Raw genomic sequence first — 72,089 nt, forward strand, 5'->3', positions numbered from 1 at the left:
CGGGGTCTGAACCACGTAGAAAGGGAACGAAGCCACAGCGCGTAACCCTTACCATAAACATTGATTTTATAAAGTGCATGAAGCATTCAGCGCATGACTTACCATAAACATGGATTTTTAGAAAGGACATTGTTAGGGGGTAACAGTTTAGGACCCAAGGACCAGATGTTTGAAAGAAAACCCGGAGTCAGAATTATAATAAATTGAAGAAAAGTTTTAATGAGGATAGTTTGCAGTTTCATCAACAGGAGTCAGCTTCAAGACTCACACAGGAGTTTGTATGCCACCCCGTTTTACAGTTACAAAGATCACAGCAGTTATACCATTTCCAAGGTCTAAGCTACGTCCTTGCTTACAGGTTGAATCATTCTCATTAGCTAAGAAATAGATAAACATAGTAATTTTCCACAGATATACAGATAGACAGAAGCATATCTCCATCGCTTAGGCAGCTGACACTCAGACCCTGAGTTTAGGCACGTCATGACATTCCAGGTCGGAGATTTGGGTTACTGGGTGCCAACATGTCCAGAACAACAACTCAGTCAATTTCCAATAATGCCAGTGGTTCCTTAACCTAACCAAGAAAACTAACACATACACCGACACACAGCTTTCCCAAGGTTGGATTTGGCCAGGCTCTAACTATAAACAGGAGAGTCTTCTCAAAACATGAAGATAATACGTTCTTTTTCAAGAAGAGCTACACTTGTTTAGTCTAAAAGGAAAGTAAGGCTTTAACAAAGAAATGGTCCCTTAAATTATTGGCTTCATGTATGTTTTAACATGTTGAAGACCTTTCTCAAAAACAAAACAAGTTTCTATTTTATTTCTGGAAGCTGGGCTAAATAAGCAAGCACCGTTACTGCATTCAGATTTCAAATACAGACATTAAAGAATACATGAAATGAACATTTCAGTAATCACACTGGTAACTTCTATAACAAAGTAAAATCTCCAGGAAGTCATTCTCATTTGATATTTAGAAGGAAAAATATTGATTAATACCTTGATTATAATCACTCATTACATATACATTGAAGCAGCAGTGGATTCCAATCCACCCCCTTCAACATGAAGCACTCAGCGAGTACTCTTGCCTTTATTTGCCCTTGGGGATTGTATAGATGAAATCCCCTGCTTTGAGCCACAACTGAAGTAGTCTTATGTGCAAAAGGCCCAGAGGGATCACTGTGGACACAGCTGCCATGAGACCTATATAATGTCCTGACATAGCCAGATGTTGCTTTGGGTGTTTAAAATTGGTCTTGACACGAGCGGGAGACAGTTGTTTCCCCGATGGTGACAGAGTCCCATTTAACCCCCAAGCACGTTACTCTCTGGGCGGGAGAGAGAACGCTCTAATTGGCGTTGCATCTCAGCCCCATAGAGAGAAGATGAGCGGGGATCGATCTCGATGTCGAAGCGCAACCTCTTGAGACTGGGCCAGTATCAGCCAATCGTCTATGTAACATGGCTAGGTCAAATGGAGGGACCCGATATTGGTAAGCTTCGCCCCCAAAAGCAAACCTTGGGAACCTCCTGTGTTGTGGCAATATTTCTATATGAAAGTATGCGTCCTTCAGATCGATCGTGACGAACCAAATGTGATGTTGAATTTGCGACACGGTCGTCTTTACAGTTAACATCTTGAACTTGAGTGCTTTGACTGTACGGTTTAAGCCTTGAAGATCTAAGATTGGACGCAACCCCCATGTTGCGTAGATGTTCCGTGTCCTGGATGACAGCAGGAATCAATGGAACATCTAACATTTCGCTGGGAACCGCTGCCCCCCGAATCACCAGATGTGGCGAGGATGTACAGTGGTTTCGTGAGGGTGTCAGGTAGGAGCCATAGTGTGCAGAGCAGCACCAGTCTGACCACCACCAGCATGGATGTTATTATACACGGCTTGGTGGGGAGTGCTGACTCAAATGACGATGAGCACAGAGAAGAGAAGCAAGCATCTCTTCGGACTGGTCCATCATCGTATAACCACACGCCCATGCACCCACGATATTCTTAATAAGTTGACCTTGAGAGCACAAAGACGCACAAAGAATAAGGTTTTCCACATTAACAAGTTAACGTCATGGAGATCCTCAAGGAGGGCAGTCTAGCTGTAATCTGGCCATTACACGAGACACCACCTCAAGTAACCCCTCACATGCTTTATCATAACGAGAGGAGTACTCGGAGGCGGCTTTAATTCCTCAGAATTAAATGTGGCCAAAGAACAGCCAGACAATATTATATTATATAGGCTACAATATGCATATTATATATAATTATGTAAAATATTACATATATACAATATGAGTCCCCCAGCAAAAAATGTGGATGACAGGCTGTGTTTTAAAATCTTTCATAGGATCAGCCTGGTATGCCTATAATAGCCATGGTGTGCAGCGCAGTACCAGCCTGACCCGCTGAAAATGCGTCTGATAATGTGATCCCAGGGGAGAGATAGCCCACTAGCGTGTCTCTGAGGCAGCATCATATAATCGCGTGCCTTCGCACCCGTGATAGTCGAATGGGTCGATGTCGAGGACACAAGACACATATATCTTTTATATATTTACAATCTTTATTTATAAACTGTGAGTGTTTTATGGGAATCTTTTTGCTGTGATCAGTAGCCTATAATCTGGCCACTGCACGAGCGATCGCCCCAAGCAGTTCTCCTTTTATTATCACAGGAGAAACGCTCGGAGGCGGCAAACACATGAGAATCAATGTCGTCTGCCCGAGCCGAAGAAGCGCAGAGGCACGCTTCGGTAGTCAAGCAAAAGGACATTGTGATCTGGAGAGAGAGCGAGCGACAGGGACGCACCATCTCTCGCTTCTCAGCCAGATCAACACGCGAGCCCCACAATCATTGTGGGAGCTACCCCTTTGAAATAAACAAAGCGAACGCGAAGCACTTTAACCGTGAACATTCCACTGTGCTTGCAATCACCATGCTCAAACGCAAGGGCAGCATGCTCTTTCCCCAAACAAACAAAACAGTAGGCCTATCCAGTTCTGACATAGGACGAGAACATGGAGGGACACAGCTAGCGCTTAAGCCTGGTTCACACGGGACGATTTTAAAATTGTTGGCCGATTTTCCAAACTTGAGAGACCCCACACACGGCGATAAAAAATCACGGGTCTAATAGTTTTGGTCGTACAGTGTGTGGTGCGCAACCACATGGCAAAATCAACACATCTCACACAAACCGATTTGACTCCCGAGCATTCCCAGGTCAGGTTTGTAGTTTGTTTTTAACCCCCAAAAAAAACATTATCAAAAGAAAAGGCGATGATCAGAGAAGTGGAGACAACGCGAGCTACCGCCGCCTGTTTTGATTTTGTTTCCCGGTGCTTCCTCGCCGCCTCGTCACCTCGCTTACTGATTGGCTACACGCCACAGTCCACAGGCTGCGTGCTCGTTTGTCCCCGGGGGACACCACACACAAGGAGAAATCGGGCCAAAAAAATCCAACATGTTGGATATCCCCGATTTGAGATAGGAGTGGTCCCGACGTCCTTCCGAGCAGACGAGAGCAGTCTTAACACACCACACACAGCAGGAATATCTGATCAGATTACGTCATGGTACGGGCGTCACGGTTTAGTGCATACATTTACACGGAGAATACACGGTATAAAAATAAATAAAACTCGCGTGCAATTTAATTAATGTAATGCGGAACTACTGTTAGATACGCGGGTTCTTTAGGGACACCTAATCTGTAGCTCCGCCTTAGCTCTGAAGCAGACTGCGATGTAAAGATTGCTATGCTGGAATATGTTGAGAGAGAGGTGTGGGCGCGATCGAAAAGTCGTAAAGTGTTTACTTATATTTGTGCGTGTGCGTGCGTGTGTGTGTGTGTGTGAGGCGCGGCCGCGATCGAACAGTGGAAACATAAAAACATACTCCGTCATTTAGTTTATGCAGGACATCATTCAAACTGCAAAGTGTTTGTTACTGTTAATTACATTTTTAAGGAAAACAAATTAATCTGAAATGTAGCAGATTAATTTTCAATTCATTCAGGTACAATTACCAAACATATCAGGTATTTTTATGAATTGAATTAATGAACTAATTATATAAAACTATTGTCAGTGCAATACAAATAAACTGGTTCTATATGCCTTTACTTTATTAATAAAACTTATTTAAAATAAAATACAAGGCTTAAGACATTTATTTTTCTTTTGGTGGTCCAGCCTAAGACATGCACAAGTCTTCTGCATTTTTGTTTTGCTTTTGCCTCCATTGTACCGAACTCGTACCGAACCGTGATGTCTGAACCGAGGTATGAACCGAACCGTGACTTCTGTGTACCGTTCCACCCCTAAAAGAGAGTGCAGAGTTTTCAAAGAACAGTGGACCAACGATTATTTGTGAAGAATAACTTTAATTAAAACAAAGTATTAAGACTCGATTACAACTTTTGCAAACCACTAGTAAAGATAACAAATATGTGCCAGGAATCAAGTGTTGATATAGTAGTGTGGATATATTAGTGGGGATGGCTGTGCCAGGCTAGTAATCTCTACTACACAATGAGGCCTGCTGGTGGTCATTTTGGTCTGGGCCATACAATTCTATGTTATATAGCTGACCCGGCCCCCCATCACAGTCAGGAACGATAATGTGGCCCCCAGAGAAAAAAGTTTGGTGACCCCTGGTTTAGGTTACCATTAGCTTTTTCCTTCTGGGGACTGCAGGCTTCAAAATTTTAAAAGTTGTACTCACCTTTGATAACATCTTGATGGATAAAACATGCAAGTATAGGCTATCATAAACTTTTGTTGATCACAGAGCTTCTTTTTTTTTTTTTGCGATAATTTTGTAGAGGGAACCAGTGTAGTTGGCCTATAAAGTGACATACCTATACTACTATTATCATTTGTTTCATTTGATTTTTTCAGAGGCCCCTGTTGTGATTCAGTTGAAGCTGTGCTGCGATTGGTCGTCACTGCGCTGATGGGCGTGGCTGCTGCGGCTGCAGCTGTTCTTCTGGTCAATGACGTCAGAGCTTCAAGAGGTTAACAGGATAAAACAGATATTATAAATATTGTAACATATACTGGATTTTTAATAAATGATTAAGTAAAATATATGTGGTCTGTAAAATATGTGTGGTCTAATTGTTTAGTGATGGCAAAAAGAGGCTTTGCTTACCAGTGCTTTACTTTGAAATGGATCATAAAGTTAAATTAGGTTCATTACCCGAATCTGGTGTACAAGTGGTGGTACAACAAGTGCGCATTAAAGTCTTATCCATAAACTCTCTCCCCCTTGTTTTATCATCAACATACACAGCGAATTCTAACAGTAAACATACAGACCTTTTCAGGGGGACTGGTAAACTTTATATCCGTAAAACAACTCTGTTGTGTGTGCGCTCTAACTTTCATTTCTGGGTCATTCTACAGAAACGTCCAATTTTGGTAGGGCAAGATGTCTTAAAATTTATTTCTTTTTCTAACATTTAAACTTACACCACATTATTAGATTACCCTTTGACTTTATGAATATGCATAAATGACAGCTTAATGATTTTTTATATTTTTTGTGCATTTATTTAAATACCGCATGTACCATTTTTTTGTCACTGGTGTTACCTTACTTCTTTGACAATATTAAAGGTTTTTATGAAATATTATTTCTATTTTTTTTTTTTTTCAGCACATGTAGACAGAGTTACCGAAAGATTATTGTTTAAGATTAAGAAGATTGTTTTATTTATTTTAATCAGGTTTGTTAAAAGTGTGCTTGAATGAGGTTAGTTCATCTGCACTATGTATTTGCTATAAAAATGAAAATATTTGAAAACCAGTTAAAATCAAGTAATGATGCAATCCCTTAAATCTTAACTTTTGAGTGTAGCAGAATTAAATGGATGTAAAATTATCATCATTGTATTTAATGTGACAGAAAAAAAAGACAGTAACACACGACCAATGACACAATGAATCACCAATGGCATGCATAAGACCAAATATAATTATTCTTCAACTATAATTAAGTAGATGAGACTAAATTGTTACATTTGGCATATAATGTAAACGAATAGCTTTGAATAATCTATAAATGGGAGTCACTGGTGTTACACCAGTGACAGTAACCAGTGACAATTTTCATGAAAAATTAATTTTACAAAATGGCTGCTGCAAGTTATCAAACCACATGTTGTCATTCATGGTATACTAACTAAATTAAGTAGTTTAATCCATTTGTATTCTAGATTTTTACAATTCCCTAACAATAAAGTACTTTTCTTCATAGATATTCAGGAAATTGGAAGAAGGAAGTGTGAGGTCATCAGTGTGATTTTTATTTCAAAATAAGAGATATTTGTTTAACGATAACACCAGTGACACAACTCAGGGGACCACTACTTTCATTATAAATTGTATAATATTTATTCTGCATATCATTTACAGAATATATTTGATAGTTATGTATACATTATTGTATTTTAAATTGTGAAAAAATCTGTTATGGACCTCAAAATAAAACATTTTTCCTCTGTACATGACTGTGGGGATGAGCACTTCTGTGGTGCTTGGAATTCTATATAATTAATAAACAATCAAATATTGCCACATTGATGGCTCAAGAAGGTGTAATTGTTCAAATAACATTTTGTTTTATTTTAAAATGTAAAGAAATTGTAACCCTAAAGTGTTTTTTAAGTGTAATATTTCTGTATAGGCTAGGGACAGAAAAATGGACATTTCCATAGAATGACCCTTCTGCCGTGATCAGTTAGGCCTATCGTTCCGAAGACTGTAAGCTGGTTCACGAACAGTTGGTGCAGATAGATCCTCAAGTAACAACTTTTTAGCAAAGGCTGCTTTGTTGTTGGATCCTATAGTTCACAAAAGTAGTCTGGTGTAAAATGATTTGTGCAAACATAAGGCATCAGGGGCCGTATTCACAAAGAATTTTAAGGCTAAAAGTAGCTCCTAACTGGCGAATTTAGGAGCAACTCCTAAAAATAATGGGCGTGTCACTCGTAACTTTAGGACTCCTAATTTTTTTGACTAAGAGTAATTCACAAAGCATTTTAGCCCTAAAAGTAGCACCTAAGCCTGGGACAGCTTAAAAGAAGTCGAGAGGACTCCTAACTCACTAAGACCTAATCACAAACCGCTTTTTGTGGCATTTCACGTTGCGATGTTTTGAAATGCGTGCGCGGCGGCTACAGGAGCTTCCAATCGCGAGGGAACAATTTTGCATTGTAGGCATAACTAGGGATGCAATAACGCCACCAACAACAACCAAAACTAGGCTACTCATTCATTGCATGTAAACTAATTGTAACGTTTGATTGTGAATCAAATTAAAATGTTCTTCTCTTTGCAAACGTAGGCAGAGGCATATAGTGACAGATTAATTCAATAACGTTGCAAAGATATTGCATCAATCCATATGTTTCATTAGGCTACTAGGCTATTTGTTTTTCCTTACTCTTTATTAATTTAGGCTATTTATTCAGTTATTCATCATCTTCGTCCTTCGCACTACTTGTGTAGCGCACGCATTCTCAGACCTGTCACCTGTCAATCATCATCGTAGGGGAGGGGTTTGGAATCATTCCCGCGTTACAGTCATCAGCCAATCAAGGTGGTCACTTCAGTCAAGCTCGTGCATGAGTAATGACGTCATCCATAGCAACAAAGACTCACTCTTAGTTTAGGAGTTGTCATTTTTCTTTACTAAGAGTAGGTCTGAAAGGCGTTGTGAATAACTTTTAAGAGAAAACTCCTAGCTAAAATCTTTTAGTGCGATTTAGGAGTACTCCTAGTGGTAAGATAAAATGCTTTGTGAATACGGCCCCTGAATAAAACAAATCTACTAATTTATAAAAAAAGCCCTGGATGTATTTTTATCATTATAGGGTGGTTGTGTAAACACACTGCCAAGACACATTTATGTTCAAACAACCATGTAAAAGTGGATTTTGCATAATAGGTGCCCTTTAATGCCATCTGTAAGAGCCATTATGCTCTATTTAAATGTCTGTTGTAGTTCCACTGGAGATCTGGGGCCGTATGTATAAAGCCACTCAGAGTAAAATTTTAGTCTTAAGTCTCTCAAAATTCTAAGAATGACGTCACTTTACTTTTATTCCTAGACTTAAAAATAAGTGTGATTCATAAAGGTTCCTAAGTGTCAAGACTAGGTCTCAGCTTCTAAATTACTTAAGAGAGCTGAAGAGGTCTCCTAACCTAGTTAGGAGTAACAAGATGGCCACAGAGAGGAGGAGGCCACGCACTTTTCAATGAAAATATGATGTATTGGAGTTACAGTAAATGATGACGGAGTTGATCAAACAATAAAAGTTTGATCATCAAGGGATCCTTTTTTGAACTGACTTTTAAGAAATTTTATAGCAATGAAATTAAAGGAAAGTAGTAATAATTACATTGTTGCTGACTGGAAAAAAGCAGCAGTGCACCGGTGATGACTTGAGCTCATCAGTCCACTGTAAGCAGGGTCTCAATAGCACTATTGTGGCACTGACCACATCAAATACAGTAGTGGCTAAAAGTGATGTGCGGAGTTTTTATTTTTAATTTTTTAATGACCCTACAAGTTTGCTTAAACCATCAAAATATGAGGAAAATGGTGTTTTGTTCTTCCCTCATATTTTACAATATTTGAAATATATATATATAAAAATAAACTTAGTGAAGATATTTATCTGACTAAATTATTTCAAGTCGCTTTTTAGAATACAGATGTTATCTGATCTAATAAAAAAATATATAAAAAACAAACTTAAAATATTACATACAAATATATACAAAGCAAATAGAATTCTTATATTATCACATCATTTTAGGATGTTTTTTATAATTCATATTATTCTAGCATAATGTAGCATGATCGACAGTGTATTAGCCTATACAGGAAGCTGCCAAACATTTCATTGGTTACTTACATAACCCTTTCGCGCGCTGGATGACGCACAGTGTGTAAGAACCTATTTTTTTACAGTCTATGGTAAGAACCAGGAAGCCGCATTTTGATGTAGACTATCCAGGCGTCAACGATAACCTAACTATAGTAGGCAAATCTCTTTTGATTTGAATTTCAGTTTTTTGCGATTTCTGGGAATATAACACAGGTAGGCTAATTATAACCATTTAAGTAAGATTATATTTGAAAGCCGTAATTTTAACATTTAATTAGACAGACTTAAGGATGTAGGCTATTAGCAATCACAGATCATTGCCTATCTTTTAGCAACTTTTAATTTGAACTTATAACAAACATCACAAAAAACAGTTATATTAAATGTTACATTTCCATTCGTGGCTATTCAATGTAAAACAATTTCAGATAGCCCAAGCCTACTATTTCTATGTGAATAGCGCGCTGTTGTCGACTGCATGTGCAGCAGGTGTGTTCAGACGTGCAGGAGGCATTGTTCAAAGTACTATAATAATGTAACAAATGAATATATCATTTAAGTGATCTTTCGTTATAAGTGAGGACCCAACACCGAAAGTAGCCTATCGATTCTTCGAGATCGGTCCGCCCATCCCCGAGTTTCATTTTCATGAAAACATGCAAAGTTTTAGGCTGCTGGCCTAGGCCTATATTTTTTAATAGGCTATTTATATTATTAGAGACAAAGTTGTAACTAAACAGTGAAGACTGGGAGGGAATGCACAGACAGAGTAGGCTATGTGTATACGTTACAGTTTTAAATATATTGCATTTCTCTAGTGGCTACACAAAGTGCAATATCCTAATCAGACTAAAACATGAAACATTGATAATGTTCTTAAAGCAAGCACATTTAAACACCAGTAAAAGAAAAGAAAAAGTAATTGGAGTGTCTATTTACGTTACGTTGTTGGTAGAAACTATTTACACTGACTCCAACCAACAATGTCTCATTTTGACAAGTATTATGTTATCAGCCGCAGTGGCGTAGGGAGTAAGGTGCGCAGTTGATACCTTTAACACGATCGACCCGAGTTCGAATCCGCCTTTTGCCGAACTCCTTCTTCCTTTTCCCAACGCATATCAGATTGGAAAGGCATTTATTTTCAATAAAAAAGTGGAATTAAAGTGTCTTGTTATTTAACAATAAAGTGTTTAGTGGGTAGGGTTAGGGGGGTATGTGTAGTGAGGGATTTATTGTCCCAACAAGGCATCATTTATTTAATAAATATATAATTTACACTCAATGTGTTATTATTGCATACTGTTTTATTATGTACTAACATACTGTGGTGCAAATATTTAACTACTATTTACACCTATTGCAAAGAAAATACTGCTATATTTACATAGTATATATATATATATATATATATATATATATATATATATATATATATATATATATATAATATTCTCTTAGTGTAAGCATATCACTAAGAAAATACAGCTATTTTCACTTATTGGAAATAGCTGCTGCCGAAACTAATTCTTCAGTGTACTCCTGCTATTATTTAAGGAGCTCAGGTTTTCACAAGCACAGATTCATGTTTATGAATCTTTAGTTGGAATGTGTGTGTTTTTTTGTAAATGTTAATACATTTTCAAAATGTTTAATGATCAAATGATTTAATCACATTTTTTTTTTCATTGACAATCAGAGTAAAATTTACTGAGATTATCTAAACACAAAAACGGACTAAAAAACTATGTAAAGATTAACACTGTGATAATCACTGCAAAGAAATAAGAAAATAAGTAATAATGCTTCTCAGTGCCTGAATTTCAAGTGTTTAACATCTTTTGACAGATTTGAATGAGTATTTGAAGATCCATGGCATTCCAGCCCCAGGTAGTTTCGGTTCCAGTTCCAGCAGTACCTAGAAAAACAGACCCCATAATAAAATGTATCATAGACAACAGGGCAGAGAGACTTCGGAAATTGTTAAAAGGTAGAGATATTAATGGTTTGTACTCTTCTGAGGACTGGGATGATGATGTTACACCATTGACAGCAGCAGTTATATGCAGAAATGAAGAAATCTACTCGTATCTTCTTGAAGAGTCGGCTGATCCTAACAAACCCTCAACATATGGACAAACACCTCTACATTATTCTTCTTTAAATGGAGTGCCATTGAGTATTGTGGAAAGATTACTTGCAGCAAAAGCAAACCCAGATGGACATGGATTACACATTTTTACTCCATTGCAGTACGCTGTTTATCATGACCGTGAAGACATTGTGAAAGCACTTATAAAGGCTGGAGCTTCACCTGGAAGAAACTATGGGGTGGATCCAGAACTTGATAAAAAGGTGGAGAAAATGATCTGTCAACTATATTCACAGGGTGAAGTGTCTGACAAAGTACATATATCTTTCTCTTTTGCTTTAAAAACAAAAACCCAGACAGAAATTTACAGAGACTTTAAGGAACATTTCTTTGAAGAGGATCCTTTTGTTGCTTTGATTTATTTTGAGCTCTACTATCGTTTATTTGGTCTTGATGCAAAGGAAAGTGCCATCCAGTGGTTAAAAGACACAAAGAGTGCAGACAGATACATTAAGGGACTCATCAGGCGCTTCCCAAGAATCCCTCAGGAAAACTTTCCGATTGTACTGAACTGCTTAAATATTGCTGTGTGTGTCAGTGAAAGCATCTCGTCTCAGGTATTCAGTGGGCTTGTGCCAATTCTAACAATCAGTCTTCAGCGCTATGAAAATGCACAAATAAAAAACGTAATTGATATGATACTTAATATACTCATTGTCATGATGGAGAAGGCGTCTAAACAGATACTGAGTACAAACATTTCTGTCTATGAGAAGTTATGCAAAAGTCTATTGCCTCTCACACATTCTGATTATTCATGTCAAATTAGACTTTGGACCTATCTAGTGTTAGCCATTATAAATGACTTTGCTCCAGAACTTGTTGCATTGTGTGGATTGTCTTCCATCCCAGAGATGATGCTTATAAAAGCAGAGACATTGATTGATGAAGTTAGGAAAAAAAAGCTGCAAAAGTTGGATGAATCACTGAGACATCCAGCAGGCTCAAGTGCAGTGGATAGTTTATGTGAGGAGACTGATGCTCTATCAACAAGCAGAAAGAAGAAAAAGAAGAAGAAAAAGAAGAAAAAAATCCAGCAAGAAGTGGGATCACAAGAAGGTGAGCTGCAAGATAAAGAGGAACCGTATCTAGACACTGTCGTGAAATCCATTGAGGAATCAAACTCAAGTGTGGAGTCATTCACACCGCCTGCCAAGAGCTCAAATATCTCAAAAAGGTGGGTACAGACCAGCCATCGTTGGAGGCCTAAGCTTAAGAAACTAGCTAACATGGATATTAGCAATAAAAATAGGCTGAGAAACCTTACTCTTGTTCCTAGTGATGAATTTCTGATTGCTAGGGGAAGTAATGGAACAGAAGTTTTCCTTGGACTGAGGGATGACGGCACAGAAGTGGCTGTGAAACGAATGACTAAGTTTAATTACCAAGTCCTCAAAAATGAGGAGGAATTTCTACGACTTCCACAGCTTGATAGTCCCTCCATTGTGCGATATGTGGACTTTACAGAAGATGAGCATTTTGGATATCTTGCTCTTCAGCTTTGTGAGTACACACTGGAGGAATATATCCAAGATCATTTACCAGATGAAAACACTGAGAGAAGTTTAGTTCAGAAGAAGCTGGTGAAGGAAGTTCTCTGCAGCTTACAGGTTTTACACCAACCGAAAACCAAAGTGCTTCATCGAGACATCAAACCCCAGAATGTTCTGATTGGTAGGAGTTAAACCTGATTAATTAAAATGATCAGATTTTTTTCTTCTTCCATTAATTTGAATTTTTTTTTTTTGTAATAGACATAAATGGAAAAGCTAGATTGGCTGATTTTGGCATTAGTCGTCGATTGAACCTAAGCCAAACAACTTTACGAACAGGCATTGCTGGAACTAGATGCTGGAAGGCAAAGGAGACCCTAGATGAGGAGGTCAACATTGGGTACAAGAGGAGCTCTGACATTCAGGTAGTCTCTCCTTTCTTTTAAGTCAACAATATTGTTTTTAATAGAACTAAATTAAATAATTAAAAATATATTATTAGAAATTCAATTATTGACTTAAATACACAATTATAAATACAATTAATTTAAATTGTACTTGATAAATTCTAAACTTAACACTGTAACTTGTTTGAAGGTTGCTGGGATGTTAGTGTACTACATTCTCTCTAGAGGACACCATCCGTTTGGTAAAGGTCCATTTTGTGAAGTCAACATTCTACAAGGAAGATACTCACTGGAACATCTGGATGATGATGTAGCGAAAGATCTCGTCGAGTGGATGATCAATGAAACTCCAGAGGAGAGACCAACAGTGGAGCAAACCCTTGCACACCCCTTCTTCTGGACTGATGAAAGGTAGAAAATTACATGGATTTGGCAATGACATTTATCAGTCTAAAAAAGCCAGAAAGGTTCAGTACTACTTATAGTACTTGCTTAATATGATTTTATATTAAATGAAGAGGAAATTTCATCCACTGTAGATACTTTTTTTATCATCTGAAGAGATTGTGCTGTTTTTGAAATCCTGTCAGGAGAGTGGAGTATTTGAAAAAAGTGGGGAACCAGAATGAGACCGAAAACTGTCGTAATGTTGATGAGGAGCTCCTTCATGCCATTGAAGAATACACTGAGGGGAAAAACTTTTCTGAATGGAAAACTAAAGTGAGTCTAACTCTGTGCAGACATATTCAAACATACTTATATACATATGTAAATATAAACATTTTAAATATAATTAAATAAATGAAAATAGTAACAACTTAAAGAATCTGATTTCATGTCTTCAAGATTTTCCTTGTTACAAATCATTTGTATGTAGTTCATGGCCTGCTTTACTTAAAATAAAGTAAAGCAAAAGTAATAAAGTAAATATTTCTTTTGTCAGTTGCCGCCTGAGATTGTCCAGAAACTGGATGGTAAGAAGAAAGGCTATCCTGAGAACACACTGGGCCTGCTGCGTTTTATACGCAACCTTCACGAGCATTAGTGAGTTACATGTGACACACATTTGTTAAATAATTTAGTGTTTTTGTGTGTCAGACCATGTTTTTTGGTGTCTCTTTTCTCTACATAGTCCAGAAGACGCAGAGAGCATCAACCTGATGGATTCATTCCCTGATCTCTTTGGGAGTGTGTTCAGGTTTGCAAAGGAGAGAGGATGGAACTCCAGGGCGAGTCTGAAAAAGTTCTTCAGCTCAGTTCCACAGATTTGATTGTTGTTATTTTTAAATGTACATTGATTTTGAATTGAAATGAGGCCCTGACATCTGAAAAACACTGACTGATAAAAAATGTCAGTAGTACATTTTTAAACAGGGTAATTTCAGTTCTTCCTTTATTCTTGCGGAAAATATGTAAATATCTGTTACACACAGTAACCCAGTGCACATCTACACAGAATGGTTGAGTGAACCTCAATGGCAATTCCTCGGCTGGCACAGCAAACCCTAAAACTTTCAAAAGTTTTAAATTGAATTTGACAAAAAAAAATAATAATAATAATAACAATAATATATATATATATATATATATATATATATATATATATATATATATATATATATATATATATATATCAATACACACACACACACACACATATATATATATATAAGTAACTTTATATATATAAGTCTTCATATATACAGTATATATATATATATATATATATATATATATACTGTATATATGAAGACTTCAGATGCAAAAGCCTCTAAGTGCCATCTGAAATTTTCTTCCAAAATTATCATTTTTATCAAGCTTGTATGTTTATGTTCAGTTATTTTAATGGCAATGAAAATTACCTATTAAAAAACTTTAATCAAACAACCCACCATGAATTGCAGCAGTCAGTTATCAGTTTATCAATGTGAAACTTCCCACTAACCAACTCAAACTTTGTCCTTTTCTAATCATACTGTAAATATATAACATAGGAATATTAATGTCGTTCTGTCCATTTTTTCATTTTCTTCATTTTATCTTTCGGTAAGCCTTTCGATAGTTTACTTTAGACACTACTAACTATAAGAAACTTTGCAACTACATCAGCTATCAGTCATTAGAGTATTAGAAGTTTGTCTGCTTAATTTCTGCTAACTTTTTATTTTGATGCTCCCCAACAAACACTACTTACTATAAGTAACATTTCAAATACATGTCAACTTATTCTCCTAACCCTAACCCTAATCTAACAGTCTACTAATACTCTAATAAGAGTTAGCTGACATGTAGTTGGAAATTAATGAGAGTTAGTTGACATGCAAAGTTACTTATATTTAGTAGAATGTGTAAAGTGGACTGAAATGAAGTGTAGGTCTAACCCATCTTTGAAAAATCCTACAATTGTCTCTTCAGTGTTGCAGATAAAACTGGTTTGACTCTTACTTATTTTAAACTTTGCTTAAGGAGAACTTTGGACAAGTGTGGTTTGAGCAACCGTAAAAGGCAAAGCTTCGATGATAACAGCTAACTCAACACACAGGACTGCAGCACGGAGCAGGGGAGCAGTTATCTATCCCATTGTTATATTATTTTAACATATATTTTCTAATCCTTTTGTTATTGTTAAACTAATGCAGAACATGTGGTCTACGCAATTCTGTGAACCCCTAAATAAGATATAGTTTTTACTCTTTACTTTTTATATTTTAAATGTACAGTATGGTGAATTCAACAAATTGTCGAACACATTGTTTTGTTCAGGTGATCCTGTAATAAATTACATGTTCTTTCAGGTGTGAGAACGAGGAAGTGCGTATAGTTTCATTTCCACGCAAATCTGAAGAGTGTTTGTAACGCCATTACACTCAAAAAGTACGAAACTATTGTGCGTAAGTATTCTTTTTATTTGTCGTTGTTACAGGCTACTCGAGTATTGTTTCTTGTTTTTAATCAAGTTTTGTTTGTTTTAAACTTTAAAGAATGAATGTGTGTTAAGACACAAAGTGACTTTACTATTTCCTTAACGCATCACAAACAGAGCACATTTGCCTCTTTAAAATCGGATGCAGTGATGACCAGCAAAATATTTAAAGGCTATATTAATTGATGATATCAACAATGAATAGTTAATAAAAGTGGACGTGCCAGTCATAAAGCAGACTTTAAAGTCCTAACCTGTATTTAGAGCCCGATACAGATGTGTGAGGACCCTATTAGAATTGCTCCTTTTATTTTAAATGTTATTTACTGGCACAAATAAAAAATGCATATTTATGTAAGTGCAACATCCGTTTAATTCAATTTATTCGCTATGCCTGGGGAAACAAAAATGTTGTTCCCATGATACTGAAAGATGTGGCTGGCTCTATTTTAAATAAAACTGAATCTATTACACACTAATCTAAATTGCTATGTTCTATGTTTCTATGAAATTGACAATTTCATATAGGCCTAATGAATTACAATCTTTTTTTTGTAAAACTAAAATTTTAATCGTATTGCTATAGCTGTTGGTTGAACAGGTAATCAAAATAAAACTCACAATGTCATAGGAAAAGGTCAATTATATGAAGGTAGATTTCAACAGAAAGGATGACAAAAATGTATAAAATGTATTGATTGCAATATTGACAGCCTATGGTGCTGTCACAGGATGAACGAACGACTCAAACCCAAAACTAATTATTGCTGTTTCTGGTACAGAACCTAGGATGTTGTGCATGTGCGGTCAACAAAAATTGAATGAATCACTCTCTGAGACAACTCGTTGTTCTTGTGTCAAAATGAATGAATTGTTCATGATCGACCTATTTGAAGAAAGACCGTGGAAAGAAAGATGCATTTCTTTGAAAGATGCATACATTACAAAAGAGGAAAGGTCAGAGGAATATCACTGGAAAAAGAAGGGTTATGATCAGGCAAGAGCTTTAGGATCCGCAATAATATTAGAGAACACTTTCCAGCACTAGAGAGACAGAAGCGGGAAGGCCTGAAAACAGTTGTAGGTTGTGTTGTTTCTGCTCCATATGTGAGTAACTTTGGTTTTAGTAATCTATTGCTTGTATACTCTTGTATGTTCATTTTTTGTTCTTGTCATTAGTTTGTCAGCTTCAGCTATGATAAAGAGACATCCAATCTTGCATTGCATTTTTGTGCATTTTAAGGGTGGAGCAGATGGATGGATCTTTCAGATGGATCCCCTTTGAAGTCCACATGAAATCAAAATTGACCATATTTACTTTGTTTGACTTTTACTTTATTTACCTTGAATCTTTAATCAAAATCTGAAAATGCCCCTCCCCTCTGCTTTGGAGGACCTTCCCTGATGACGTATGTTTGACGGCTTGGTTTGGGAAACGCTTAACCACTCCCCTCAAACCGTTAGTCTGTTATGAGCAGAGATGGAGAGGAGGAGCGCTAGAGTAAAACCCTGCCCTCTGTTCAATATTCCGTTTCACTAGGAAATACGTCACAACACTGGAGAAAAGTCGTTTGCAACTTCCGGTTCACGCAGACTTTAAGGGAGGGGTGTGTTTGTTTAGATTGATTTCAAATATCAACAGTGTTTCTCAGATATCAATTACTGCACCTTTAAGTACTAGTGATATAAATGTTGAATGTCTGACTTATTTTGACAACAAGTGTGTGAAAATAAGAACCTCTTTTCCATATTTTGCAAGCTGGGATACAGAGAGAAGAACACAACCCTAAATAATTATTGCAGCCTGCTAAAGCATGATAGCTATTAATGTTCCTTTAAGTCTTATAAAAACTCAATAAAGAACAACTATTACTTGATAATGTCCTTATTCATTCCAGTTTTAGCTTAATCTCATATGCAAAAATATAATTTTAATTTTGTAAATCATGACTTGTTTTTTGAATGTTAGGCATATGTTTTTGAAAACTATTGTAAATAAATGCGTATATGAACACTGATTAGCATTTGATTAATAATTAATAAAGTACATTTTTAAATATATGCTGTTTATAAAATTACATCACTCTTGGTTTCTGACAAAAAGAATGAAAATGGTTAGTTTTCAGAAAGGGGGTGGGGGGATGTTTCATCAATGATGCAGGTGATATTAAAGATTACATTGAATTATGCCATAATAAACATTACTGGTTCAAGACAAATGGATTAAACTGGCTGAAGGCCTGCATTCATTTTCGTTATAAGCATTATAGGCTGATCAAAAGCTTGTTTTTTCTGCTTCATTTGGTGCATTTAACAAATACTGAAAAAGAATTACAAAGCACATAGAATTATTTCAGTGTGTTAATTTTGATGTTTCATTTTTATCCATATTATACTAGCATAATGTAGCATGATCGACAGTGTATTATACAGGAAGCTGCCAAACATTTCATTGGTTACTTTTTTTTTTTCTTTTTTTTTTTCATTGGTTACTTCCCCCAACCCCCCCCCCCCCACCACTCCCCCCCCCACCACCCCCCACCACCCCCCACCACCCCCCACCACCCCCCACCACCACCACCAGGAAGACCTTACCTCTTTTTTCTTTTTCTTTTTTTTTTGTCGGACACCATCCAGGGGCACGTTCAAGTTCAAAACGGTGCGCAACGTTTTGCTACGGTTTCCGGGTTGAACGTCATGTTTCCTGGACGGCGTGCACCGGTGTGCAACGGGGTTTGAGATACGTTTTCTCTTGTTTGGTGGGTGTGTCAGAACTGCAGTCTAATCAGCAGCAACATGTATATAAAGCACGCGGTATTAAAGTGAACTCGCACAATGGGTTCAAGGAAAGTCATTTACAAATGTGTTCGATGCAACAACTGAGGATATTAGAAGACATGTTTGTCGTAAGTTTTATTGTAAAAATATAGGATATCAACATAATGATGTAGTTGTTTATATTTTTAGCTTCATTGTAAGTGTATGACATTTGGTATAGAAATAAACAATGGTAATTAAGTGCTTTTCCTAAAAATGAAAGAAAATACAGGGTATTAAAACAGTATGAACTACAAATAAAGTCAGTATGTGAGGCTAAATAGATGTGTTTTAGTCTGAATTAGGTAAGATGTGTGCTTCCATTTCAGTTTCAGCAATCCCTTCACTCGATTGGGATGTTCTCTTTTGTTCTGGGCGGCAAGTGCAGTAACTGTAACATCGGGCATATTTTGTAGTATTAAACACATATTTATACCGACTTCATCAGGCTCAGAAAATTCTTCACAAAGAACACAAAGAATGGCCTTCTCAGCTGCCATAGTTGCAACTCTTGAGTCATCAGAACAGTGTGTTCAACGCATCACCGTTTCTGTTTAAAAAACGTTGTGCAACGTTTTGTCGGGGCTGAACGCAGCCCTGGTATCAACGAGAAATATACCAATACCAATAATCTCTCTTTTAGTCAAATCTCTTTTGATTTGATTTTTGATTAATTTTTTTGCGATTTCTGGGAATAAAACAGGTAGGCTAATTATAACCATTTAAGCAAGATTATATTTGAAAGCCATAATTTTTAAATCATTTATCAGCAATCACAGATAATTGCCTATCTTTGAGCAACTTTTAATTTGAACATAACAAATATCATAGGCTACAAACCAGTTTATTAAATGTCACATTTCCATTTGTTGTAAAACAATATCGACTGCATGTACAGCAGGTGTGTTCAGACGTGCAGGAGGCATTGCAGGCCTACAAACTACTGTAGGCCTATAATATTGTAACAAATGAATTTATAATTTAAGTGAGGAACTTTCGTTAAGTAAGAACCCATCACCGAAAGTAGCCTATCGATTCTGATCCAGATCGGTCCGCCCATCCCCGAGTTTAATTTTCATGAAAACATGCAAACTAGTAATGCTGCGTTCACAGCAAACGCGAATAGAGCGTAAAATTCACGTCTATGCCATGACAACATATTGACAGACTTTGAAGATTTTCATCTAATCACAAAAACGGACTAAAAAACTATGTAAAGATGATCACTGTGTCTCTTATCAATGTAAATAAATAAGAAAATAAGTAATAATCTACTCAGTGCCTGAATTTCAAGTGTTTAACATTTTTTGACAGATTTTAATCAGTATTTGAAGATCCATGGAAGTCCAGTTCCAAGTATTTCCAGTAGGACCTAGAAAAACAGACCCCATAATAAAATGTATCATAGACAACAAGGCAGAGAGACTTTGGAAATTGTTAAAAGGTAGAGATATTAATGGTTTGTACTCTTCTGAAGTCTGGAATGATGATGTTACACCATTGACAGCAGCAGTTATATGCAGAAATGAAGGAATCTGCTCTTATCTACTTGAAGAGTCGGCTGATCCAAACAAACCCTCAACAAATGGGCGAACACCTCTACATTATGCTGCTTTAACAACTGGAGTTCCATTGAGTATTGTGGAAAGATTACTTGCAGCAAAAGCTAACCCAGATGGACATGGATTAAATTTTTTTACTCCATTTCAGTGTGCTGTTGATCATGGCCGTGAAGACATTGTGAAAGCACTTATAAAGGCTGGAGCTTCACCCGGAAGGAACTATGGGGTAAATCCAGAACTTGCTAAAAAGGTGGAGAGAATGATTAATCGACTGTATTCACAGGGTGAAGTGTCTGAGAAAGTACATTTATCTTTCTTTTTTCCTTGTGCTGTACCAACGAAAAACCAGACTGAAGTTTACAGAGACTTTAAAGAACATTTCTTTCAAGAGGATCCTTTTGTTCCTTTGATTTATTTTGAGCAATACTTTAGTGTAGTTGGTCCAAGTGCAGAGCAGTATCGTCAGAGCGCCATCAAGTGGTTAAAAGACACAAACAGTGCAGACAGATACATTGAGGGACTCACCAAGCGCTTCCCAAGAATCCCTCAGGAAAACTGGCAGAGTGCACTGAACTGCTTAAATGTTGCTTTGTGTGTCAGTGAAAGCATCTCTCCTCGGGTATTCAGTGGGCTTGCGCCAGTTCTAACAAACAGCCTTCAGCGCTTTGGAAATGCACAAGGAGAAATAGTGAATCATCTGATACTAAAGATACTCAATGTCATGATGCAGAAGACGTCTGAGCAGAAACTGAGTACAAACAATTCTGTCTATGAGAAGTTATGCAAAAGTCTATTGCCTCTCACACGTCCTGATTATTCAAGTCTAATTGGAGTGTGGACGTATGGACTGTTCGCCAATATAAATGACTTTGCTCCTGAACTTGTTGCATTGTGTGGATTGTCTCCCATCCCAGAGAGGATACTTATAAAAGCAGAGACAGAGATGGATGAAGTCATGAAAAAAAAGCTGCACAAGTTTGATGAATCACTAAGACATCCAACAGACTCAAGTGCAGTGGATAGTTTATGTGAGGAGACTGCTGCTCTATCAACAAGCAGAAAGAAGAAGAAAAAGAAAAAGAAGGAAAAAATCCAGCAAGAAGTGGGATCACAAGAAGGTGAGCTGCAAGATAAAGAGGAACTGTATCCAGACACTGAAGTGAAATCCATTGAGGAATCAAACTCAAGTGTGCAGCCGTTCACACAGCCTGCTGAGAACTCAAGAAGGTGGCATCAAACCAGTGTTCGTTGGAGGCCAAAGCTTGAGAAGCTAGCTAACATGGATGCTAACAAGACATATAAGCTGCCAAATCTTACTCTTGTCCTGGACCCTGAATTTCTGATTGCTAATGGAAGTGATGGAACACAAGTTTTTCTTGGTTTGAGGGATGACGGCACAGAAGTGGCTGTTAAACGAATGATTCGGTTTAATTACCAAGTTCTCAAAAATGAGGAGGAATTTCTACAACTTCCAGAACTTGACAGTCCCTCCATTGTGCGATATGTGGACTTTGCAGAAGATGATAATTTTGGATATCTTGCTCTTCAGCTTTGTGAGTACACACTGGAGGAATATATCCAAGATCATTTACCAGGTGATAACACTGAGAGAAGTTTGGTTCTGAAGAAGCTGGTGAAGGAAGTTCTCTGCAGCTTACAGGTTTTACACCAACCACAGACAAAAGTGCTTCATCGGGACATCAAACCCCAGAATGTTCTGATTGGTAGGAGTTAAATCTCAGTAATTAAAATGATAAAAACTAATTTGAACTTTGTTTATTATAGACATAAAAGGAAAGGCTAAATTGGCTGATTTTGGCATAAGTCGCCGACTAAAACAGGGTGAAACCACCATACGAACAAGCATTGCTGGAACCAGATGCTGGAAGGCAAAAGAGACCATAAGGGAGAAGGTCAACACTGGGTACAAGAGGAGCTCCGACATTCAGGTATATTTTCAATATTAATCAATTAACTCAAAGTAGCCTATATTCAGTCCATCCTTTGCAATCCTTTTTCTTTTTCTTTTTTTACATTCTGTTGAGAACAGAAAAATTTGAAAATGACTCCTTTTCCATTTTTTTTAAATACAAACAACAACAACAACCAAGAATTCAGCTTATTTCTCGTCGTCGGTTCTTCTTCAGTTCTGTGCCAGTCTAGTCATTAATTTCCATTGGACAGTAGTACGGGAGCGCATAGATCGGATATGGAGTTCCGTCACATATGTGTATGCGGAAATTTCGGATATGATTTGAGCTTCGGATGCGTTGAAATATCTGAACTTCTGCGGCTAGAACGTAAGCGACCGGTCGACCGTATATGATGTATTCTAATCAAAACTATGAGTGCGAAGCTAGAATTTACCAATATTTTTTAAAATATTTTAATGTGTGACGTATTCTGTAAACGCTATTTATGTAAAATGTCGGTGTTGAGGCAAAAACAAATAACTAACAAAACAGCATCAGGCATAAGAGACATCAGGATTCAAATTGTCCTTAAAATATATTTATTCTTGCAAGAATGTTCCCAGTCCATCCACAGTCCAGCTGCAGGCGGAGTGAGACCCAGAGCAGAGGTTGACCAGCTACTTTATAGTGTTCTATTCAAAGGCTATCTCTTACAGCCCCCACTAAACAAAATAACAAAAGGGACCCCCCCCTTGAACCCTCCCCAGCCCGGGGGTCTTCTCACCTCTGAAGTCTCACACACACCTTCCAGCTGTATCAGCATCATAAAAGAAACTCAAAATACATCCAAAGAACGCATGGCATTCATTTGCTAAATCATTGAAAATAAAATACAAAGAAAAGATAATTTTTTTCCACAACATCGGATATAATTATGGCAGAAAAAATGATTTTATAATTATTAAATCAATATTTATATTGATTAGCTCAATAAAATCTACTGTTTTTATTTTAGATGTATTGAAGGTCATTTGTTTTCTGTGGATATATTCATGCATACATTACATTCATTAAAATCATTAATTTTACCATTGTGAATAGCCAAGGGTAATGGTTGCTTCACGACCAATTTCAAAGTTCCGTGCGACTGACACTAGGGAGCGAAATGCGACAATCGTATGCGAATGTCGTGTGCAGTGGAAAGGCGGCTTGAGAAGGAACTGACGACGCTGCGGTTTAATCAAGGGGGTAATCTTTCAGTCGGAAACTGAAGCTTCCCCGGGGGCCGCCACTGATTAGCAGACCATCACCTGCTGTTAGCATTCCATTGACTCCCATTCATTTTGGCGTCACTTTGACAGCGAATAACTTTACATTAGGCGTTTAAAGAATCCATTTGTCCATTATTTCTAAAGAAACACGAAAATGTATAAAAGGCTCCATTACCTTGTATCTTACGTTATGGCCCGTAAAAGCCTGAACTGTATGCGAGAGTAGGCGGCTGCAGTGAGGGGAGGAGTGAAAAAAGCGCAGGCAAGACAGTTCTCTCTTCTCGCAGTGGATCAGACACCTGTGAGATCAAAGATGGATGTCGCGGGATTCACGCTCGTGCACAGTGTTGCTAATAAACTGGATTTAATTTAAGTTCTGTTGCTTTTATATGAAAATAATTATAATGAACAAGACACCCATTTAATTACATACCAAAGACGTGTTTATCAATCATTTTTACTTTAATTACTTTAATGTTTTATATATAGTCAAGTCAAGTCAAGTCATCTTCATTTATATAGCGCTTTAGCGCTTTTAACAATGTAGATTGTCTCAAAGCAGCTTTACAGAGATAAGCGTATAATTTAAGGTAACAGAGATTGTTTCGGCTTTACAGCAGAGTTAAGTTATTTCCATCTAAAGTTAGTTTTAATTGATTTGCTTCCGTCGCAATGATCATTTGTTATTAAATTAGGGGCCGCTAAGACGACACCATTCTCTCTACACAGACTTTAAACGCGAACCTGTGAGAAACGCTGATGGCGTTCACATGCGCATTTAGAATGGGTTCTATAGTTATGTGCGTTTGAATATACGCAGGTTTGGAATTCCCTACAAGCCAAGCCTAAACAAAATACTTGTCTTTCCTTATAAATTTTGATAAGGAATTTTATTTTATTTGTTGCTTTGGGGTAGGACCGCGAGACGAATTTTCCCGACAAAGCCTTATCTGTAGAGTGGTAGTGGGATCCTCCATAGGGAGAGACTAGTTGGCACTTCAGCACTGCGTTGTCATCGGTCCAGGCGAAGGTCCTTCGTCAGATCTGGATACGGCCTGGATCCGGCAGGCTGCAGGAAAACCTCGGGATAAACACAGACACTAAAATTAGCGTAGATGCCATTCTTCTCATGATGTAACGAGTACATCAGGATTTATGGGAAGTGTTCCCGGTTCCGGCTGACCTACTATATGCAGCCTAACATTAAATTATAGAAGTCTATAATGTATTATGTGAAAGCTAGGTCAAAGAGATGTGTCTTTAATCTGGCTTTGAACTGACAGAGTGTGTCTGCTTCCCGGACAATGGTAGGAAGACTGTTCCAGAGTTTTGGTGCTAAATAGGAAAAGGATCTACCGCCAGCAGTCGATTTTGATATTCTAGGTATTATCAACTGGCCGGAATTTTGAGATCGTAATAGACGTGACGGACGATAATGCGTTAAGAGCTCGCTCAAGTACTGCGGAGCTAAACCATTCAGTGCTTTGTAAGTAATCAGCAATATTTTAAAATTGATGCGATGTTTAATAGGGAGCCAATGCAGTTTTGACAGAACTGGGCTAATATGGTCATACTTCCTGGTTCTGGTAAGAACTCGAGCTGCTGCGTTTTGAACTAGCTGTAGTTTGTTTATTAAGCGTGCAGGGCAACCACCCAGTAGAGCATTACAATAATCTAGCCTTGAGGTCATAAACGCATGAACTAATTGTTCCGCATTTGTCAATGAGAGCATATGGCGTAATTTAGATATATTTTTAAGATGGAAAAATGCAGTTTTACAGATACTAGACACGTGACTTTCAAATGAAAGATTGGTATCAAAGAGCACACCCAGGTTCATAACCGACGACGAAGACTTAACAGAGCAGCCATCAAGTGTTAGACAGTATTCTAGATTATTACGTGAGGAAGTTATTTGTCCAATAATTAGAAACTCTGTTTTTTCAGAATTTAGAAGTAGGAAATTACAAGTCATCCAATTTTTTATATCCGCTATGCATTCCGATAATTTTGTGAATTGATAAGTTTCGTTAGGTTTTGAAGAAATATAGAGCTGAGTATCATCGGCATAACAGTGAAAGCTAATGCCATGTTTCCTAATGATATCTCCTAATGGTAGCATGTACAGAGTGAACAGCAGCGGTCCTAGTACTGAGCCTTGTGGTACGCCATACTGAACTTGTGATCGATGAGACATCTCATCATTTACTGCTACAAACTGATAACGGTCAGATAAGTATGATTGAAACCATGCTAGTGCATTTCCCGTAATGCCAACATAATGTTCTAATCTATTTAAAAGAACGTTGTGGTCAATGGTGTCAAATGCAGCACTAAGATCGAGTAACACTAATAGAGACATACAACCACGATCGGATGATAAGAGCAAATCATTTGTGACTCTAACGAGAGCTGTTTCGGTACTATGGTACGGTCTAAATCCTGACTGGAAATCCTCGCAGATATCATTTCTTTCAAGAAAGGAACACAGTTGTGAGGATACTGCCTTTTCTAATATCTTTGACAGAAAAGGTAGATTCGAGATCGGCCTGTAATTGACTAATTCTGAAGGATCAAGTTGCGTTTTTTTAACAAGCGGTTTAATCATAGCCAGCTTAAAGTTTTTTGGTACGTATCCTAGAGACAAAGACGAATTAATGATATTAAGAAGAGGATCTATGACCTCTGGAAGTATTTCTTTCAGCAGCTTAGTCGGTATAGGGTCTAACATACATGTTGTAGATTTAGATGATTTAATGAGTTTAGTAAATTCTTCCTCTCCTATAGCAACGAATGAATCAAATTTTTCCTCAGGGAGACTACAATGCACTGCCTGATGTGATACTGTAGTAGACGGTTGCATAGTTATAATTTTGTCCCTGATATTATCAATCTTATAAGTGAAGAAGTTCATAAAGTCATTACTGCTGTGTTGCTTGGAAACTTCGGTGCTTGAAGCTTTATTTTTTTCGTTAGTTTAGCCACCGTTTCAAATAAATACCTAGGATTATGTTTATTTTCTTCTAATAGGGTTGAAAAATAAGCAGATCTAGCAGCTTTTAAAGCCTCTCTGTAAGTAATTGAGCTCTCTTTCCATGAAATGCGAAATACCTCTAGTTTTGTTTTCTTCCAGTTGCGCTCCATTTTTCTGGCTGCTCTCTTAAGGGCCCTAGTGTGCTCGTTGTACCACGGCGTTGGACTATTTTCTTTAATCTTCTTTAAGTGCAACGGAGCAACTGTGTCTAAAGTGCTGGAAAAGAGAGAGTTAAACGTTTCTGTTGTAATATCTAGTTCTTCTAAGCTATCTGAGATGCTGAGATGATGAAACTGATTAGGAAGATTATTAATAAAGCAATCTTTAGTAGCAGAAGTGATAGGTCTCACATATTTGTAACACGGAGTCGGCTTTGCAGCCTTGGCTAAATGCAAATTACACGAGACTAGGTAATGATCTGAGATGTCATCGCTCTGCTGCAGAATTTCAACGGCATCCACATCTATTCCGTGTGATAATATTAGATCTAGAGTATGATTACGACGATGAGTAGGTCCTGACACGTGTTGTCTAACTCCAATTGAATTTACAATGTCTTTAAATGCCAATCCCAATGCATCTTTTTCATTTTCGATGTGTATATTAAAATCACCAACAATTAGTACTTTATCTGCAGTCAATATTAATTCTGATAGAAAGTCCGCAAATTCTTTGATAAAGTCTGTATGGTGCCCTGGTGGCCTGTATACAGTAGCCAGCACAAATCTCAAACGTGATTTATCGTTTACACTATATATTTTTACATTAAGCACCAATGCTTCAAAAGAAGTATGAATATAGAAATATGACAACAATCAAATAACCCATAGATCACACTGTCAGAGAGTTTGGGAATACTAACACATAACTTATACACTAAAACATGAGATCAGAGTTTTAAAATCAAATAGTTTAAAAGAGAACAATACATCACGGTTGTTTAAACCAATGAGCATTAAGCTGAGTTATCAGCAAGTCATTTGCCATCATGCTTTTCAGCTTTTGATCAGCGCAGTCGGTGGAGAGCAGCTGCGCTCGACTGCAGAATTTGACACGTCTGCCTTGCGCTCGCGAGAGTTTTTTGACATACGTCAGCATGACATCAGAGCAAGGCGGACCGCACTATGGCTGCGTTCCAGTCCTGGCTCCTATGGCAAGCCATTTTAACATTTAAAAGCTAATTTTGACTATCCGGAATTAACATTGTAGATATCAACAATGTCCTTCTGACTAGTCGTAATTACATTTTGGATAGTTGGAATTGTCATTCAAGATATCTGTAACGTAATTGTGACTAGTCGAAACGACAGATAGAGATATCTGTAATTCAGTTTTGACTAGGCAAAACTGAATTACAGATATCTGCAATGACCTCATTGAAAATGACATTCAACTCGTCACACATCTTAAATGACAATTGCACAGTGGTGTAGTCTACGTGATACGCAGGTATACGCCGTATACCCACTAGAAAAGGCCAAGGATTTGCGTATACCCACTTAAAAAAGCGTGAGGATACGTATCAACTTCGTTTTGTGTCAGAACTTTCACACTTTCATTTATAAATTTACCCCGTCTGTGTTTGCGAAGCGACGGATCGAATCGCGGAATCCAGTCACAAATGGAACTTGCTATATAAAGCAGAACGTCACGGATTTTGGCTATTTTTGAATGAATAAATCAAAAGTAGGGCTGTACAATGAATCACACCTCGATATGGACTAGTGTCTATAAATATTAAAGCTAAAAGAGATACGCGTCTCTGGGAATGAGCGCTCAATGTGTGCTCCACTACACACACACACACACAGAGAGAGAAGCACGGGTGACTCACGCTCGTGGTGTTTTCAACATTTCACTGTATTGAGACATGATGTGTAGGCTACAGCTACACATGTGCATTTCATCGCAGAGCTGCTATGAGAGTCACTTGACGAGAATTTGATAAAACTATCGTCATTCATTCGTTTCACACAGAAACTGTTTGTCTTTACGACAACCTGTCAAAATAAAAGTTAGGTATAACTTGAAGAAATTATAACAGAAATATATTACTATTGCACAGTAGAGTATACTTCAGGCCTAATAATAATAATAATAATAGTTTATTAAAACACACAGAAACTCAAATGTCTACAACCCACCAAAATAAAAGTCCGGTCTAACTCAAATTAATTAGAAAGAAATTGCACAGTAAAATGTATTTTAAAATAACACTTTTTTTTTTTTTTTCAAAAACACCATTTCTAAAAGTAAATTGTCAGCTGATAAGGACCATATTCATATAACATCTAAGGCTAAATGTAGCTCAACTGACTGAGTTAGATAGTGATTAACACTTCATCTTCATATTTCATAATGCTCTCAATTACATGTCGATGCATAGGCCTACTGTATGCATTAGTGAGTGTGGTGGTGCTTATGGGGTGACGCTCTGGGATTGGTGAGTATGAGGCGGCGGCGGCGGTTGGGGGGGGGGGGGGGGGGGATGTGTTCAGGGGTATTAGAGTATACTCACTACAAAAAACTAGACTACACCACTGAAATTGCAGATATCTGTAATTCAGTTTTGACTAGGCCGAATGAAAGTTAAAGATATCTCAAACGTCATTATGACTAGTGCAAATTATTGTGCATGACGTTGCTCTATTTTACATATCCATTTCCCCTCCTCGCCATAATCAATGAAAAAGTGGGTTAATTTCCTTATTTCTATGTATGGAAGAAGAAAGAAGCAGTCATGGCGTTGGCTGTAATCGAAAAAAACACCAGAAAATGTTTTTTATATACAAAAAAAAAAAAAGATATACAATATTTTATATACAAAAAAAAAAAAATGTTGCAATGCTATGTTTATGATCATGCTTAAAATTACGTAGGTTATTGTTGCCATAAGATTTATGCGTGAAAGAGATTAACACTAATTCACTTTAATAAAGATGCTGATATGCATGCTATTCTTGCCATGGAATAACATTAACTTCCTTAGATCAGAAAAAAAGTTCTTAGTTCAGATTAGTTCTTATTTTTTATTTTATTTTTTCAATTTGAAACAGTATCTAACAGCATTAAAAAGACGATTACAAACTCTGGTTGCTCCGACATGGTGTTAATCAGTGCTAATTACAAGTTAACCGTTAACAGGTGCTATGTGATTTGATGATTTGAACAACATGCTCTGTGATGCGGGCCTAATTTGCATACAGATATCTGCAACGTCATTTGGCCTAGTCAAAACTCTAATTCAAGATATCTGTAATTACATTTTGACTAGGCAGAATGAAAGTTACAGATATCTCAAATTTCAGATATCTCTAATCAAAATTAATTTCAAGATATCTATAACTTGATAATAGATATCTCCAATTAAATTATGACTATCCCTAACTCCAGTTTGAGATATCTACAACGCCATTTTGACTAGTCATAACTCCAGTTACAGATATCTACAACGCCATTTCGCCTAGTCAAAACTTAATTTAAGATATCTGAAAAGGAACATGTAGATATCTTGAATTGAGGTGAATTAAAGATATCTTGAACTGGAGTTATGACTAGTCAGAATCAAATTAAAGATATCTCAAACTAGAATTACAGATATCTACAATTCAGTTGCAGATATCTGTAATTCACATAGTGGATATCTCCAACTGAATTGTAGATATCTGTAATGATAAACCCCATACAAATGAATGGCAAAAGTGACGTCATTTGTCCTAGGAAGATTGTCTTTGTGGATATCTGAAATTACAATTATGGATAGGAAGAATAGTTGCGGATATCTGAAATGTTCTTTTTGACTAGGCAAAACTGAATTACAGATATCTGCAACACATATCCAGTCTAGCTTTTAAATGTTAAAATGGCTTGCCATAGGCTCCTTTCCACTGAGCGGTACGGAACGGTGCGCATTTGTTTGCGTTTCCACTATCAAAAGTTGTGAATGGTACCAAAATGCCGAACCGTACCGTTTAGACACGCACTTGCAAACTTCCCTAAGCACTTCCCCTTGGGGGAATCCCGGCCGCCATTTTGAGGTGCGTTCCACTTCGTGAATGAATGAGGGAAGTTTATATGGACAGACCCTCGTTCCCTCGATTTTGACCGAGGGAGCGATTCTACTTCAAATGTACACTTTAGGCACCTATATGTCCCACAATGCAGTACAAAAGTGACGTCACCACATATCTCGTCTAATCACCACCACAACAGACAACTCTATGATATATTAATTATATATTTTTTTATTTAAAACAGCCCAAACACACCTATAAACATTTGGATGCTGCATTAAACAAATTCTTAAAGGAAAAAATAAATAAATAATAAATCAACTCCATAGCTCATTCCAAGTGATCAAGGGCTTAGGACGTTTCAATTCAGCCCATTGCAGTTTCCGCCAGTAGTGGGCACTCGTGCAACATAAGCAATGACATACATCTGATTGAACGAGATGGAGGGAAGTTAGCGAGTTAAGGGTATGACAATTTTGGACTGGAACGCATAGGACACATTTCTAACCCGGCATGCATCTCGCGGTGATCACCGGTGATCGGTTCTGCGCAGATTTTGCTCATCTCAAACAGGCCTAAAGTTTGGTTGACTAATCAGCGAAAAAGGGTGTTTCATTCATACCTATGATTTGAAATGGAATATTCAAGCTGTTTATCCATTTTCTACCCCTGAATATAAAAACAAATTCTTGTTTTTCGTTATTTTGAAAAACAATTTCAAAATAACATTTTCTAATTTTTCTGACATTAATATTAAATAAAACTTATGAATGCGATGTACACAGTGTCACATTCAAGTTTGGACTCATTATGTTTTGTCATCACCTTTTTGAAGGTTGCTGGGATGTTAGTGTACTACATTCTCTCTGGAGGACACCATCCATTTGGTGAAGATGTGGAATGTGAGTACAATATTTTAAGAGGAAGATACTCACTGGAACATCTGAATGATGAAGTAGCGAAGGATCTCGTCGAGTGGATGATCAATGAAACTCCAGAGGAGAGACCAACAGTGGAGCAAACCCTTGCACACCCCTTCTTCTGGACTGATGAAAGGTAGAATATGATCTTGATGACATTTTACAGGTGAAATACAGTACGAAACTTTAATGAAAATGTCCAGTGTTCATGAAACATTAATCCAAATATATTCCTCTTAAGCCTAAATATGTTTTTAATCACAATTTATTAGAGATACTATAGAGATGACAAAGCTGTCATAATCTAGCTGTAGATGATAAAGCTTATTGTATAATGTTTCTGAAATCATCTCAGGAGAGTGCGGTATCTGAAAATCTTGGGAAATGAGAAAGAGGCTGAAAACTGTCGTAATGCTGATACGGAGCTCCTTACTGCCATTGCAAAATACACAGAGGGGAAAAGCTTTTCTGAATGGAAAACTAAAGTAAGTATAACCTCAGTGCAGTCCATATAACATATGAATACATTAAATTAATATGTTTTGTCATGCAGTTTATATTCTTCTTTGACTGGTGCTTCAACATGGGAGCAACCTGAAGTGAAGGATCAATCAGGAAAACCTGCTTATGGCTTAAGACATATAATTGAAATTGCTTTTCTTGTTAAAGTTTAACTACAGATACATTGCAGCTTTATTTATTTTTTTATTCTTTTTAATGTGTCAAAATATTGTGTACTCAGAGTCAGTTGCCATCTGAGCTTGTCCAGAAACTGGATGGCAAGAAGAAAGTCTATCCTGAAAACACACTGGGCCTGCTGCGTTTTATACGCAACCTACACACGCATTAGTAAGTTACAGAAATAACTAACGACATATTGTTAAAAAAAAAAAAAATATATATATATATATATATATATATATATATATATACACACACAGTACTGTGCAAAAGTCTTAGGCAAACCTGTTAAGCTGCAACGCCACTTTTGAAAAATCCCCAGAAATGACATACCCAAACTTAAACAGATACAGTTCATGAACCCTTTGTACTAAAAGCACAAGTATGATCTCATTTGAAAGCTGACACCTGGCAGTTTATTGTAAATGTAGAATTAATTATTGTCATAATGAAAAAAATTGTTATAAATAGCTTCAAAGTTTTGTAAAGTTATTAGAAATTAATTTTTATGAAACATCCTCATGAAAATAAAATTGAAGTTGGCACTGGAGCAATCTAGAAATGCACTACAGCTAAGGCCACATGTCTCAACATTTTATATTTAAAATCTGAAGATAATAAGCCCAAAACTCTGTATTTAGTTAAATGTTTTTCAAGACCATGTCAATGACTTTATTTTGATTTGCTACTTTAAAATGCTACTGATGTTTATTGCCATCTTCTAAACATCAATTCAGTATATTGTCTCTATTGTTTTGTGGTGCAAACGAGCCCCATTCAGTCTCAGTCTCCCCCTGCACACATTCACACCTCTCCAGCCTGGTTATGACTCGAAATATGCATTTCTTTTGTCTGCATTATAGTTACTAACGACTGGCTATTCACAAGCTATTCATAGGGTTTCAATCCCTAATTTCTTTTATCAAAGTTCTCACTTAACATTTAAAAACTGGATCAAATGCCCTGCTTGAATTTCAGTAAGCATATTTAGAAAAAAAAACATAAAAGGATAACTGCTATATGTGGCAGGTGCACCTAGGGCTAGCTAGCATGTTAGCTTAGCACACCATCAATACACGACAATTTATGAGATTAAAACCATGTTTGTGCTCCAAACTTAATTTATAACGCAAGTCGAGTGTTTTAAATAATCTTCTGTGATATAATTTCGCTTCAGATAAAAAAATCAGACAGAAAATATATATATATATATATATATATTTTATTCTGCACAATGATAAAGTCTATATCGATTAGCATTACATTATAAATATAATCTATTATTATGGAAATACCTGACATTACTCGAAGAACACAGGTAAACCAAATATCATTTCAATCATGTTTATTGTCTTCAAAACATGTTACAGCGATCTCTGATAGCTTTGAATGTGTTCGAGACTTCCTGGAATGTCACATGATCATGCCTCTTCTTCATGTTCTATGGACTATTATTGTGCATGTAGCGCCCTCAGGCTGTTGGTATGGATTGAAAACACAATACATCACAGTATCCAGCACTCATAATGATTACATCGACGCATTTGGGCATAAATTCAATAAATATTATTCCTGTCTATAGAAATCTGATGAAAACCTATGAAAATATATCAATATTTACATATTAACATGCCTAAGACTTTTGCACAGTACTGTATATATAAAAATGAACAGCCCGAGCTGGTAATGTGTTTACAATGCAAAATGGAGTACAAATAAAGTAACACCTGATCAGTAATGATCAACAGCAAGAAGGGAAGAAGCATCATAGATTTGAAATGATAAGACTTGCACAATGATTGTGGTGTTTGTGTGACGTTCTCTCCACAGTAAAGCAGATGCTGTGAAAATCAACCTGATGACTGAATTCCCTGATCTTTTTGGGAGTGTGTACCTGTTTGCCAAGGAGAGAGGATGGAATGCCAGAGAAAGTGTCATGATGGACATCAACTCGGCATCATGATTGTAAATCTGAGATAAAATGTTATTCAGCAGTCACCAATAATTTCAACATAGTGAATGAGCACAAATTGTACACTTGACACTGAGTAAAGCTTTTATACTATTTTAGGTTTTCTCTTAGTTGATAAAAACTGTTCATTTAGTCTTTCAACAAATCTTAAAGGGGTCATATAATGTCATTTTTGTACAAGCTAATATGATTCTTTAGGGTCTAAATTAAAAGTTTGTAATATACTTTAATTAAAAATTCTCATTAGTATTGTAAGAAAACACTCATTTTACCTGGTCAAAAACAGCTCTGTTTTCAGCACGCAGTTTAAGTGCATGTGTCTTTAAATGATAATGAGCTTTGCTCACCCCGCCCCTCTGTTCTGTGCGTACACCGTCGTTTGTAACACAATAACCATAACGCGTCGTTCATTATAAACGTGGGATTATGAATTATATTGAGAATGTCGTACATAGAAAACATGCCGTAATGTACCTGAGTGTAAAAATAGCCGCATTCATCGTGAAGCGTGCAAGCGATTTGCAAAGATTAATATAACGATTAATATTAATAAGATTAATAAAAGGTCTTATACTTTACTGAAAGTTGCTTTTAGCTGCTTTATAAAAGTCTCCTACTCTTAGAAAAGTCCTACTCTTTACTAAGTATTTTCTGACACTTAAGTCAAAGCTTAAGACTATTCTTAAGAGCATTTCTTAGAAGTTTTATACATACGGGCCCTGGGGCCGTATTCACAAAGAATTTTAAGGCTAAAAGTAGCTCCTAACTGGCGAATTTAGGAGCAACTCCTAAAAATAATGGGCGTGTCACTCGTAACTTTAGGACTCCTAATTTTTTTGACTAAGAGTAATTCACGAAGCATTTTAGCCCTAAAAGTAGCACCTAAGCCTGGGACAGCTTAAAAGAAGTCGAGAGGACTCCTAACTCACTAAGACCTGTTCACAAACCGCTTTTTGTGACATTTCACGTTGCGATGTTTTGAAATGTGTACGCGACGGCTACAGGAGCTTCCAATCGCGAGGGAACAATTTTGCATTGTAGGGATGATGCAATAACGCCACCAACAACAAGCAAAACTAGGCTACTCATTGCATGTAAACTAATTGTAACGTTTCATTGTGAATCAAATTAAAATGTTCTTCTCTTTGCAAATGTAGGCAGAGGCATATAGTGACAGATTAATTCAATAATGTTGCAAAGATATTGCATCAATCCATATGTTTCATTAGGCTACTAGGCTATTTGTTTTGCCTTACTGTTTATTCATTTAGGCTATTTATTCAGTTATTCATCATCTTCCGTCCTTCGCACTACTTGTGAAGCGCACGCTTTCTGAGACCTGTCACCTGTCACTCATCATCGTAGGGGAGGGGTTTGGAATAATTTCCGCGTTACAATCATCAGCCAATCAAGGTGGTCACTTCAGTCAAGCTCGTGCATGAGTAATGACGTCATCCATAGCAACGAAGACTCACTCTTAGTTTAGGAGTTGTCATTTTTCTTTACTAGGTCTGAAAGGCGTTGTGAATAACTTTTAAGAGAAAACTCCTAGCTAAAATCTTTTAGTGCGATTTAGGAGTACTCCTAGTGGTAAGATAAAATGCTTTGTGAATGCGGCCCCAGGACTGGAAGTATATTTGTTTGGAGCCACGCGTCAGATAGCCTTACAAACACCTCTAAGTGACAAGATGGTCATTTGTCGCTACACCATCCATTTTATATTCCTTTGGTTTCGGTTTTCATTTTTCTTAATCATTGTTATTTAGCTTTTTTTCCGTTTGTTTCATAAGCAGCAACCCCGCATACAAATGTAAAACTATTTGTCACGCCAATAAATCACTGTAGAATTTAACTAAATTCTGAATATAAACTGCTTTACATCTCATAATCAAATTGTCATAATAAAAATAAACTATGACTTTTATGAATAATGACAGTTGATTAGAAACCCATTTTCAGTGTTTATTTAAAACCACATGTAACCGGTGGCTCGCGACACCAGTTATAAAAACACTTGTCTGCGTTGTGGAGACAGACAAGGGACAACAGGAGGCGGTTTCACTGGATTTAATCTGATATACTAAAATAAAAGCAGTCTCTGAGTGAATCACCCATATGTTGCTTCTATAAAACAAATGTGATGTACATTTAATCACCATGTGCTTTCATCTCCACATATATAGGCCAAAGACAAAAAATATAACCACACAGGTAAGCAAAATAACACAATACACATAAATTGCAGTGAAGATACAGACACAAAAGCAACAATTAAAATAAAGATTAATTAAGATTAACAGGAGCCAAAAAATAACGCACCTCTTCAGTGCATTAACAATGCCAAGAGGAAGAGGAGGAGACAAAACAGGAAATTGTGTAGGCTCATGATGACATCACAGCAATTAAAGGAGAAAAAAACTCATTCTTCAGGCAAGTATACCAGATATATGAAAATAAACCATTTTGTGTGAATTAAAATAAACAATACATATATACGTTTTAACAGTAAACTTTCCGTACCTGTTACACACACACACAGATATAGAGTATACATCATAACAAAAGTTTATCAGGAGGAAATACAGTGTAAGTGACAGACCCATTTTCCAGCAGTCTGGAAGTATTTTTCCAGTGTATTGTCTCCATAAGAACTTAATTAAAAGAGTTATAAGCCATTAACCAAACTATGAACCTCCAATTTAAATCGTAAAAAAATCCTGACAGTTTTTTATATCCCAAAAAAATTATAATTTTTTCCAAAGTATTGACAACTTAGTGTTAACTAATAACTCTAGCAAACTGGTACTACCAACAAAATATTAGTGCATTCCTGGAACTGGGCGTCGTTACACTACATCCTTATGCATCGCTTTCTGCCAGGACTTTTACGGGCTTTTCCCAAATCACTGAAGTGACCTCGACGTCCAGGTTAGCGGTAGCATAAGCCATCAGGCAAATGTGTTATTTAAATAAACTCCTGATGTATTTACAAACTTTCCAATGCCTCGTTTTATGAGTACAGAATCTATTTGTACTACTGGAGAAGTTTGGTACCATTCTGGGCATTATTAGTGGGGCAATTTATGAGATACATCCTTGGATCCATTAGCGCCTGCACTAAGCCATCCGGCTGATATCTCTAAATAAGCTCTAACTTTAATAATGTTCGACCAAGGAAAAAAAAAAGCTTCTGAGGGGGGTGTTTGGCTCGAGGTCACGGTGCAAAGGACCCTAGGTTGAAATTACTCCGAACCATCCCTTTAACGTTAGACTTCCAAAACATGATGAGGAAAAAAAGAATGTGTTCGATGGCTTTACTTCACAGGTTATGTCATTTGGGGAGGGGCCGCTCACTAATCGCCCTATATTTTTGAAAATCCTAGACATGGTTGGACCTGAACTTCGTTAGTGCTTTCTGATTAGCCTGTGTCTCTAAGAGGCTGCTGCGGACCGCCGTACGGGTTGAGCAGAGAGGCTGCACAGTTTGACCAGCGGCCGCACACCAGGTCGCCGGATGGTGTTGCTAAGAACTTTCAATGTATAACTATTATCAGACCGGCCCTCGCGGCCTCAAAACACTACCGGTTAACCGGGAAAAGTCCCGACTCTCCCGATTGCCACTCCGCTACTGGTAAGTGCTTTATCATTAATATAACTATTATCATTAATAAGAAGCCTGCATTTCAACATGTTTAGGCTCATTTTTACATGATTTAAGTTAATGGGAAAAATGTTGCAGAAGCTGCTGCGATCCTCTCATATCACATGACCTCTGTCTGTCTCCATCTGTATGAAAACAACAAATCACAGAAGGTGAAATAGAGAAAAAAAAAACAGCGTAATTTACTATGAGGAGCTGTATAGGCCACAAATATTGAAAGCCTCTCACAAACACTAGTGAAATGAAAACATTGATCAACCTAAGTGAAATTCATTCATCGCTTCACTGAAATGAGAAAAGATTTCAGTAGTTGATGAGAGCTAATGTCACTTGAAAAAGGAAGTCACAAACTCTTTTACGCAATGGTGATTAGTCGTAACGAGTTGTACGGGAAGCCAAACACACCTGAAGTGGGACGAAACAGTGCGGTGTTACAGAGCTTGTGCCACGCTGACATACTCGTCATCACAGGGAGGACATGTTTGCTAGCGACAACGAATGAACAGCGCAGCATATTACTTAATTCATTACTGCTCTGCAGAATTTTGTGTTTTTCCCTGTACATATGAACAGCATAAAGTTGTTACATTTCTTTTGCTTTTTATCTTTCATAGTAGAACATTAGCAGTGTTTGACAGGCTACTTCGGTGCAAACACGTCCTCCCTGTGATGCCATATCGAATATTTTTGACTGACAAAATGCCAGCGGCCGGAAACAACAACAGCTGCAGTGAGTTGTTCAAAACCTTTCTTTTTAGTAAACTCTGTGTACACAAACAATGTTCTCAATGCTGGAGTTCATGTGTAGAGCCCCTGGTGATACTTTGAGCAAAGTTTCATGTTATGTCGAGCCTTCTTTAGTGTTTTGTCGTGCCCCAAGCACTCCCATTCAAAAGACAATTTAAACTAATTTAATTTTCCTAAAACGAAAATACGGTCAAACTTAAAGGAGAACTCCGGTCAATTTTAACATTGAGCTAATTTTTTTGTAAATTTGGAGTGCTGTCAATACAAAGAACAACGACAAAAATCGGTGTTGCCTACACCGTGTTATCCTCTTTTTAAAATTTGCACCCTGTTGACTTCAATGGGGCAAGTTTTAAACCTGCTTTTAGTCTCTTAACATCCTTGATGTGTCATTACAAGTGCACAGCTAATGTGAGTGATTCCCTCAGAGTGAACACGGGTGAGTCTGACTGCAGTAGATGTAAAAGAAATGAATAAAAATGATGTTTATTCAGCCAGCGCACATACCTGTATTTACATCCTGTTTTCGGTCGAAGTCCTTAGTAATCGATTGTCGAGTTCACGCGCGTGATCATAGGTACTAAACCTATGCGCGTGAACTCGACAATCAATGTTCAAATTGACCGGAGTTCTCCTTTAAAAGTGGCGTTTACATCCTAATTATGCTTTAAACGAAAGTTTGACTCGGGTAGATTCACAAAAAGACCCTAGGTTGCATTTCGGCGAGAGTTTCGCTTTAAACGGAAGAGCGGACACAACTTCCTTTTCAAGTGACATTAGCTCTCATCAACTACTGAAATCTTTCCTAATTTCAGTAAAGCGATGAATGAATTTGACTAAGGTTGATCAATGTTTTCATTTCACTAGTGTTCGGGCTTTTCAACAATTATGGCCTATACGGCCCCTCATCGTTTCAAGCTCCAGAAATCAGCACATCTGTCATTAATCAGTGAATGAGATTCTGTTTGAAATGTTTATTTCCTATCGGGATGATTATATCAGTGAAGGTGACATCAAACACAGTAATTTCATAGTAACTACAAACACAAACTACAGTAGTTCAGTATCTTACCTGATCGATTGGACTGGGTTGTACAGAAGCTTCGGGTGTTTTTTCCTCCACAACTGCTTCAAAACGTATGCCTGCTTTGAAAAACAATCACACACACAATAAAACACAAATTTTGTACAATAAAGATGATGTTTTCCTCTCACTATAGTAACTGTAGGTGATACTTGCCATTACTAGAGCTCCTGTAGCGATAGTAAATCACACCAACACAAACACCAGCTGCAGCTACAGCAGACACCAGCAGAACACCAACAACTATTCCTGCAACAGCAGCTGAAGACAGACCTGAACCTGGATCAGATAAAGACAAACAGACATTAGTGTGAATGAATCTGTCAGATTGATCTATAACAAACACAATGAGATATCAGACGGTCTGAGAGAGTAAATCTAAATCTGATTCTGTTTAAAGGTGATCACTTGTTTCATAAAGTGATGTCAGAAGTATCGTTTCATCAGTGACAAGGGACTAAAATAAAGAGATGTAACTATACCATCTTTCTTTATATTTCTATGTAATGGTGTTTTCTCTGTCAAATGCCTGAATGATTAAATTACACTCACCAACGACAGTAACTTCAAATCTCTTTACACTGCTGACGCTGCGACGGCGACGACGACTGCTGATGTTGCTGATCAGTAGAGTATATTCTCCAGAGTCTGTGTTTCTGGTGTTTGTGATGATCAGAGATCCAGTCTGATGATCCAGCTTCAGTCTGTCTCTGAATCTCTCTTTACACTGAACATCTGTACAGATCTTCCTCTGATCTCCAGTGATTTCAGCGAGGAGAGTATCATCAGAATACCACGTCATCACATCATGAGGGTTTTTTTTGACATCTGAATCTAAAGAAACAGATTCTCCCTCCTTCACTGTCTTTCTCTTCACTTCATCTCGTTCAGCAGCAGAAACACCTGAAACACAAACCAACCTGAGCTTGATTCTTTGAAACTCCACAACAAGAAAAATCGTGCATGAAATTAATTGTGCATAATACAGTTTATGTGAGTCTGGAGAGGGTCAGTGCCGTGAATCATTTCAGCATTAAAGACTTTTAAAATCATTTCAGCTCAAAACTGAGCAGCGGGTGTTTGATAACTTCAGTTTGTGATCTGATGTGGATTCTGATCACAGCTTAAGGCTGAAATATATTATTTATATGTGATGCAAAAGACTACATATTACCATAGTAAACATACTAAATAACAGACACCGCTTGATGAAATCAGACAAATCATACATCACAATAGTGTATTTATTTGGTTACATATTTTATCCATCAATACGTCTCATCTCTTCATACAGGACTTCCTGATATCTATCTTTATCTCCGCTTATAAATGGTTAGTTACAGTCCTTGATTCTGATTCTGCTGTCTATTTGATTAAAAATAAACAGTTACAAACGAGACTGAATAAGTATGTGTGTGCTTTGTTTCTGTGAAATAACAGTAAACACCACTTTATTACCGTATGATTAATGTGTAATCCTTGCACAAATTATATACTATCAATGTATCCCTTTTTGTGTTAATTAGCTCTTCAACTGCTGTTACTGCAGGTAATGAATCTAAACTCACTGTAGAAGATTGGCCAATCTCCCCAGATATGCAGGTGTGGAATTTGAGTCAAATTTTTGATGCACAGTTGATATTACTCAAGTAGATTTTTCCCATCTTGGGTATATTGACCATATTAGATCATTTCTCTCTATGTATGATGCAGAAATGCTTATTCATGCCTTTATTACATCTAGGTTGATTACTGTTATTCACTTTTTGCAGGTCTAAAGGCAAATTCAAATTATTTTGAATAATTAATTGAATTGAAGTATTCAGCTGCTCCAAGTTTGTAAACTATTCATATATGACCTTTTTTTTTTTTTTTTTTTTGGATTCCTGGTTAACTGGGAACCCAATGAGTATAAAATATTAGACCCATTTAAACAGATGATAAGAGAATGTGTGGTAGAAGAGGGAGATGGGAACAGTGATGCCCACAAGGATATTGATCTGCTAAAACTATCAGCTTGCCAGTGGATAGAGTTTAGATTTAATTTATACTGTTCTGGTGTGATATTATGTGATTAAACACATAAAACCTTTATTTAAACATTCATTAATTGCCTCACCTTCGACAGAAACACTGTAGATCTTTTCACTGTCGCTGTTGTTGCAGGTGATCAGTAGATTATATTCTCCAGAGTCTGTGTTTCTGGTGTTTGTGATGGTCAGAGATCCAGTCTGATGATCCAGCTTCAGTCTGTCTCTGAATCTCTCAGTGCCTTCATTACACTTAACATCTGTACAGGTTTTACTCTGATCTGTATTGATCTGAGCAATGAGAGTGTCATTATAATACCATTTAATTCTGTCTTCTTGGTTTTTTTTAGCATTAGTGTGTAGAGTGACTGTATCTCCCTCCTTCACAGACACTTCCACTGAATCAGCAAAAGATGCACCTGAAAACAGAAAAGAAAAAGTTAATCGTTTCACTTACGATCATAAAGATTCAGCCTTAGGAATAAAAAATGCCTGGATTCAGAATATAATTCATGACACACGCAAAAATACAGCATTCAAGCATTTAAGCATTCACTCTTCAATCAAACATGAGCTTTAAGGATAATCTATAAAAGTTGATTAACATCGTACAACACACCCAGATTCATATTTTACCCGCTTTCTCTATGCATAATGCTATTGCATTCATATAACCAAGTATTTTCATGTTATCATGAATACCAATTTTGTATATTTGGGTACAACTAGGGATGCACTTGGACCGAAAAACGAAATCGAAAATAACTTTTTTTCTATTTCTTACTTTTAATTAGTTTCATGTCAGGCACGTTATTTTATCAGACTCCGGTGAGCATAACCTACATGAGTGGAGTGTTCGTTTGTGCCGTGAGCCAATAAGCAGAAAGCGCACTCACGGAGCAGGCAAAGTGTTTCGATTGGTCCTGCCTAGCTAACGTTACCTCCAGATCCGACAATGCTAGCAGGCTACTTATCAGCTTGCGCTTCCATTATGGAACGCCGTTGGGGACAATACCTATTATATGCAACGCGTGAAATTTGGACGCATTAACACGCACAGTTTGTACGCGTCTTTTTGGTCCGTGTAAACGCGAACGTTTTGTACGTCTAAACGCGAAGTTTTTTGTCATGTTATTTAAAGACACGATCGTTTGTATCGCCTTAACGCAACATTTATGGCCGTGTATTTTTTGTTACGTGTTTCTAGACGAACGTTTTCGTCGTGTAAACATGACATTTTTGAACGTGTAAGATTTCTGAGTCTTATTTGATGTGCGACATGGGTGGGAGACGCCTGAATTTTTTTTTTATTTTTTACTTCAAATATTAGGCATAAAAAATATTGAGTTGTGTTGTACTGACTCTTGCATTTCCCACAATATATGTGGTCTTTTAGATTTTGTATTTGAAATGGGATTTATTCACCAATTAGTTGCATTCGTGCCTAAAATTGTCATATGGTGTGACATAAACGTTATTCTATATAAAATGAAAATGGGATAGGCCTATACTCTCCCTAAGTAACTAACTTCAACATACATTTTTTTCATTACTATCTTAAGATTTAACATTTCTTTTGTGCATATTAATTAGATTTTGTATTGTTTTTCTAAATCATCATGCAAAGTAAGTCATCTCTCCTCAGCCTTTCCAGATATTTTAGATTAATTATGTTAAACCCGGTTATAAATCTATGAAAATGATTGTGACTCTTGCTGATACTATTTCTCTTGTGTTCCGTTGTCTTTTTTATGATTTATGATTAAGAAAGTATTTTTACTGGCACAATTCTGAATGTCACACCAAATTATATAGTGTCACGCTATATGATGAACTGCAACACTCCACGATTTGTCAATGTAAAAAACCTGTTTTTTATTTGCATTAATCATTCAATTAATTCAATTCAGTTAACATTAATAAAAAAAAACATACTAACATTGTTTTAAAACTTTTAAAATTATAATAAACTCATAAAAATGAGTAAATCAAACACCATCTCACTTCAAGAACATTAAATTAAGTATAAAATTGAAAAGAAATACATTAATTGTATAGGTAATTTAATGTTCACTATTAAACATTCACTATTATTATTGAATATATTTTGAATAGTTATTTATTTATCATTAAAAAAGGTGTATGTAATATTGTGTGACAAATATATCATATGGTGTGCCTATAGAAAAACACTCACACCGTATGATACAGTGTCACACCATCTGACATTTTGTTCAGTTAAGCTAATCTCTTGGTTAACTAAAAACAGCTAGCTTATACTTAGCATGTAAATTGCCACATGGCAGGAATGATTTTTAAGAATTAATAAGTTAAATTTGTATAAAAGTGTTTAATTTTTATGTAAATAATGTCACACCATAAGACACAAAACATTGCATATCAGATACAGAGCTTTTTAATTAAAAATGAAAATGCCAGAACTCAACTCTTGACCTTGCAAACCACTCCAGAGATGGCACTGCAACTTCCTGGTTGAGTGTGGACCTCTTCATCATAATGATGTCCAAATTATTGCCCGTTAAAAATATAGATTGCAGTGTCACACCATTTGACGCCTATTTTACGGACAAAATGTATTTGTCCAGAACTTGCTTTAAAATCATACACAGACATCAACACTTTCTGTGTCTGTTGAAATGGCCTAATTCTGTTACTTAAACTGTAAATATCAATTATTTATACTTTGCTGATATATATTGTCATATTAGTAAGGTCACACATATCTCGGACAGTCACACCACATGACAATTTTGATGTTTAGATAAAAATTTGAAGTAGAGGTCTTTATACACCTACTACAGCTATGGTATGCTGTAATAATATCTTGTCAGAGGAACAACATGAAGATATATATTTTTAACAAATACCCATTTTTAATAGGTTATGACAATTGCATGTCATGTCTCCCACCCACATACAATTTTTTCTGTTTTAGTTAAACTGGTGATAATTTAGAGTCAATGATTAAATACATTCAATGACTGCATGAATTAACATTATATTCTTTTGTAACGTTAAAGGAATTTGTCCTGTAGGTAAAGTAAACGACCATATTTCCCTTCTGGTTAGTACATTCGAGGTGTCTATTTGGACCACTGCAAATAGCCTACTTGTTGGCAGAACTAATTACACTAGGCCAGTCTACCCTATATGTGGAAAAAGTCACCTCTTTAGTCAGCGGTTTCTGTGGCGTAACGTGTAAAGGGAGACCGGGGTTCTATTCCCACTGACAGCGTTTTTTTTTTATATAACTTTACAGTTATTAAACGCATTTGTTTTCAATAAAAATGATTTGAATTAAAATTCATTTTAATTCATAAAAGTTACATTTAGGGTAAGGTTCGGGGTAGCTCTAGGTCTTTAATATCTCAATAAGTTGCCATGATTTTAATATTGTTTTATAAATCTAATGATCTACTGTCAGTTATATTGTAGGATGTTTAATGCACAACAATACTGATGAGCAAATAGTAACGTTATCTGTTACTATTTATAAGTAAATAGCATCTAAATGTCTACTGAATCCACAACTGTTGCTATTTACACTTGGACTTGGACTGGCTGCCCCACAGTTTACGTGGTCCGCCTGCTGTAGTGATTCTGTAATGTTTATGTGTCGTATGATTGTGTCTGTGTTTAAATGTTGAATAAAGATTTGTAAATTGTCATAGGCTACTGGTGCTTTGTTTTCTGCTTTTGTATTTGCCTTTTTGTTATAATATAATTGTTAAATTTGTGATTGTTACAATATATTGTTGTTATTAGATTTTTTATCTGACATATACAGTATACATACAGTATATGTGTATTAATTATTTCCAGTCAAACTGACATCCCGACTTCAAGGAGCATTCCAGAGTCTCTCATACCAGATTGATGCTGGCCCACTCGGAGATTACTCCAGTCATTTTGAAAAAACAATAGCCACAGTATTTAGTGTTTAGCCTTTGCTAACTTTATTATTCATTGTATTTATTAAAGTTGAATGATTTATGGCATTTATTGGCACTATTATGTATAATTATTGACACCCCACCGTGGACCTCACTAATTATTAAACCCTGGCTATGGCCGTATCCAGTGTTGTATGTTGTATATGTTAACATATGTTATACATATAGCCTGTTATAAGAGGATGCCAACTGAACGCAGTCTGTAAAAGTTCTTTGACAGTTTAATAAAAAAAATTCTAAGAGCCATCAAGTCAAGTCAAGTATTTTTATATAGCGCTTTTCACAATACAGATTGCATCAAAGCAGCTTCACAGCATAAACCAAAATAACACAACAAGGTTTGTTTCTAGTGTAAATTTATTGATTGATAAAATTAAATTAAATATTCCCAAAATATCCCCAACTGAGCAAGCCAAAGACAACAGTGGCAAGGAACCGAAAACTCCATCAGCAATCCACTTTTCCACGTTACCGGAGACAAAAAACCTGCATGAGTACAAACGGGATGAGATGACACAGCATGACACAGCACTGACATCACAACCAACGTATAAATGCATCATTGACTCTAAAGTTTTACGCTTGCCTATGTACATGCCAACGTAAAATTACGATCTCATTCACGAACAAATGTTACGTGTGACGTTTGCATAGGTATTTGCTTACCTAACAGCACATCATCCCTCACGGAAAGAAATGTCGTCTGATGTTTATATATGTATACAGCAACGTGCCATCGCATCACAAATGCAAATTAAATCCTAAATAGAGCAACGCTATTGGCTGTTGTGCGGTCTGACGCGACACCCGAACATATACTTCGTATTTACGCGTACAAACTGTGCGTGTTAATGCGTCCAAATTTCACGCGTTGCATATAATAAGTATTGTCCCCAACGGCGTTCCATATTCCATCATCATATTCATGTGGTTTGAGGCTTTATTGACATCCATACCTACCCCTACCCTACATTGAACCTACAATGCAAATGTTTTTTTAAAATAAACATTAAATATTGATGCCCTAATCTGACGGGTAGGGAGTGACGTAGGGTGAACTGTGAACTGTCAGGACACAGGTAGCCTATGCTATGCTACACTTACCTGCTCGACCACAGTCGCTTCGAAGTTGTGCATTTTAGGAAGCGGAGCCGCTGGCAAAGTTACAAAAAATACTTCGCGAGAGTCAAACCTAAGCGCTAAACACGGAGGCATATAGTTTTTTTTTTTTTTTTTTGCCATTGCAGATTTTCCAGAGCCATTGAGATTTGCGTCAACGGAAGACCAATCGTCACGTGATTCACGTATAGACTTCAGATAGTTCAAGGAAGTCCTTTGGTGGCCTATTCAAATAGATAGTTTTAGAGAGAAGTGTGATTTTTTTTTTTTTTTTTTGGTTATATGTAATCAATAAATGCATCGAAGATTATTATAATACACCGACATGTGAATGTAGTTACAGCAATGTTGTTTTTAAAATCTATCTGCCAGCTATTTGAAGATTAGTGTCGTCAGTCATGCTAACATATTTCTGGTTAACGTAGCCTTACCTTAGTTAAAGACCGTGTTGCAGATGTTTAAAAGTTTTTTTTTTTTTTTTGTTATTAAACGTGTATGTTAGTTTAGGGCAATCACGTCATGTTCACGGTTTCACTAAGGACAGGAGATCGACCTGCAGGTGATAGGTGATTGTCTTAGAAAATCCATTCCAAACAAGTGAGATGTAAAATGTAATTAATCTTAATGTTTGCAATTCGTATGCACGTGTGTACTAATGAATGCATAATATATTCAAATATAAAACAAAATATTTGTTTAAGTAAGCCGGCACAAATAATCATTCAGGCTATGTAATATGTATTTTGACATAATGTTAGTGCAGGGTCATTCTATGGAAATGTCCATTTTTCTGTCTCTAGCCTTTACAGAAATATTGCACTTAAAAAACAATTTAGAATTACAAAACAATTTTATATTTAAAATAAAACAATATGTTATTACACCTTCTTGAGCTATCAATTGGCAATATTTGATTGCTTATTAATTATATAATTCCAAGCACCACAGAAGTGCTCGCCCCCACTGTCATGTAGAGGGAAAATGCTTTATTTTGAGGTCAATAACAGGTTTTTACACCATTTAAAATACAATAATGTATACATAACCATCAAATATATTATTTAAATGACATACAAAAACAAAATGCAGAATAAATATTATAAAATTTATAATGAAAGTAGTGGTCCCCTGAGTTGTGTTACTGGTGTTACCGTTTTGAAATAAAAATCACACTGATGACATCACTTGATTTCCTTCTTCCAATTTCCAGAATATCTATGAAGAAAATCCCATGGTAGATCCACTGTCTCTTTTCAGTTATCAGAAATCTTCTCATTTATCTCATGATTTCATATGAAGATTTTAGTTGAACTCACTGGTATGACCTAATTTATTGTTAGGGAATTGTAAAAATCTAGAATACAAATGGATTGAACTACTTAATTTAGTTAGTATACCATGATTGACAACATGGGGTTTGTTACCTTGCAGCAGCCATTTTGTAAAATGAATTTTTCATGAAAATTAAGTGTAACACCAGTGACTCCCATTTATAGATTATTCAAAGCTATTCGTTTAGATTGTATGCCAAATGTAACAATTTAGTCTCATCTACTTAATTATAGTTGAAGAATAATTATATTTGGTCTTTTGCATGTCATTGGTGATTCATTGTGTCATTGGTCGTGTGTTACTGTCTTTTTTTCTGTCACATTAAATACAATGTCACATGTGACATGATGCTAATTTTACATCCATTTAATTCTGCTACACTCAAAAGTTAAGATTTAAAGGATTGCATCATTACTTGATTTTAACTGGTTTTCAAATATTTGTATTGTTATAGCAAATAGATGGTAGTGCAGATGAACTAACCTCATTCAAGCACACTTTTAGGAAACATGATTAAAATAAATAAAACAATCTCCTTATTTGTTGCATTATTATTATTTTTCAATAACTGTCTACATGTGCTGAAAAAAATTAAAAATAATATTTAATAAAAAAAAACTTTAATATTGCCAAAGAAGTAAGGTAACACCAGTGACAAAAAAGGTACATGCGGCCTTTAAATAAATGCACAAAAATATATATAAAATCATTAAGCTGTAATTTATGTGTATTCATAACGTCAAAGGGTAATCTAATAATGTGGTCTAAGTTTAAATGTTAGAAAAATAAATCAATTTTAAACCAAAAGTGGTCGTTTCTGTAGAATGACCCTGCAATAGATGTTTAAATTAATAATAAACATGTCAAGCATTTTGTCTGTCATTTCCTCCATGTTCTTGTAGTCTCCACTATGGTTTGCAGTGGATGATCAGTTGCTCAGAGAAAGGAGTGTGAATGTGGTTTCCCCAGGAGAAAATAATGGCTTCTCAAGTCTGCAGGAGCAAGTTGAATATAACTAAAGATTGTGTGCTAAATTGTGCGCTAATCAAACTTGGGTGTATCCTTAATTCACAAAAAAACAACATTGGGAAGTTGTACATTAAAGGTTTAATAAAAAATAAGGAACAAGGAAAGGCTAGCAAAATCCAGGGATCTTGACCATTGGCGCTGAAATTTTGGTGCATCCCTATGGTACAACTGGACTACACACTGGAGTAAAGTTCGGTAAAGTTAGCTATTCAACTATTCACAGATTCTAACTTCCCGGATCAACCAATCGTGAGCTAAACGTTGTTAAAACACCAATGACACCTCTTTCCTATCGTAGTAGTAGCCTAGCGTATAGACAACGTACTAGGCATAATTTCCCTTAAAACGAGCTTCCTCCGCACTCGACAAAATACATTTATCTCTGAGCAGGTGGCTGAGAGACCAGTCTGAAGGGACGGTCTATAAAATGCAAAACCCGAAAAGTGTTACTTAAGCTTTGACAGACGTCAATAACCATTTTATACCATAATGCATTTTGGCATGTCATGTGACATAATCTTGTATCAAAAAGAAGACCCAGAAGGAGCACCAGAATATGTGCAAAGGTCACGAATTGCACTGGCGCACTTTGTAGCAATATCATGTGTCCTTTTGGATAACACTAATAAAACATTTATAATGTTTTTATATTAAAAAACGATCTATTTGATCTTAAAGATTACCTTAAGTGATGATTAAGTTAGTGCATGATTATAAAGAATAAATATTTGTTTTGTCATTCCTGGATAACAAAAAACCTCTGTTAGCCACGACATGTCATCCGTTATCCAGAATGACATATGCATAACAATATATATTTTTAATTAACATTTGTAATCTTATTATAGTTATATTATTAACATTACCATTATTTCAATAATTGTATGTTTGTTGCCATATTTTTGCTGCCATTCATCTTGATTTCATATGATTTCATGAGTCACATGGGTCCTTATCATTGAATTGAATTTTGTAATGTTAATGGTCAAATCATGAATAATCTAATCATATTTATTAATATATCAACATTTTATTAAAGCTTTAGTATAGCTTATGGTGTTTTAAGGTCAATTCTGTCCTTCCAGATGCCTGTGTCTAATAAAGAGAGGCAGAGACGGTTCAGAGCCAGGATAAACACAGATGAAGAAGCTATCTTGGACTTTTCCCTCTAGTCAGTAAACTAGGGAATGAACTTGCGCTCCCGGGGGCGGTTCAGCGAAAAGAGGCGTGTTTCGGCGCAAACATTCCCTGGTGCCATTTTGCAGGTTCAGAAAACAATTCCGCCACTGACCAGGAGAAACCTAGTCTAAAGTCAGATGCTATTTTAAGGGTGCATGCTTGGCCATAATGTAGCGTGCGCACATCGCGCATACACTTTGCTTCTCTACTCTACTCTACACAGATGCAGCAATTCACATTTTTGCAAACCATACATAATTACAAGGAAAATATTACCACACGAGGGACATCATTGTGGTGTCCATGAAGATGTGAAAAAAATAGGCATAGATCCAGCTTACACGTTTACCCAAATTATTATACACCTGTTTAACCGAAGCTAATTTGGGTGGATTTCTCAATCCCCAGTGTCACTTCTCTGCGTTTTACGGCCCTGGCGAGAACGTCGGTCTCCTCGGCTGTGAACGGCTCCTGGTGTGCGCCTGGCAAATCCGCCGTTATAATCGCCATCCGCTATAGAACAAGCGCGCCTGCTCTTAAAGGGAATGTGAGATGTCACTCTGATTGGTTTATTTCACGTTACGCCCAAACCACACCTATGAGTAAGGTAGCTACTTCAGACCAACCCATTTTAGATTTGCGTCAGGCGCAAGAGTCATTTATCCAGACGGTATAATAGCAACAGCACCCAAGACCAGCCCACAAAGTTACTTGCATTTCAGAACGTTAAAATAGGGCCCTTTATGTTTTAGCTGTGTTGGGACTATAACCATGACCATTGTTTATTAAGCATTATAATTTTACAGATTTACTGTAAATTTTACAGATTTTTAAATCATTAAAAACTTGTCAATGTCTCTTACTTTGTTTCAAGTTAGAGTGTTGGAAAGAAAAATGATACTGAGGATGGTTTTTATGGTAATCCTGAAAAATATTGCAGAATGTCCTAATTAATTTAACCCATATTTGTGTGTTAGATTACACAATTCTGTTTTTTGTTGAGTTAATGATAAAACAAGTCTTATTTACTTTAAAAAAAAGATCTGATTCACCAAAAAAATGGTTAATTACATTCTTGAAATGTGTACATATCATTGCATTATACACAACACTCTAATAAGTATAGAAAGTCCTCAAATTTAAAATTTTTTTTTTCACATTTTAAATCCTTATCCGTCATTCACCCATTTACATAGCATGAAGTATATTTATTTGTTTCACTCGTGTCCCGCAAAATCACATCTACTGCCCTGCAACTGATGCAATAGGCAGGTGGTCACCCTATATCTCTCAGCCACCTGCCCATAGGAATCAATTTATATTATAAAGCTCGTTTTGAGGAAACTTTAGTCTGTACTTGTTGCTACTATGATTGGAAATAGATGTCATTTGTGTTTTAACAATGTTTAGTTCATGAGTTGTTGATCCGGGAAGTTAGAATATGTGAATATGTTGCAAACTTCATCTTACTCAGGAAGTTAAAGGTGCATTTATTTTTATTCTCCTCTGAACCAATAGACACATCTTAAACTAATTGCAGCACTTTCCTTATGTAAAATAGTACAAACTTGGCTGAAGTGATTGTTTTGAACTAGTATAAATGTATTTATATTATATTACTTTAGTTAAAGTAGTCATTTTAGGCTACCCCAGAATGTTGGGTAAAGGCCCCCCATCACCACCTCAATATATTTATTGAGCCTATATGGTATATTTTACCCAGCCTATATGATTTTCAAACAAACAAAAAAACTTATAATAACAAACTATATGTTTAATAAATAAACATTTCATTTCAATTCCTTTAAAACAGCAATAATTCAGAGAAACAGGTTACTTTGGGTGACTATACTGGTACAAAATTAAACTGCGTCACGTTCGTCATGTCGATCAAAACAATTTGATTGTGTCTAATCATACACTAATGATTGTTTTATCATACACGAACACAACAAGCGTGATAAACAATGTTGATAAACATCGATTATAAAGCAAAGTTGGACTAAAAAAAATAAACTGCGTCACGTTCTGTTTGTATACGTAAGACCAGAAAGGGAGACTTCGTAAGAGAGACTGACAGACTGTTAACGTTACCTTCGTAGAGAAATGAGAGCAAAACAAAGAGAAGCTTCATTTTCACCACTTTTCGAGAAGCTTCATTTGTATTTTCGAGGAGCTTCATTTTCACCACTTTCCGTCCGAAAAATTGATGCGGATTAAATCGCACTTCCGCAATAATGGGGACTATAGACGGTGACGTGTCATAGCTGTGGGCGGGGTGTGGCTTATGTTGGGACGAAGTCGTCGTGGGGTAAAACCATTGGGTAAAACCATAGACCGTAAAAGAAATGGACACAGCGACCCCATAGACTTCAACGGAGAAAAGTGAAGAGCATATGGCAAGCCATTTTAACATTTAAAAGCTAATTTTGACTATCCGGAATTAAAGCTGCCGTCGGCAAGTCTGGCAGATTGGGTCGATTAGCCAAAATTTTGAATGTTTACAACTCTCATGCCCCTCCCCACTACCAGCGAGCACCCTCCCATCGAGGTCGTGCTCGTCAGTGCGTCACTGTGCGTGTGTACCTGATTTTCTGTGAACGCGTCCGTCTCTTCAGCATCTATCAACACCATGGACTCGGAGGTAGGCCGCACTGGCTAATCTATCCATAGATAGCAATAACCGAGGAATTGGAAGCTTGTTAGTAGATTTTCTCTCCGCCATCACGCTTCATGCAATCTCCAGGCGTGGCGTGTGCATGTGATATTAACGTGCGCGAGTGAGGGGGATCTGTGGCGTGTGCACGACCTGTGATTGACAGTCAGATCTCACACCCCCCTGCCCTGATTGGACCTGATGAAGCGGGAGCACTGGATTTTTGCAAAACAAATAACACGCTCCAGGTGGAGTTAGAAGCTCGGGTTTTTTTCTAAAACCACCTTATTTATGTTGTTCTGTCGGATTATAGTGTCGATTACACTGAATATGATCAAAAAAATGTTGCCGACGGCAGCTTTAACATTGTAGATATCAACAATGTCTTTCTGACTAGTCGTAATTACATTTTGGATAGTTGGAATTGTCATTCAAGATATCTGTAACGTAATTGTGACTAGTCGAAACGACAGACTAGGCAAAACTGAATTACAGATATCTGCAATGACCTCATTGAAAAACGACATTCAACTCGTCACACATCTTAAATGACAATTGCAGATAATTCAGTTTTGACTAGGCAGAATTAAAGTTAAAGGGTTAGTTCACCCAAAAGTGAAAATTCTGTCAGTAATTACTCACCCTCATGTTGTTCCAACCCCGTAAGACCTTCGTTCATCTTCGGAACACAAATTAAGATATTTTTGATGAAATCTTAGAGTTGTCTAACTCCTCCGTAGGCTTCTAAGTGATTGAAACTTGCTGGCCCAGAAAATGTATTAAAGACATCGTTAATATAGTCCAAGTGACTCCAGTGGCTCAATCTTAAGTTTATAAAGCGACGAGAATACTTTTTGTGCGCAAAAACAAACAAAAATAACGACTTTATTCCACTTTTCATTTCCTTCTCTCTGGACAGACGCGCTACGCTTAAACACTACGCGAAAAGATCCGAGGCCCAGAGAGAAGGAAATGAAAAGTGGAATAAAGTTGTTATTTTTGTTTGTTTTTGCGCACAAAAAGTATTCTCGTCGCTTTATAAACTTAAGATTGAGCCACTGGAGTCACTTGGACTATATTAACGATCTCTTTAATAACTTTTTTGGGCCAGCAAGTTTCAATCACTTAGAAGCCTATGGAGGAGTTAGACAACTCTAAGATTTAATCAAAAATATCTTAATTTGTGTTCCGAAGATGAACGAAGGTCTTACGGGGTTGGAACAACATGAGGGTGAGTAATTACTGACAGAATTTTCATTTTTGGGTGAACTATCCCTTTAAAGATATCTCAAACGTCATTATGACTAGTGCAAATTATTGTGCATGACGTTTCTCTATTTTAGATATCGATTTCCCCTCCCTGCCATAATCAAAGAAAAAGTGGGTTCATTTCCTTATTTCTATGAATGGAAGAAGAAAGAAGCAGTCATGGCGTTGGCTGTAATCGAAAAAAACACCAGAAAATGTTTTTATATACAAATAAAAAAAAAAGATATACAATATTTTATATACAAAAAAAAAATGTTGCAATGCTATGTTTATGATCATGCTTAAAATTACGTAGGTTATTGTTGCCGTAAGATTTATGCATGAAAGAGATTCACACTAATTCACTTTAATAAAGATGCTGACATGCATGCTATTCTTGCCATGGAAGTACAATAACATTAACTTCCTTAGATGAGAAAAAAAGTTCTTAGTTCAGATTAGTTCTTTTTTTTATTTTATTTTTTTTATTTGAAACAGTATCTAACAGCATTAAAAAGACGATTAAAAACTCTGGTTGCTCCGACATGGTGCTAATCAGTGCTAATTACAAGTTAACAGGTGCTATGTGATTTGATGATTTGAACAACATGCTCTGGTGATGCGGGCCTAATTTGCATAGAGATATCTGCAACGTCATTTCACCTACTCAAAACTCTAATTTAAGATATCTGTAATTACATTTTGACTAGGCAGAATGAAAGTTACAGATATCTCAAATTTCAGATATCTCTAATCAAAATTAATTTCAAGATATCTATAACTTGATAATAGATATCTCCAATTAAATTATGACTATCCCTAACTCCAGTTTGAGATATCTACAACGCCATTTTGACTAGACATAACTCCAGTTACAGATATCTACAACGTAATTTCGCCTAGTCAAAACTCAATTTAAGATATCTGAAAAGGAACATGTAGATATCTTGAATTGAGGTGAATTAAAGATATCTTGAACTGGAGTTATGACTAGTCAGAATCAAATTGAAGATATCTCAAACTAGAATAACAGATATCAACAATTCAATTGCAGATATCCGTAATTCACATAGTGGATATCTGCAACTGAATTTTAGATATCTGTAATTATAAACCCCATACAAATGAATGGCAAAAGTGACGTCATTTGTCCTAGGAAGAATGTTTTTGTGGATATCTGAAATTACAATTATGGATAGGAAGAATGTAGTTGCGGATATCTGAAATGTTCTTTTTGACTAGGCAAAACTGAATTACAGATATCTGCAACACATATCCAGTCTAGCTGTTAAATGTTAAAATGGCTTGCCATAAGAGCAAATTAGAAGCACTCACTTCCTGATGGCTGAGAGTAGTGCAGACTCAAACGGAGCTTGATGACGTAGATGTGACGTGAGCAACCTGTCTGACAGTTGTAAGTCTTCTAGTATGATAAACTGGATGTAATTTAAGTTCTGTTGCTTTTATATGAAGATACCCAAAGCCTACTGTTATTTATCTCCATATGAAAGACGTGTTTATTTATCATTTTACTTGAAATGCATGTATAGACCTACATTTTGTTTTGACAACATCTATAATAGGGACACCTTAAGTGACTGCCTATGTGTACTCAGCTTTCCTTTCTACTCTCCGGACTCTCAGCAATACACATAAATATGATCAGGTTTTCAGATTTTTTTTAAGCCTGCATTAACTTTTTTTTTTTGTTTGTTTTTTTCAGGCCCTGTGTTAAAGGACACATTTAAAGACTTAAAGATTTCCAATCATATTTTCACTGAGAGTGAGCGTTCATGCTTCTCTTACCATGCAATCTTTTCACTAATGACAGCTGATCAGACACGATGTTCAGAACTGAACTAGCACAGCTAGTTAGATTTAATAAAGGTCAAAGGTTGAATCCCAAAATTTAAAAGGTGAAAGTTGAGTTTCAGAGAGTGTTGAAATCACATTCTAGAATGTTAAATCGAAGGTAAAATAAATAAAAAATCCTTTGAGGGTTTTTGGTGTCACAGTATTAGCGCTGTCTGTAAAATATTGGGAATGTTTGGTTCAGGAAATGTGCTAGCAGGATGGTGTGTCCATTAAAACACAGGGGTCCAGTACTCAGTCCATACACATTTATTGTAACAGATCGTGAATCAGGCCATATAGTAGAATGGGAATCAGATATAGAGTTGTATGGTGGTTTCTATAAACAAATAAACAACAAACAGAATCTTAAATATAATAAACACCATAGAACTTCAACTAATAAATCATTAATCACATAATCCAATCCTAAACAATTCAACATCAAAATAATAAGAACACTCAAACATAACAAACAATCACATAGAACATTTCAGAATTAGACCCAAACAGAATCTCAAGAATTAACATTATGAAACAAATCAAAAGAGCACAAACTTACATTGTGAGGAACATATCAACTCCACAAAGGCTCTCATTAGGAGAGAAAGAAAGAACAGTCTGCTTCCATTGCATATGGCACACACCAACACACCAAACAAGAGTGATTTATCAATCATTAAGTGCACCTGAGGAGACTTAGCTCCTCCCATGACTGGCTACGTCATGTGATCCATAGGAATTCTCAACACTGACACTGATATTACTTTCTTGAAAACATTTACAAAAATAGCTACAATGCTTTTTTCACATCAATTGATGCCCCATTGTCAGTCTCCATCAAAGTACTGTATTGGATTAGCTATAGGGTAGAAGTCTTCTACTACACCATTCTCAAGACAACACATATTCACAGAAGGTAAAAATGAATGAAATTAGCAGGATTGATGATTGAACAGTTACACAAAAGAAAAACAGACTTGAAATTATTACTTGGGAGATTGACTTCTACCATGAAAGGAATAGCACCTCAAACAGCATTATAGCACTGTGAGCTCAACATTTGACGTGTATGTATATTTTTGTGTGCATTATATATTTATGCATTTCCACAGTATCTTGGATAGCTTAGATTTTTCAGTGTCATTTGTTTTATAATTAGTTCATTAGCTTTATTCTCATCATAGAGTTGTTCATAGTTTATTTTAGTTGTATTATCTGAGTAGCAGGTTAAATCATTTAGTGAAATCTGTAATGATATAATTGCTGATTAAACAACTCCACAAACAGCATTACACTTCACTTTACTAACCATTTCTCTCATACATCTACTGCAGTTCTTATTGAGAATCAACAGAGGTTTATATGTTAATGTTTGGTTGACAATGTTTTGTTTTATGTTACCATTATTATTAGGGGTTCAAGCACGAAGTGCTGAAACCCTATTGTAATTGTACTGATTTTTATTATTATTATTATTATTATTATTATTTTCCCCTAAAACGCATCGTGCAGACCAAACCGTAAGAGCTGGAACCTTGAAACTTGGCCAAATGGTAGTCCTCAATTTGGGGAGAACCTATCAAAGTATGACCCCGATTGGCCCATAGGTGGCGCTATAGCAACCAAAAGCGCGAAACTGCTCATAACTACTAGACCGTATGACGTAGACTCAAGTGTGTTATATCATTGGAAAGCTGGATGCCTGACGAACAAAACGTATATCTCCGATTTCATTTCCGCCATGATAGATTTTCCGCCATTTTGAATTTTGTCAAAAACATACTTTTGCGAACTAGTCCTAGGTTTTTCGCCCGATCGGAACCAAACCAGTGCAGAAATGTTCTCTAGAGTCTGATTATCAAAAACTATTGAAAAAAAGTTGAAATTTCGACTCACGGACGGTAAGGGGCGCCAAAACGTACGTTGTGGGAGGGGCCTATTTTACTAAAATGGCTATAACTCCAGAAATAAATGAGGTATCTTCACCAAACTTGGTACACATGTGTAAGAGGTCAATCTGAGGTCACAGTAAAAAAACCGCGGCAATTGGCCACATGGTGGCGCTATAACATGAAAAAAACATAAAACAGGCTATAACCACCTGACCATTAGTCCGATTGACTTGAAAATTGGCATGCAGTGTCTTGGTCCAAGGTGCCATGTATGTGTATGAGGACATTGGCGTATCTCGAAAAACATGGCCGCCATCGGCCAATGAAGTTTGAGCACCTATTAGACAAGGTTAACGGAGGCCGATCGGAACGAAACTCGATGGGCATGTTCGACTCAAGGCCATAGAGGTCTGTAACAATTTTGAAAGAAATCGGCCACTAGTTGGCGCTAACGAGTTTTACAGCTCTGTAATCACGTGGTGTTACAAATATCCACACAATATGCATATCATTTGATAGATCTCCTCATCCTGAACAACTTTGCCTCAAGGACCATTGCTGTCAATCAAACCGTTCATTAAATATTCGCAAACATGTTAAAAACCTACTTTTGCGAACTAGTCCTAGGTTTTTTGCACGATTGGAACCAGACCAGTCTAGGACAATTCTCTGGACTCTCTAGATCAAAAACTATCAAAAAAAAGTTGAACTTTTGCATTTGGATGGCTGTAATAGGGTCATTTATAAAATGGGCGTAGCAAAATACACTAAAAAGCCTATAAATCCTAAATGAAAACTCAGAACCTCACAAAAATTGGTGAGCATATGTGACATAACATCATTAACAAGCATACCAAATTTTATGGAGATCGGACTATAGGTGGCGCTATAACTGTTAAAAAGCTTTAAAACCATATATTTCCTATGGTACATTGCCTGTATTGGCTGTAAATGGTCTTTTCCATCTATTATGTCAGTGGTTACATGCTTGCTAAATAAAACCTGATAACTTTTGATGCTTTTGTGCTTAAAAACCCTTAAAGGCCTTAATAGCTTGAACCCCGATAAATGCTGCTTGCAGCTTTAATTAGGGGTTCAAGCACGAAGTGCTGAAACCCTATTGTAATTGTACTGATTTTTATTAGGGGTTCAAGCACGAAGTGCTGAAACCCTATTGTAATTGTACTGATTTTTATTATTATTATTATTATTATTATTAGGGGTTCAAGCATGAAATGCTGAAACCCTATTGTAATTGTGCTGATTTTTATTATTATTATTATTATTCCGCCGTAAAACGCATCGTGCAGCCTAAACCGTAAGTGCTAGAGACTTGAAACTTGGCCAGAAGGTAGTACAAAAATCGAGGAGAGGTTCAGAGAATATGAGCTAGATTGGCCAATAGGTGGCGCTACAGTGCAAAAAACAAAAAAATTGCATATTTTTGCTTAAATCTCATCAACCCTTTGTCACAGACTCAAGTGTCTTATATCTTTGGAATCCTTGGGTCAAGCCGAACAAAAAAGGCCTCAAGGATTTCATTTCCGGTATGCAAATTTTTCCGCCATTTTGGATTTTGTCCAAAACCTACTTTTGCGAACTAGTCCCTGGTTTTTCGCCCGATCGGAACCAAACCAGTGCAGAAATATTCACAGGAGTCTGAATATCAATAATTATCGAAAAAAAGTTAAAATTTCGATCCACGGTTGCTAAGGGGCATCAAAACGTTCGCAGGAGGCGGAGCTAATTATACAAAAATGGCTATAACTCGTGAACGAAATGAGATATTTTCACCAAACTCGGTACACATATGTATGAGCTCAAGTTGAGGTCACAGTAAAAAAATCGCGGTGATTGGCCTCATGGTGGCGCTATAATATGAAAAAAACATAAAACAGGCTATAACCACCTGACCGTTAGTCCGATTGACTTGAAAATTGGTATGCAGTGTCTTGGTCCAAGGTGCCATGTATGTCTATGAGGACATTGGTGTATCTCAAAAAACATGGCCGCTATCGGCCAATGAAGTTTGAGCACCTATTAGACAAGGTTAACGGAGGCCGATCGGAACAAAACTCAGTGGGCATGTTCGGCTCAAGCCCCTAGAGGTCTGTAAGAATTTTGAAAGAAATCGGCCACTAGTTGGCGCTAACGAGTTTTATGGCTCTGTAATCACGTGGTGTTACACTTATCGTCACAAAATGCATATCATATGATAGATCTGCTCATGCTGAACAACTTTGCCTCTAGAACCATTGCTGTCAATCAAACAGATCATTAAATATTCATGAATATGTTAAAAACCTACTTTTGCGAACTAGTCCTAGGTTTTTTGCCCGATCGGAACCAGACCAGTCTAGGACAATTCTCTGGACTCTCTAGATCAATAATTATCAAAAAAAAGTTGAACTTTTGCATTTGGATGGCTGTAATAGGGTAATTTATAAAATGGGCGTGTCAAAATACATTAAAAAGCCTATAAATCCTAAATAAAAACTCAGAACTTCACAAAAATTGGTCAGCATATGTGACATAACATCATTAACAAGCATGAAAAATTCTATGGAGATCGGACGATAGGTGGCGCTATAACTGTTAAAAAGCTTTAAAATCATATATTTCCTATGGTAAATTGCCTGTATTGGCTGTAAATGGACTTTTCAATCTATTATTTCAGTGGTTAAAAGCTTTCTAAATAAATCTTAATGTCTTAAATGCTTATGTGCTTAAAGGCCTTAAATGCTTGAACCCCGATAAATGCTGCTTGCAGCTTTAATTAGGGGTTCAAGCATGAAATGCTGAAACCCTATTGTAATTGTGCTGATTTTTATTAGGGGTTCAAGCATGAAATGCTGAAACCCTATTGTAATTGTGCTGATTTTTATTAGGGGTTCAAGCACGAAGTGCTGAAACCCTATTGTAATTGTACTGATTTTTATTATTATTATTATTATTATTATTATTATTATTATTATTATTTTTCTTCTGCCGTAAAACTCATCGTGCAGCCCAAACCGTAAGAGCTGGAGCTTTGAAACTTTGCCAGATGGTAGTACAAAAATCGAGGAGAGGTTCAGAGAATATGACCCCAATTGGCCCATAGGTGGCGCTATAGCAACCAAAAGCGCGAAACTGCTCATAACTCCTAGACCGTATGACGTAGACTCAAGTGTCTTATATCACTGGAAAGCTGGAAACCTGAAGGTCAAAACGTATATCTCCGATTTCATTTCCTGTATGCAAATTGTCCGCCATTTTGAATTTAGTTAAAAACCTACTTTTGCGAACTAGTCCTAGGTTTTTTGTCCAATTGGATCCAAAACAGTGCAGAAATGTTCTCTGGAGTCTGAATATCAATAATTATCGAAAAAAAGTCGAAATTTCGATTCCTGATCGCCAGGGGGTGATAAATTAATGTTGTGGGAGGAGCCTATTTTACTAAAATGGCTATAACTCGAGAATGAAATTAGATATCTTCACCAAACTTGGTGCACATGTGTATGAGTTCAATCTGGGGTCACAGTAAAAAAATCGCGACGATTGATCACTAGGTGGCGCTATAACATGAAAAAAACATGAAAACGGCTATGACCACGTGACCGTTAGTCCGATTGACTTGAAAATTGGTATGCAGTGTCTTGGTCCAAGGTGCCATGTATGTCTATGAGGACATTGGCGTATCTCGAAAAACATGGCCGCCATCGACCAATGAAATTTGAGCACCTATTAGACAAGGTTAACGGAGGCCGATCGGAACGAAACTCGATGGGCATGTTCGACTCATGGCCCTAGAGGTCTGTAAGAGTTTTGAAAGAAATCGGCCACTAGTTGGCGCTAACGAGTTTTATGGCTCTGTAATCACGTGGTGTTCAACTTATCGTCACAAAATGCATATCAACTGATAGATCTGCTCATGCTGAACAACTTTGCCTCAAGAACTAATGCTGTCAATTAAACCGTTTATTAAATATTCGTAATTATGTTAAAAACCTACTTTTGCAAACTAGTCCTAGGTTTTTCGCCCGATCGAAACCAGACCAGTCTAGGACAATTCTCTGGACACTCTAGATCAATAATTATCAAAAAAAAGTTGAACTTTTGCATGTAGATGGCTGTAATAGGGTCATTTAGAAAAGGGGCGTGGCAAAAAAACACTAAAAAGCCTATAAATCCTAAATGAAAACTCAGAACTTCACAAAAATTGGTGAGCATATGTGACATAACATCATTAACAAGCATGCCAATTTTTATGGAGATCGGACCATAGGTGGCGCTATAACTGCTAAAAAGCTTTAAAACCATATATTTCCTATGGTATTTCCTGTAAATGGTCTTTTCCATCTATTATGTCAGTAGTTACATGCTTGCTAAATAAAACTTAATCACTTTTGATGCTTTTGTGCTTAAAGGCCTTAACTGCTTGAACCCCGATAAATGCTGCTTGCAGCTTTAATTATTATTATTATTATTATTATTATTTTTCTTCTGCCGTAAAACTCATCGTGCAGCCCAAACCGTAAGAGCTGGAGCTTTGAAACTTTGCCAGATGGTAGTACAAAAATCGAGGAGAGGTTCAGAGAATATGACCCCAATTGACCCATAGGTGGCGCTATAGCAACCAAAAGCGCGAAACTGCTCATAACTCCTAGACCGTATGACGTAGACTCAAGTGTCTTATATCACTGGAAAGCTGGAAACGTGAAGGTCAAAACGTATATCTCCGATTTCATTTCCTGTATGCAAATTGTCCGCCATTTTGAATTTAGTTAAAAACCTACTTTTGCGAACTAGTCCTAGGTTTTTTGTCCAATTGGATCCAAAACAGTGCAGAAATGTTCTCTGGAGTCTGAATATCAATAATTATCGAAAAAAAGTCGAAATTTCGATTCCTGATCGCCAGGGGGTGATAAATTAATGTTGTGGGAGGAGCCTATTTTACTAAAATGGCTATAACTCGAGAATGAAATTAGATATCTTCACCAAACTTGGTGCACATGTGTATGAGTTCAATCTGGGGTCACAGTAAAAAAATCGCGACGATTGATCACTAGGTGGCGCTATAACATGAAAAAAACATGAAAACGGCTATGACCACATGACCGTTAGTCCGATTGACTTGAAAATTGGTATGCAGTGTCTTGGTCCAAGGTACCATGTATGTCTATGAGGACATTGGCGTATCTCGAAAAACATGGCCGCCATCGACCAATGAAATTTGAGCACCTATTAGACAAGGTTAACGGAGGCCGATCGGAACGAAACTCGATGGGCATGTTCGACTCATGGCCCTAGAGGTCTCTAAGAGTTTTGAAAGAAATCGGCCACTAGTTGGCGCTAACGAGTTTTATGGCTCTGTAATCACGTGGTGTTACACTTATCGTCACAAAATGCATATCATCTGATAGATCTGCTCATGCTGAACAACTTTGCCTCAAGAACTAATGCTGTCAATTAAACCGTTTATTAAATATTCGTAATTATGTTAAAAACCTACTTTTGCAAACTAGTCCTAGGTTTTTCGCCCGATCGAAACCAGACCAGTCTAGGACAATTCTCTGGACACTCTAGATCAATAATTATCAAAAAAAAGTTGAACTTTTGCATGTAGATGGCTGTAATAGGGTCATTTAGAAAAGGGGCGTGGCAAAAAAACACTAAAAAGCCTATAAATCCTAAATGAAAACTCAGAACTTCACAAAAATTGGTGAGCATATGTGACATAACATCATTAACAAGCATGCCAATTTTTATGGAGATCGGACCATAGGTGGCGCTATAACTGCTAAAAAGCTTTAAAACCATATATTTCCTATGGTATTTCCTGTAAATGGTCTTTTCCATCTATTATGTCAGTAGTTACATGCTTGCTAAATGAAACTTAATCACTTTTGATGCTTTTGTGCTTAAAGGCCTTAACTGCTTGAACCCCGATAAATGCTGCTTGCAGCTTTAATTATTATTATTATTATTCCGCCGTAAAACGCATCGTGCAGCCTAAACCGTAAGTGCTAGAGACTTGAAACTTGGCCAGAAGGTAGTACAAAAATCGAGGAGAGGTTCAGAGAATATGAGCTAGATTGGCCAATAGGTGGCGCTACAGTGCAAAAAACAAAAAAATTGCATATTTTTGCTTAAATCTCATCAACCCTTTGTCACAGACTCAAGTGTCTTATATCTTTGGAATCCTTGGGTCAAGCCGAACAAAAAAGGCCCCAAGGATTTCATTTCCGGTATGCAAATTTTTCCGCCATTTTGGATTTTGTCCAAAACCTACTTTTGCGAACTAGTCCCTGGTTTTTCGCCCGATCGGAACCAAACCAGTGCAGAAATATTCACAGGAGTCTGAATATCAATAATTATCGAAAAAAAGTTAAAATTTCGATCCACGGTTGCTAAGGGGCATCAAAACGTTCGCAGGAGGCGGAGCTAATTATACAAAAATGGCTATAACTCGTGAACGAAATGAGATATTTTCACCAAACTCGGTACACATATGTATGAGCTCAAGTTGAGGTCACAGTAAAAAAATCGCGGTGATTGGCCTCATGGTGGCGCTATAATATGAAAAAAACATAAAACAGGCTATAACCACCTGACCGTTAGTCCGATTGACTTGAAAATTGGTATGCAGTGTCTTGGTCCAAGGTGCCATGTATGTCTATGAGGACATTGGTGTATCTCAAAAAACATGGCCGCTATCGGCCAATGAAGTTTGAGCACCTATTAGACAAGGTTAACGGAGGCCGATCGGAACAAAACTCAGTGGGCATGTTCGGCTCAAGCCCCTAGAGGTCTGTAAGAATTTTGAAAGAAATCGGCCACTAGTTGGCGCTAACGAGTTTTATGGCTCTGTAATCACGTGGTGTTACACTTATCGTCACAAAATGCATATCATATGATAGATCTGCTCATGCTGAACAACTTTGCCTCTAGAACCATTGCTGTCAATCAAACAGTTCATTAAATATTCATGAATATGTTAAAAACCTACTTTTGCGAACTAGTCCTAGGTTTTTTGCCCGATCGGAACCAGACCAGTCTAGGACAATTCTCTGGACTCTCTAGATCAATAATTATCAAAAAAAAGTTGAACTTTTGCATTTGGATGGCTGTAATAGGGTAATTTATAAAATGGGCGTGTCAAAATACATTAAAAAGCCTATAAATCCTAAATAAAAACTCAGAACTTCACAAAAATTGGTCAGCATATGTGACATAACATCATTAACAAGCATGAAAAATTCTATGGAGATCGGACGATAGGTGGCGCTATAACTGTTAAAAAGCTTTAAAATCATATATTTCCTATGGTAAACTGCCTGTATTGGCTGTAAATGGTCTTTTCCATCTCTGATCATATAATTTTCATATCATAATGTTAAAAAACTAGTGCAATACAATTCTCTGGACTCACTAGATCAATAATTGTCAGAAAGTTGAACTACTTCATTTGGATAGCTATAATAGGTTCACTTCAAAATCTGGCCTTTACCAAGTGTCCCCGAAAGCCTATATCTCTTTAATCAATGCTCAGACCTTCTTAAAAACAAGTCAGAACGTGTGAAATATCACCCTGAACAAGCATGAAAATTTTCAGACAGATCGGACAAAATTTGCCTCTATAACAGTTAAAAAGGTGAAAATGATATGAATTAATGGCATGTTAAGCCAATAAGTGGTATTTTACTGCCCCCTGCTGTTTAAAATAGTCATTTTCTCATATTGGTATTGGTATCAGCCATGGTAAATCATGATAAATGATGGTGTGTGTGTGTGTGTGTGTGTGTGTGTGTGTGTGTGTGTGTGTGTGTGTGGTACAAATATAACAAAGGTTTTATTTTCCAACATGAAAACAAACATAACAGAGTGCTAGTGCACAAACAATAACCGACAATGATAATGGATGAGAGGGGAACTTAAATACACAGATCAAGACAAGGACAACAGGTGACGGTTATGATGATGAGGAGCAGGTGATGATGAGGAGGGTGATGAGGAGCAGGTGCAGGTGATGACGACAGATGGTGAATGTGATGAAGACAGAAGGTGAATGTGATGAAGGTGAATGTGACACCAATATCACTGAAACATTTGTGTGTGTGTGTGTGTGTGTGTGTGTGTGTGTGTGTGTGTGTAGCATTATTGTGTGTAGCATATGTAGCAAGTATGCATTATTGAGTTAACATGGAAACACTGGTTTGCTTTAGTGCAGAAAACTGGTCAAAATCATGAGGTTTAAAGTGAAAGTGAGCCAATAAGTGGTCTTCTACTGCCCTCTGCTGGCCATTCTACTTATTAATTAAATTTTTCCACATGTGCTTGCATTTATACTTGAATACACACTAAAAATCACTTATATAGCAATAACTATTATAACACAATCATATTTTGTCAGTGTTAATCACTTTATTTGCACTGACACTTCAAATAATTGCTAGTAATGTGGTAAATCATGGTTAACTATGCTGTGTGTGTGTGTGTGTGTGTGTGTGTGTGTGTAAGCATGCATTGAGTTAACATGGATAAACTGGTTTGCTTTAGTGCAGAAAACTGGTTTAAAGTGAAAGTGAGCCAATAAGTGGTCTTCTACTGCCCTCTGCAGGCCATTCTACTTATTAATGAAATATTTCAACATGTGCTTGCATTCATACTTGAATACACACTAAAAAAATCACTTATATAGCAATAACCATTATAACACAATCATATTTTGTCAGTGTTAATCACTTTATTTGCACTGACACTTCAAATAATTGCTAGTAATGTGATAAATCAGGCTAGAAACATGGTAAATCAAAGTAAATAATACTAGATTGTCGTTTATCTCCTGGTAAATAATACTAGAACGTGGTATATCATGGTAAATCATGGTTAACTATGCTGTGTGTGTGTGTGTGTGTGTGTGTGTGTGTGTGTGTGTAAGCATGCATTGAGTTAACATGGAAAAACTGGTTTGCTTTAGTGCAGAAAACTGGTTTAAAGTGAAAGTGAGCCAATAAGTGGTCTTCTAGTGCCCTCTGCTGGCCATTCTACTTAATAATGAAATATTTTACATGTGCTTTTGCATTCATACTTGGACACACACTAAAAATCACGTATATAACTAACTATTATAACACAATAATATTTTGTCAGTGTTCATCACCTCATTTGCACTGACACTTCACATAATTGCTAGTAATGTGGTTAATCATGCTAGAAACATTGTAAATCATAGTAAATAATACTGAAATGAGGTGTATCAAGGTAAATCATGCTAGAATCCTAATAAATCATTCTGGAACATGGTATATGATAGTAAATCATGCTAGAATCATATTAAATAATTCTTGAATGTGGCAAATCGTTGTGGGAGGAGCCTATTTTACTCAAATGGCTATAACTCAAGAAGTAAATGAGATATCTTCACCAAAATCAGTACACATGTGTATGGGTTCAATTTGAGGTCACAATAAACAATTTTATGGAGATCGGACCATAGGTGGCGCTATAACTGTTAAAAAGCTTTAAAACCATATATATCCCATGGCAATTTGCCTGTATTGGCTGTAAATGGTCTTTTCCATCTATTATGTCAGTGGTTACATGCTTGCTAAATAAATCTTAATGACTTTTGATGCTTTTGTGCTTAAATGCCTTAAAGGCCTTAACTGCTTGAACCCCGATAAATGCTGCTTGCAGCTTTAATTATTATTATTATTATTCCGCCGTAAAACGCATCGTGCAGCCTAAACCGTAAGTGCTAGAGACTTGAAACTTGGCCAGAAGGTAGTACAAAAATCGAGGAGAGGTTCAGAGAATATGAGCTAGATTGGCCAATAGGTGGCGCTACAGTGCAAAAAACAAAAAAATTGCATATTTTTGCTTAAATCTCATCAACCCTTTGTCACAGACTCAAGTGTCTTATATCTTTGGAATCCTTGGGTCAAGCCGAACAAAAAAGGCCTCAAGGATTTCATTTCCGGTATGCAAATTTTTCCGCCATTTTGGATTTTGTCCAAAACCTACTTTTGCGAACTAGTCCCTGGTTTTTCGCCCGATCGGAACCAAACCAGTGCAGAAATATTCACAGGAGTCTGAATATCAATAATTATCGAAAAAAAGTTAAAATTTCGATCCACGGTTGCTAAGGGGCATCAAAACGTTCGCAGGAGGCGGAGCTAATTATACAAAAATGGCTATAACTCGTGAACGAAATGAGATATTTTCACCAAACTCGGTACACATATGTATGAGCTCAAGTTGAGGTCACAGTAAAAAAATCGCGGTGATTGGCCTCATGGTGGCGCTATAATATGAAAAAAACATAAAACAGGCTATAACCACCTGACCGTTAGTCCGATTGACTTGAAAATTGGTATGCAGTGTCTTGGTCCAAGGTGCCATGTATGTCTATGAGGACATTGGTGTATCTCAAAAAACATGGCCGCTATCGGCCAATGAAGTTTGAGCACCTATTAGACAAGGTTAACGGAGGCCGATCGGAACAAAACTCAGTGGGCATGTTCGGCTCAAGCCCCTAGAGGTCTGTAAGAATTTTGAAAGAAATCGGCCACTAGTTGGCGCTAACGAGTTTTATGGCTCTGTAATCACGTGGTGTTACACTTATCGTCACAAAATGCATATCATATGATAGATCTGCTCATGCTGAACAACTTTGCCTCTAGAACCATTGCTGTCAATCAAACAGTTCATTAAATATTCATGAATATGTTAAAAACCTACTTTTGCGAACTAGTCCTAGGTTTTTTGCCCGATCGGAACCAGACCAGTCTAGGACAATTCTCTGGACTCTCTAGATCAATAATTATCAAAAAAAAGTTGAACTTTTGCATTTGGATGGCTGTAATAGGGTAATTTATAAAATGGGCGTGTCAAAATACATTAAAAAGCCTATAAATCCTAAATAAAAACTCAGAACTTCACAAAAATTGGTCAGCATATGTGACATAACATCATTAACAAGCATGAAAAATTCTATGGAGATCGGACGATAGGTGGCGCTATAACTGTTAAAAAGCTTTAAAATCATATATTTCCTATGGTAAACTGCCTGTATTGGCTGTAAATGGTCTTTTCCATCTCTGATCATATAATTTTCATATCATAATGTTAAAAAACTAGTGCAATACAATTCTCTGGACTCACTAGATCAATAATTGTCAGAAAAAGTTGAACTACTTCATTTGGATAGCTATAATAGGTTCACTTCAAAATCTGGCCTTTACCAAGTGTCCCCGAAAGCCTATATCTCTTTAATCAATGCTCAGACCTTCTTAAAAACAAGTCAGAACGTGTGAAATATCACCCTGAACAAGCATGAAAATTTTCAGACAGATCGGACAAAATTTGCCTCTATAACAGTTAAAAAGGTGAAAATGATATGAATTAATGGCATGTTAAGCCAATAAGTGGTATTTTACTGCCCCCTGCTGTTTAAAATAGTCATTTTCTCATATTGGTATTGGTATCAGCCATGGTAAATCATGATAAATGATGGTGTGTGTGTGTGTGTGTGTGTGTGTGTGTGTGTGTGTGTGTGTGTGTGTGGTACAAATATAACAAAGGTTTTATTTTCCAACATGAAAACAAACATAACAGAGTGCTAGTGCACAAACAATAACCGACAATGATAATGGATGAGAGGGGAACTTAAATACACAGATCAAGACAAGGACAACAGGTGACGGTTATGATGATGAGGAGCAGGTGATGATGAGGAGGGTGATGAGGAGCAGGTGCAGGTGATGACGACAGATGGTGAATGTGATGAAGACAGAAGGTGAATGTGATGAAGGTGAATGTGACACCAATATCACTGAAACATTTGTGTGTGTGTGTGTGTGTGTGTGTGTGTGTGTGTGTGTGTAGCATTATTGTGTGTAGCATATGTAGCAAGTATGCATTATTGAGTTAACATGGAAACACTGGTTTGCTTTAGTGCAGAAAACTGGTCAAAATCATGAGGTTTAAAGTGAAAGTGAGCCAATAAGTGGTCTTCTACTGCCCTCTGCTGGCCATTCTACTTATTAATTAAATTTTTCCACATGTGCTTGCATTTATACTTGAATACACACTAAAAATCACTTATATAGCAATAACTATTATAACACAATCATATTTTGTCAGTGTTAATCACTTTATTTGCACTGACACTTCAAATAATTGCTAGTAATGTGGTAAATCATGGTTAACTATGCTGTGTGTGTGTGTGTGTGTGTGTGTGTGTGTGTGTGTGTGTGTAAGCATGCATTGAGTTAACATGGATAAATTGGTTTGCTTTAGTGCAGAAAACTGGTTTAAAGTGAAAGTGAGCCAATAAGTGGTCTTCTACTGCCCTCTGCAGGCCATTCTACTTATTAATGAAATATTTCAACATGTGCTTGCATTCATACTTGAATACACACTAAAAAAATCACTTATATAGCAATAACCATTATAACACAATCATATTTTGTCAGTGTTAATCACTTTATTTGCACTGACACTTCAAATAATTGCTAGTAATGTGATAAATCAGGCTAGAAACATGGTAAATCAAAGTAAATAATACTAGATTGTCGTTTATCTCCTGGTAAATAATACTAGAACGTGGTATATCATGGTAAATCATGGTTAACTATGCTGTGTGTGTGTGTGTGTGTGTGTGTGTGTGTGTGTGTGTGTGTGTAAGCATGCATTGAGTTAACATGGAAAAACTGGTTTGCTTTAGTGCAGAAAACTGGTTTAAAGTGAAAGTGAGCCAATAAGTGGTCTTCTAGTGCCCTCTGCTGGCCATTCTACTTAATAATGAAATATTTTACATGTGCTTTTGCATTCATACTTGGACACACACACAAAAATCACGTATATAACTAACTATTATAACACAATAATATTTTGTCAGTGTTCATCACCTCATTTGCACTGACACTTCACATAATTGCTAGTAATGTGGTTAATCATGCTAGAAACATTGTAAATCATAGTATCATGGTAAATCATGGTTAACTATGCTGTGTGTGTGTGTGTGTGTGTGTGTGTGTGTGTGTGTGTGTGTGTAAGCATGCATTGAGTTAACATGGAAAAACTGGTTTGCTTTAGTGCAGAAAACTGGTTTAAAGTGAAAGTGAGCCAATAAGTGGTCTTCTAGTGCCCTCTGCTGGCCATTCTACTTAATAATGAAATATTTTACATGTGCTTTTGCATTCATACTTGGACACACACACAAAAATCACGTATATAACTAACTATTATAACACAATAATATTTTGTCAGTGTTCATCACCTCATTTGCACTGACACTTCACATAATTGCTAGTAATGTGGTTAATCATGCTAGAAACATTGTAAATCATAGTAAATAATACTGAAATGAGGTGTATCAAGGTAAATCATGCTAGAATCCTAATAAATCATTCTGGAACATGGTATATGATAGTAAATCATGCTAGAATCATATTAAATAATTCTAGAATGTGGCAAATCGTTGTGGGAGGAGCCTATTTTACTCAAATGGCTATAACTCAAGAAGTAAATGAGATATCTTCACCAAACTCAGTACACATGTGTATGGGTTCAATTTGAGGTCACAGTAAACAATTTTATGGAGATCGGACCATAGGTGGCGCTATAACTGTTAAAAAGCTTTAAAACCATATATATCCCATGGCAAATTGCCTGTATTGGCTGTAAATGGTCTTTTCCATCTATTATGTCAGTGGTTACATGCTTCCTAAATCAATCTTAATAACTTTTGATGCTTTTGTGCTTAAATGCCTTAAAGGCCTTAACTGCTTGAACCCCGATAAATGCTGCTTGCAGCTTTAATTAGGGGTTCAAGCACGAAGTGCTGAAACCCTATTGTAATTGTGCTGATTTTTATTATTTTTCTTCTGCCGTAAAACGCATCGTGCAGCCTAAACCGTAAGAGCTGGAGACTTGAAACTTTGTCAAATGGTAGTACAAAAATCGAGGAGAGGTTCAGAGAGTATGACTCCGATTGGCCCATAGGTGGCGCTATAGCAACCAAAAGCGCGAAACTGTTCATAACTCCTAGACCTTATGTCGTAGACTCAAGTGTCTTATATCATTGGAAAGCTGGATGCCTGACGAACAAAACGTATATCTCCGATTTTATTTCCGCCATGATAGATTTTCCGCCATTTTGAATTTTGTCAAAAACCTACTTTTGCGAACTAGTCCCTGGTTTTTTGCCCGAT

At 36.7% G+C, this 72,089-nt stretch overlaps 3 protein-coding genes across 3 annotated transcripts; 2 read left to right on the forward strand and 1 right to left on the reverse strand.

Moving 5' to 3' along the window:
- The first annotated feature begins 9,023 nt into the window (after positions 1-9,023).
- Positions 9,024-14,558, forward strand: LOC311294948 (uncharacterized protein). Its single transcript, XM_084416067.1, has 7 exons — positions 9,024-9,138; positions 10,774-12,751; positions 12,832-12,995; positions 13,168-13,388; positions 13,568-13,697; positions 13,921-14,021; positions 14,110-14,558. The coding sequence occupies exons 2-7, from the start codon at positions 10,798-10,800 to the stop codon at positions 14,246-14,248; spliced, it is 2,709 nt and encodes a 902-aa protein (XP_084272193.1). The 5' UTR covers positions 9,024-9,138; positions 10,774-10,797; the 3' UTR covers positions 14,249-14,558.
- A 5,540-nt stretch (positions 14,559-20,098) lies between these two features.
- On the forward strand, positions 20,099-34,160 carry LOC311294949 (uncharacterized protein). The gene is made up of 6 exons (XM_084416068.1): positions 20,099-22,003; positions 22,065-22,228; positions 31,346-31,566; positions 31,786-31,915; positions 32,173-32,279; positions 33,942-34,160. Exons 1-6 carry the CDS (start codon positions 20,539-20,541, stop codon positions 34,072-34,074), a joined length of 2,220 nt encoding a protein of 739 aa, XP_084272194.1. The 5' UTR covers positions 20,099-20,538; the 3' UTR covers positions 34,075-34,160.
- Positions 34,161-39,907: 5,747 nt separating this feature from the next.
- On the reverse strand, positions 39,908-42,234 carry LOC311295593 (uncharacterized protein; the record flags this gene model as incomplete). Its single annotated transcript, XM_084417058.1, has 3 exons — positions 39,908-40,478; positions 41,695-42,024; positions 42,225-42,234. 3 exons carry the CDS (start codon positions 42,232-42,234, stop codon positions 40,075-40,077), a joined length of 744 nt encoding a protein of 247 aa, XP_084273184.1. The 3' UTR covers positions 39,908-40,074.
- Between the last annotated feature and the right edge of the window lie 29,855 nt (positions 42,235-72,089).

Source organism: Rutilus rutilus, assembly GCF_951802725.1.
Source record: "Rutilus rutilus genome assembly, chromosome: 8".
In the NCBI taxonomy this organism is placed as follows: Eukaryota; Metazoa; Chordata; class Actinopteri; order Cypriniformes; family Leuciscidae; genus Rutilus; species Rutilus rutilus.

Bases quoted from the DNA above. Each gene is read 5' to 3' on its own strand.
- LOC311294949 (XM_084416068.1), top strand. From the start codon at position 20,539: ATGATTAATCGACTGTATTCACAGGGTGAAGTGTCTGAGAAAGTACAT. The intron at 31,567-31,785 runs GTAGAATATGAT...AAATCATCTCAG, and splicing joins TTCTTCTGGACTGATGAAAG to GAGAGTGCGGTATCTGAAAA. The intron at 32,280-33,941 runs GTAAGTTACAGA...TTCTCTCCACAG, and splicing joins CGCAACCTACACACGCATTA to TAAAGCAGATGCTGTGAAAA.
- LOC311294948 (XM_084416067.1), top strand. From the start codon at position 10,798: ATGGCATTCCAGCCCCAGGTAGTTTCGGTTCCAGTTCCAGCAGTACCT. The intron at 12,752-12,831 runs GTAGGAGTTAAA...TTTTTGTAATAG, and splicing joins ACCCCAGAATGTTCTGATTG to ACATAAATGGAAAAGCTAGA. The intron at 14,022-14,109 runs GTGAGTTACATG...TTCTCTACATAG, and splicing joins CGCAACCTTCACGAGCATTA to TCCAGAAGACGCAGAGAGCA.